At 37.4% G+C, this 60746-nt stretch overlaps 2 protein-coding genes and 1 long non-coding RNA gene across 5 annotated transcripts; 1 reads left to right on the forward strand and 2 right to left on the reverse strand.

Moving 5' to 3' along the window:
• Positions 1-1404: 1404 nt before the first annotated feature.
• On the reverse strand, positions 1405-16690 carry LOC129263702 (autophagy-related protein 101-like). Of its 2 annotated transcripts, none has more exons than XM_064101156.1 (8): positions 16519-16690; positions 12218-12306; positions 11490-11567; positions 10151-10234; positions 9215-9313; positions 6657-6771; positions 3840-4006; positions 1405-2124 (listed from the first exon to the last, which is right to left on the reverse strand). In XM_064101156.1, the coding sequence occupies exons 2-8, from the start codon at positions 12245-12247 to the stop codon at positions 2041-2043; spliced, it is 657 nt and encodes a 218-aa protein (XP_063957226.1). In that variant the 5' UTR covers positions 12248-12306; positions 16519-16690; the 3' UTR covers positions 1405-2040. The 2 variants fall into 2 exon arrangements, with proteins under 2 accessions (XP_063957226.1, XP_063957227.1); XM_064101157.1 differs by having other exon boundaries at positions 16496-16663.
• Positions 16691-24146: 7456 nt separating this feature from the next.
• On the forward strand, positions 24147-34570 carry LOC129262853 (calmodulin-like). 2 transcript variants are annotated; one of them, XR_010293938.1, is made up of 7 exons: positions 24285-24448; positions 28218-28251; positions 28859-29002; positions 31116-31236; positions 32682-32797; positions 33555-34057; positions 34147-34570. XR_010293938.1 is itself a non-coding variant. In XM_054900840.2 (6 exons), exons 1-6 carry the CDS (start codon positions 24446-24448, stop codon positions 33578-33580), a joined length of 444 nt encoding a protein of 147 aa, XP_054756815.2. In that variant the 5' UTR covers positions 24147-24445; the 3' UTR covers positions 33581-34570. The 2 variants fall into 2 exon arrangements, 1 of the variants encoding a protein (XP_054756815.2); XM_054900840.2 differs by having other exon boundaries at positions 24147-24448; positions 33555-34570.
• Positions 34571-46706: 12136 nt separating this feature from the next.
• On the reverse strand, positions 46707-53810 carry LOC135154555 (uncharacterized). The gene is made up of 3 exons (XR_010293937.1): positions 53661-53810; positions 50641-50760; positions 46707-50282 (listed from the first exon to the last, which is right to left on the reverse strand). It is a non-coding gene; the product is annotated as an uncharacterized LOC135154555 (long non-coding RNA).
• Positions 53811-60746: the final 6936 nt, after the last annotated feature.

Here is a 60746-nt window from a genome sequence, read left to right on the forward strand (position 1 = left end):
CAGTGGGAAAATCTTTGATAAAGGCAAGTATAAAAAGTAATAAAAACGGGCCTCAACAATAATATCTAATTTAGAGCTAAGTAAAAGAACAAATTAACATAAAATAGCTTTTTAGTTTAAAAGTTTTCTTGTGCATTATCAGCAATTTATTTTTCTCTCCATCCCCCATCTCTCTCACGCTCTCTCATCCTCTCTGAATTTTATTTCTTCAATTAGATCCTTTAAATGTTGAAGCCCATCGATCAAGCTTTAATGTGTCAATCAGGGGAATTCCCTGTGTCTCTCGATGGCCTTGGAGGTCGAGACAGAATGCTGCATGCCATGCCACATGTGCCATTTGATCTCTCTCACATGTTCTTTCCATCCATGTTGAGAAAAGTCCATTCATAAATAATTTAGACTGATATCCAGCCTTTTATGTTTTCCATTCGATTGATTTTCCCCACTTTACAAGGCAGAGAGGGTATTTCTCTAGATATTCTCAATAAAACGACTGTATTCGATTTATTAATATTCATGAGGATCGTAAGCACGTGATCAAAAAGATCGTCGGAATCATGTATATTCAACAGCTCTGGATGACGTCATTTTTAGTTTTTTGCTTGGGAATCGAAAACCCTGATAGGTATTGGCATGAAACTAACAAGAAAAACACTAGAATACTATTTTCTAACTACCATATAAAGTGCAGCTCAAAAAATGCACGGGATCATATTTTTAAAAAGTTTTTCATCGGTCTCCCTAATAATAACAAATTTGCAATAACAGTTAAAAGCTACTGATATCCTTCAATCTGATTGGCTGATAGAAACTGTGCATTTGTTATTATGACAAGTCTTTATTAAACAGGACCTTACATCTTACTCTGCAGATTTGCCGCTGGTCGAGCAAACAATCAATCATCAAAAATAATTCAAAATTCATTTTTGCAAGATTGAAATATGAAATGATTTTCTAGTATAATTCATATTATTGACCCTTGATACTCAAGCTCCTAGTGGGGCTACCATTACAATGTACAAGTCCCAACTATATAAACTCTTGCATGATCCTTCGGCCCGTATTCTTAAGTTCGGTTTAATTAAAACTCTGGTTTCAAGTTGTGGTCTAACTATGGAGAGCCAGTTGTTTCATAAATCTCTAACATTAGAGGTTCAATGCATCAGCTCATTTGACTCCCAAAACATTATTAACTGCCTGGGAAGGATAAGTATAACAGTTGTCTTCAACATTGAATAATTAGTGAAGAGCACAGTTAACATGAGAAGCATACACTGTAAACAAAATTTTGAAATGTTTGGCTTCCCATAATTTTAGCAGAGTAAGACAATGGTCCAAGTTGAACCCGACTGCAGAATACGGGCCTCAGAGTACACTGTACTTTCATTAGGTTGCTTCCTTTGCTTTATTTTCTTCAATTATCTGCATGCTTTCAAAAAGGTGTTGTGCCATAGTGGTTTTCCTGCATTTCCCATTATATTGTCTTTTCATCATGGACAAAAAATAACGGAATTGCAAATGGAAAGCTGCTTGAATGATTACTTGAGAAAAGACACGAATCTGACCTTTGATGCGGTTCGTCGCGGAACTCCTTCCAATCTTGTAGAGTGGACATCGTGTACCAGTCAGCAATGGTTTCAGGCCATGAACATCCTTGAACTCCAACCCCCAAAGAATAGATCTCTAGGAGCTGACTTGTACAGTTATAATACCTACCCAGCATCCCTGTGCAAATCAAATTACACAGATTTTTACCTCCTGCATGAAGAGTGGCACGTGGAGATCAATGCCTTGCCTGAGGAACAAGCGCTGAAAGTGAAGTCCAGAGGTCCACGGGCAACATGGTGTGTGGTCCATATCAACTGACGTCTACAGATATTGTAATTCCCGCTGGCTTTGACCATGAAGTTCCAGTAGGAAACAAGATAGGTACATCTAGTTCATCAAGCACATGAAGCTCCATGCTTTTGTCTAAAATCCACAAATCTAGGGAAATGCCACTTCTATTCCCTGGCAGTTCTGGTAACAGTGGAAGATTGTTCATAAAGCGAGTGTGTCTCTGACTAGTTTTCTCACCGCTGTTCCAACTGAAGCATTGGTCGGTCCAGAGTTCTGGTAGCTGATCTGAAGAGTCATGAAGAGAAAAGAATAATTAAAGACTACAACACCTGGAGGCTTTTTCATAGAGCTGTTCCTAAGTTAAGAGCGACTTTAAGAACCACTGGTGACCCTTTCTTACGAGTTGAACCTTCGCCAATGAACATTTTGGTGTATACCATTCATCATAAGAAAGGATCACCAGTCCTTTAAGTCGCTCTTAACTTATGAACAGCTTTATGAAACACCCAACTGGTACCTTTTTGGTTACCACTACTAATACTAAAACCACTACCAATACTACTACAACTATCACAGACTACTACTACTACTACTACTACTATTACTAGGGACAGTGATTTTCCGTTTCAAAAAATTGCCTTTTCCGTTTCAGAAAATCTCAAATTCCGTTTCAGCATGTCAGAAAACGGAAATTCCGTTTCCCCATAGACTTTGTACACACGGAAAAGTGAAAATTCCGTTTACACATTTAATAGCAAAATCACAACACGCAAATCGCACTGGTCAAAATTTGTATCTGCTACTGTACCAACAACACAATAAAATCCGTTCTAATCGGATCTATGCGGGTGCATAAAATATTTCTACACACCCATTTTGCATGCATACATCCTCACCTTTCATATTATTAGCATTATTTCACGGTGAAATGATATTTCATCGATAATTTTGGGGGTTTTTGGACATCGTTATCATCAGTCAACGGCTATTGCCAATCCGCCATCTTGGATTTTAAGACCACGATATCGTGCTGTTACATCTTCAAACGTAGAGGGCAGCAACACACGACCGTGTAAGGAGTTGAACGATATGTGTGCATGTGAAGCCCAACCCGGCCGGCCGGGTACGGGTACGGTGCGGGGTACAATCGAGTGTGCTGATGTCAAGTGCAGTCACGATGTGTGAATTGTCATGATAGTAGCGAAGTGAGATCGTGTTTTCTGGGTTTTTTGGGCCATTTAATATTCTCATTTTGTTGTGATTTTGGAGTAATTTCTGTTGCTATTCTGTGTATTTTGAGGGAAAATACGTTTTCCGTGATTTTCCGTTTGAAATGCCACTTTCCATTTCAAAAGGCCCTTTCCGTGAATTCCGTCCGTTTTCCGCGATCGCGGAAAATCACTGTCCCTATACTACTACTACTACTACTACCACCACCACCACTACTGCTCATACTAATACTAAAACCACTACCAATACTACTACAACTATCACAGACTACTATTACTACTACTACTACTACTAATACTACTACTACTACCACCACCACTACTGCTCACACTAATACTAAAACCACTACCAATATTTACTTCTACAACTATCACAGACTACTACTATTACTACTACTGCTTCTATTACTACTACTTCTACTACCACTACTACTCCTACTACTACTAGCACAACCACCACTCTGATAGTAGCAATGATTAGTTATATTGACCGGTCTCGGTTTTGTGATGACGATGGTTTATCAAATTATCAAATAACAAGGATCCATATCAATATCTTACAAACAAAATATAATACACATCGTGTTTGCTCTGCAATATTACTCAAATATGTTACCTCTGAAACAGGTCAAATGCCTTCAGCTGTGCCTCAGGTAAACTGAGCTGTTCCTAAAGCATCTTGTGCATTAGTTCTTACCAATGCCCTCAATGATGTACATTATATTATAATAGTGCACAGAGAGGATATCTGATCAGTACATATATACATACCTTGAAGAGATATGGTTGTACATCAGAAAAGGACGTATTGAAGACTGTATCTAGCAGTGGTTGATTTGGAGCCTTCGGTAAATAATCATGTCTGTTCATAGCTTCTACTACGCATATCACCTTCTCACCAAGTAACTCGCCAAGCTTCTCACGGTAGGCTTGCCTCTCTGTGATCGTAATGATAATATATTATCTGGTTATAAATAATGCGCTTAAGACATACATTGTACGAATCTGAGCACTAACAGATTATTATGGTCATCGGATGCAGTCAGTCATTATCGCGCACCACTTACATCATCATCCACTCTCATGGGAGTATTCCAGCCTGTCGCAAGTGAGGCGCACACAAAACTGGATGAACTACAATGACTTCAACATTCTACTAGGAACTCATTTAGCACCTGAATAGAGAGTGGAAAATTGCGGATTAATAACTTGCCAAAGGACGCTAGGCCATGGTGGGATTAGAAAACATGACCCTCTGATTATGAGGCGAGTCAGAACCACTGCACCATGGCTCTTCCCTCCCTCTCAATCATGCTACAGCCTACAGGGCAATAGGAAGCCTTGAAGAGATGCGGTTCTACATCTGAAAATGGCATATGATTGATCAACACCTTTGCTGATAACTATATAGTATTTGGAAAAAGTCGGATTTTTCCTTTAAGATTTACTTACAAGAGTTAGACGAAGAGGGTGTAATATGTTTGTCTTATCACAACATTGAAATGTACATCCCAGAACAAATAGTTCCATTTTGGTAAAGTTATTATATTGAATATGGACTGTTATTAGAAATGAAAATTATATGTAATTATGTAAATTTGCTTGGGATAAAGTGTACTTCTTTTTTTAATGAAATTATATTACGAAATGGTGTTATAATTTAGTAAAGAGGAAGGATCTTGTGAAAGTGATTATGATACGCGGGAAGAAAACCCGCTTGGTCAGTAGAGATCGATTGTTTTGAGGTCATTGGTCAAGGTACTCAGTGAGGAGAGCAATCAGTCAGAGAGTCCTGTAGGATCCAGATAATTTATATCACAATCCTGTCGAGGTATGTTGATTGATATGTGCTATTTTATAAGAGAAGAATATCTATGTCTTGGAATATATATCTCTAAATCATTAACTATTATTAGAGCATTGAATCATATTTTTCTGTTAGGTCAAGGATACCTACTACGTGGCATGTTACGTAACAATCAATGTGTGTGTATATATGTATCGGGTACCTACCGACTCAAGATGGTAGCACTCTTTCCTTTTTGTCTTGGAATTGCCAAATTGGAGGAATATGTTTATGTAGATGTTTTTCTTTAACGCTCGATGAATTATTTACCTGGTGTATATAAATAGACGATAAGTAGAATTTATCAATGTGAATAATTCGTAAACCGGGAGATTTGGTAAATAGTAGCCTCAAGGTCAGGTAAGGTCAAATCGTTTCGTACTGATGGTTTCGATTAATTATCGATTTAACTTTAATCGATTAATACTTTCGCCAGTTCGGTTATATATTTTAGATTTTAGAACGATACGTGATCAATTTATATTATACAATCACATATATTAAGGATTGTTGTATCGTTTATTTATTTAGGAGTTCGAATGGTACTATGTTCATTTGTTGATGGAACTAGCTGGATTGCGATGAAAGATTTCTGGGTTTTCTACGAAGGTACGAAAAGTTATAAATTTTCCTTCAAATGTAATGACTGTGTGTTCAAAGTGATACCTTATAATATTTGGATAAAAATGATTGGTGAATTGCATTTTTCCTTCGAGCATTGAAGGCATTATTGATCATTTCCTTCTTTGGATCAAGGTGTTAGAATTAATAATTCTATTTTTGGTCAATATGATTTTTAGGACATTTACAGTTAACCGATTGTAATTTTCCTGTAAGATTTATAAGAAATCTAAGAGGTATAATGATATAGTTGAGTAGCTACTCATGCAAATGTATGTTATTATTCATTTTAGATTGCAGTGTTGGGTACCGGAATCTGACATTAGAAAACGATTGTTTTGGTCCTTGGTATGGTCTTTAGCCTGTATCTGCCCTAGTCGGGTGAGTCAAGATGGCCGTACTTAAAATATTGATACGTGCAGTATTTTTACAAAAATTAACGTTGTTTTGTGATCGATTACGGAAGTTTGAATTCGTGCGAGATATATAAAAGAGTGATATATTCGGAAAAATGTTTCCAATGGTTGCTATATAAATTGTGAATTCATATATTTTACATTGGAAGAAAATGATTGCAAAGGAGATCAATTTAAGCTTTAGAACCATAATAATCTATGATACTTGTGACTATTTAATTGTCGATAGCTGAGTTAATAACTTGTTATAAACATTGTTACTTTTCGGTTATTATCGAGCGCAGACTTTAACTATTTAATTGATTGCAAATCAGTAAAAATTACACATATTGCAGTAACCTGCTCAGTGATCGAAAAGTGTACTCGTAATATTAAGAATATATACTCCGTCTTGACATGTAAATGCTTTATTTCATGCTGTAATGATATTTTGAACATTATACTCATGTTCTTTATTGTTTCTCTCTTTTCTGCTTGCAGAGGTTTTTTTTTCCTTTTTGTTATTTTCTGAACAACTGTTGTGCTCAAGTGGGAAATTAAATTCCGCTCACAGCCTACAACTCTCGTCGTATCGTGTCTTTTGTGTTCTGGAGTGTCCTGACAACTTCCCCCAAAAATCCAGAATACTACAACTATAACAGTCAAATTCTGTTCTCCATAATTGCGCTACCTACACAACTGGTTGGATGTTAGTACTTCACTCACCGTGCTCATTAGTGAGTGTAACAACGTTGATGATTAGCGTCCATACTTCCCACGGTATGCTCTCATCTGGAAACGGCCAACGATTCTTCTTCTTCTCGTAAAACTCCAAGGAAATCTGGAAAAAATTGAAAGAAAAAGTATCTTAAATTGACAAGAAATAACAGGCAAATAATGTTATGTTGATTTCTTTTGTTGCTGCTATTCTCTGTAAGGGAGCATCTTGCTCGACAAGCGTAAGCTTTTTGAGGTGGTACCCGTTTTGTAACCTTTGTACATTCTATATTGTAACATCTGTAAAATGTATGAATGAATTTAAGACAAAACATTTATACAGTAAGATATGGTAAAAAAGGAAAGCATTGGTCGGAATGAGAAGCATACTCAAGACAAAGAAGATTATTGAATAAAAGACTACAAAGAGGGAGTCTCATCATGGCATTACGTCAAACCCCCGTTTGGAGAAAGACCGCAGTTCAGATTGCAAACTGCGGTTCTATACCCCATTTTGCGTTTGTAAATCCCAAAATCATTTCCAAGCCCAGGGGGCCGTTTCATAAAGCTGTTCGTAAGTTAAGGCGACTTTAAGAACGACTGGTGATCCTTTCTCGCGCGCTAAATCATCGCCAATGGTGTGTACCATTTACCGCAAGACAGGATCACCAGTCGCTCTTTATTTACGAACAGCTTTATGAAACACCCGCCTGATCAACCCCGCTAGGCCAGGTAATCCCTGCTGTCTCAATTTTACCTCCACAGGCCAGATTATGAGCGTTGAGCCAAGGACGAAATGATAAACAACAGCTGTGCTATTACGTAAGACTTCTCTGCCTGTAGTAGGACCTTCGGAATGAAATTATTGTATTCGATATTTAATCACGTTTTCAAAGGCATATTGTATTCAGAAATCCAATGTTAGTCCATTTTCAATTTTGAACGAAGAAAATCGACCTCGAAATAAGGAAAGTAAGTGAGTTAAAATGACGGCATGCTTTGCAGGGACCGCGCTCGGGCTGTTGTGTTATCTTCGGACCAAGTCAAGAAACAGGTGTTTTGATACTTAAATTGCTTGCTTCGGGCAGTTATGGTTTGTCGTACTTGGAGAAGAGAATTGATTGAGGGAAACGGGGTATAGTGTTCTCAAATGGAGGTTTTCGTCATGGCACAAGAGTCACTAGCCAATGTGGGAAAATACAAACCGATGTAAATGATGATGACACAAATCTACTAATACAAAATAATTAAACAATTCTTGGTTAAAAAAAAAACCTTTGATTGTAGTGATTTACCCAAAACAGTTAGCCACGCATATATTATTTGTAGCAATATACCTCGCTTGTTGTGATTTGTCAAAATGCCAGTTGTGGAGGCAATTTCAAAATGAGTGTGTACAAAAGTCAATAAAATGACCACTGAAGTGTCTGTTTGCATAAAAAATAAAATAAATAATAAATAAAATATATGTGCCAAAAGTTTCTAGAAGAAATTGTGTAATTGCTGAGATATTTACAAGAGAAGCATGGGATGCACACAAAATGTCAGCCTGAGGTCTTTTTCAAAGCAATAATAATACATGGTCCCACATGTGTTTACCTGTAATGGTGATCTACAGTGCAATCGTTTTCAGCTTTAATTTCATGATTTTACAAAATTCAGTTTATGTAGCTGTACCAGATTTAGATGCACAATAATAAAAATGACAATCTTGACTACACAGCCTTTCTCATGAAATCACTGTTTGCTGAAACACTTTCATTCAACTTAACCCTAAAAAGACTGGGGGGGGGGCTGATTCAGCCCCCCCCTCAACATTTTTCGCGATAAATCTGTAACGCGAAAAGCTGGCGCCGCGCCGTTCCATGACTTTTTTCTTTCAAGTCTTGCGCAACTTTTGAGACCAAATTTGCGACGCCCGGGTACGTGGTTCCGAAATTACGCAACATTTTGTAAGTGCATGTCGACCTGAAATTGCTAAAAAACGTGAATTTGTGTACAAATCCAATGCAAATTGTGTTTTTAGCCAAAATTCATAAATGTATCATTATTTTCAATTTTACTAATCAAACTCAATTAATTTCATCTTGTTTATGGTCAAAATAAAGTAGCGGACAATTTCCATTGAAAAAACAATAAAAAACAAAAAGTCGAAAAACAAAGAAATACATAAGAAATTTGAAAAACAATAAAATACATAAGAAAAGAATTGTGATATTGAATTTTTTTTAAAATACATTTGATCAGAATCGTTCAAAGAGTCTGTGAATAAAAAAATAGCAGTTTAGAGGCCTTATTTAGTTAATTAGAGCAAATCTTGGATTTTACGCATAAATTAGCATAATTAATGAATTATGAGATTTTTCGGAAAATTTGATCCTACAGTCTTGGAGATTATGCCATGGGTAATGCACGTGCCAATGTTCGTTGCGATCGCGCAGTCGACGGCCGAGATCATAGGGGGGGGGGGCTGAATCAGCCCCCCCCCCCCCCCAGTCTTCTTAGGCATCGAAATAGCCCAGTCTATTTAGGGTTAAACCTTGTTCTTTCCTGAAAAAATTACTTACCTGTCCACTGTGAAGCCCATCATTTGATTTTAAGATGTCCCTGAAACCAGAGACCTCTTTCTTCAAGAAAGCATCCAACTCTGCGGAGTCGCATCGGATCTGAATGAAGCAATTTGTTTTGAGATTTAAATCATTAAATTATCAATGTAGGGGCTGTCACTCAACAACAATTTCGCCATATATTCCACCGTATGAATGCTACATGTCATTCAGGGATTTTTTTTCTCCATTTTTGGGTCTACTTTCACAACCAAGTGCCTTAATCTGCAACATTGCAGTGAATGGGGGAATTTGGGGGAATCTTTTTCCAAGACTCTAGCATTTATTGAGCGAAATCGCCTCGAGCCCCCAAGTAATTTTTTTCCCATGATGTCGTCTCACCATTTTATCCTAATCTTTGATATAAATGCTTTTGCGCCGTTATTGATTTTCGACAAATAAAAGGCACATAAAAGGGACTTGCATTTGATTTTTTTAGTTGTGTTTAGATGCAACTGTGCTCCATAAGGGCAGAAGGAGCAAAACAGAAATAACTTTCTTTTCCAAGCTCAGCATTTTCAAGAAACTAGCTAGAAGATGGAAGCATATGTTGCTGGGTATTTCAGATTTCTGATAATCTTTCCCAACATTAATTGAGAACAAAGTCTGCCTGCATTTCCTTTAAGATTTTCTTCTAATAAATCCTTGATTTTATACCCTTTCATTAAACAAGATTTCTTGATTTTTTTTATATCATTCTTAAACACCTTGACCTTAAATACATTATTCAGATTACCCTTTATAGAAATAACTGCTTTATTTACACTTACATTTTATATGCCAATGCAATACATATTTTTAATAGTAAAACACAACCAGAAACCAGAAAAGCAAGGACAAGAACGCAAACATAAAGAGAAGAGATAAAAAAAGACAATGAGAAAGAGAAAGACTTACATAGCTGAAGTCAGTATAGTCACAGTCTAGTTCCACCATTCCTATCGTGCCAATAGAGTACGTCCCTTCCTGCTTGTACTGAAACTGAATGTAAATAAAAGGCACAACATAACAACAACAAAAGATCATCACTGCAGGCAGTGGTACCAGATTGTTCTGGCCAAACAAAGACTTGGTAGGGTGGGCTTTTGTGTTTACAATGGCCAGACCCCAAAGTTCAGAGCGTCCCTATGCCACTGACTGCAACAACATAAGATAGTGAATAAGGAAAAAAAATAACTCTTGGCTGTCCAAGTATCTCTCATAAAAGCACCACTTTCACATGGGTGCCATGAGTCATTTAACTCTTAACAATGAATGAACCTGACCGTGGTATTGTTTGTGAGGGTTGATTGATTTCCTCCTCTCCTTTTTTTTAAATAAGAAACTTCCTGGGTCTCCTGGAGGATGTATTCATTTTTGTTTACTTGTAAAGAAGGTACAATATCTCTTCAACTAAGTGGTTTCGAAAGAGAAATCAAAACTACAAAAACTATGGGACAAAGGGGCCTCAATACGGAAATACTTGGATGTGCAAAAATGCAGATGAAACACATCTACAGGTGTGTATCGATGCAAACAAAGCAAATGAAGAGTTAAGAATGAAACAAATAATGTCCAATTTTGGATCCACGTTCCCAACTCATTAAAACACCCTGGCACATACATGCACCTAATTTTACACATGCTACTAGCACTGCACCCAACAATTCTAGCTACTTAAAGATAAATTCCAGTTGTGGGAACGATCTCAAAATGACTTTTTACAGAATTTAATATAATGATCACCAAAGTGTCTGTTTGTATGAATAAAAAATATGTGCCAAAGGATTCTGGAAGAAATTGTGTAATTGCTGAGAAAGAAGCAAAATAAGCGCGGATTCGGTCACTTCCGTCGGGTCTTTATTCCAGCAATAATAATACACTGTCCCACGTGTGCCTATCTGTGTTGGCGATCTTCAGTGTGGTAGTTTTTTAGCTAGATATTATAATTTCACAAAGTTCAGTTTATGTAACTGTACCAGATCTAGATCCACGATGATATATCAATACTTTACCTTGGTTTTACAGACTTTCTCACGAAATCAGTGTTTTACTGCAACTACGTTCATTTAGCTTTAAACAAATTTACCACCCTAAGAAAATACTTAATTAAAAAAACCTTTGCTATTACGCTCCTGTCTCAAACATGTAGTTATTTCAAGATTCAATGCAACCGGACAAATTTCTAACTACTATTCCTACTACTCCTTCTCCCGAGTAATGATTGAAGGAAAAAAAATATTATTACCCAATTTACCTTTCCAGTTGTTCGATGAAAGAGAAGTGTGTGAAAGAGACTGAGAACAACCTCTTCAATCTGCCTCCCTTCGACAGTCTGTAAGAAAGATGATACCAATATACACATGTCAGTCAGAGGAAATTGTTAAAGTACAAAGCTTTCATAGGGCAATGGTTAATCTGCTTTGATCCTCAAATTGGCAATGAACATTATTTTCTATTCATGAGCATACTCTGAACAAAAATAGACTTGGATGCAACAATCCGAGTCAGAATAAATTATAAAAGTAACAACACATTGGCAAATAGCAATCATTTCAAAAAGTGAGTTTGTTTGTTTCGTTTTTTTCTTTCTTTTTACATTTGAATTTTTATTATAATTACATTGATACATGAGGGGCCTACAAAAATCAAGCATTTTTATATAGGCCTAGTTAAGCCCACATCATCGCAATGTGAAAACATTGTGCTGCGTCTCGTGCTTCAACAGATAAAGAATGCTCACTTGTAAAAAATGACATTACATGAAACTTCTTGTAATACATTCCAATATCTAGAGCCCCTTTTTTATATTTGCTGTGAATTACATCTTTCTACAGAACATGGTTTATCTGCTTTACAGTACATGTACATGTAGGACTCATGACCTCTAATTTTTTAAATACATTTACAATGCCTTTGCCAATTTTGTATATTCAATGTGAATTAACTACTGTATCTTTCTACAAAAGAATGTTAATACTTTACCAATTCAAATGTTTGTGATCGAGCATTCATGGTTGATTGGATCTGTATAGTTCCTTCTTAAGCTGATGGAATTACTGATCTATAATGACCTGAAAAAAAACCAATGAATAAACATATTGTTTATATCATAACCTTGTTCCTTAAATGAGTGTCTACTAGTATTGCAATGGCAGTTTAAATCTTATTCTTTGAATGATAAGAATATCATATTATTAAATATGGTCAGTCACTAGATTTATGATAGGCATAAATTATGAAAAAAAAATCATATTTTGAAAATTTGACCAAACATGAGAATCCTGTTTCATCGCACCACTATTGGGTGTTGCAAGAAAATATTTAAAATCAATTACAAATTTGAGATGCAAATTTCAAGTGATGGATTATTTTTAACTATATACCTAAATCAAATCATTATACTAATAGCGAATAGGCATGAGTGCGAGATTTTGCATGAGGTGAAAGAAAGATGCTCTATTCAACGAGGCGTTAGCCGAGTTGAATAGAGCGTTTCTTTCTTCCACCGAATGCGAAATCACGCACTCTTGCACGAATAAGAATATTCGCTATTTGTGTTGTACAACGCCTCGGAATTTAGCAAAAATATGAAAAAAAACAAGAGTTTATCCCTGTAGTAATCTTTGAAAAGGGAGCAAAAATACTGTAAGCGAAAAGCAAAATCCCACAAGCGCACATGACCTTGGGCAGCATTGCGCATTTAGCCAGCAGGCTTATACGCGTATTGCACCTTCATTTTTACTGAGCGCAATGAATTAAATCGTATTGTGACGTCACCTCCTAAAGCCGTACAACGGTACATTTTTTATGGTACGTCTTGTGTGCAACGGTACGAATGTTTGACATTCAGCCTCCCATTTGCTCGCGTACAACAAGCTTAGTAGGCGTTGTACAATGTATACTAGTCGGTGCAAGAAGCAGACCATCATCAGTCAATTGCAATTTTGGGACCTAAATTTGACTTGCGATCAAATGCAAGATTCTTCAGTAGAGGTGCCGGTCCAAAAATTGGGATTGTCCCAGAAAACAAGGATATCATCATAAACTAAGAAAAATCATATCTTGATAAATTGGGATTGTCCTTGTTTATAGGGACATAAATTTGACTTGCGATCAAATGCAAGATTCTTCAGTAGAGGGGCCGGTCCAAAAATTGGGATTGTCCCAGAAAACAAGGATATCATCATCAACTAAGAACAAGTGGAATGCCTCTGGCCGTCTCACCTGCATCACGCGATTCAATATAGCAGCAGTGCTGATTTTGAAAACTACTATAACTCGCACAAGATGTTCAGTGATACTTGGTTACTCTTATTTCCACGTTTTATGAACTAGACCAATACACTTATAGAGATATGATGGCAATTCAACAAATACCCCCAACGTGGCCAAAGTTCTTTGACCTTACATGACCTTTGACCTTGATCATGTGACCTGAAACTCGCACAGGATGTTCAGTGATACTTGATTACTATTATGTCCAAGTTTTATGAACTAGACCAACACACTTTCAAATTTATGGCTGTAATTCAACAGATACCCCTAATTCGGCCAAAGTTCATTGACCCTAAATGACCTTTGACCTTGGTCATGTGATGTGAAACTCATGCAGGATGTTCAGTGATACTTGATTAACCTTATGTATAAGTTTCATGAACTAGGTCCATATATTTTCTAAGTTATGATGACATTTCAAAAACTTAACCTTAGGTTAAGATTTTGATGTTGATTCCCCCAACATGGTCTAAGTTCATTGACCCTAAATGACCTTTGACCTTGGTCATGTGACATGAAACTCGGGCAGGATGTTCAGTAATACTTGATTAACCTTATGGCCAAGTTTCATGAACTAGGTCCATATACTTTCTAAGTTATGCTGTCATTTCAAAAACTTAACCTCAGGTTAAGATTTGGTGTTGACGCCGCCGCCGCCGTCGCCGTCGCCGCCGCCGTCGGAAAAGCGGCGCCTATAGTCTCACTCTGCTATGCAGGTGAGACAAAAATCATATCTTGATAAATTGGGATTGTCCTTGTTTATAGGGACATAAATTTGACTTGCGATCAAATGCAAGATTCTTCAGTAGAGGTGCCGGTCCAAAAATTGGGATTGTCCCAGAAAACAAGGATATCATCATAAACTAAGAAAAATCATATCTTGATAAATTGGGATTGTCCTTGTTTATATGGACATTTTTTTTCTCACTTACCCCTGCAAATTGATCGCAAATATTCGCGATCAATTGCTAAAATTCTATTGCAATTTTACAACTGATGAATCAATGTTAGCTGTAGCAAATCAGATTGAACTTCTTGTTTCAAGGGGCAGATTAGCAATCAATCACTAATTTGCAATTAACTACAAGACATATAATTGATTTAGGGACCAAAAATAAACTTGCAATTGATTGCAAGTTTCTTGTAACACCCCGTATTGCAACACCCCATAATGGGGTGTTACAAGAAACTTGCAATCAATTGCAAGTCTATTTTTGGTGCTAAAAATAGCATTTGGTGCTAAAAATAGCATTTTTGGTGCTAAACATAGATTTAGTGACCTCAATTCCCCCTAGTTCACCGTCTATTTTTCACGACTATTAACTTGCCGTCTTTCAATATTAAATAATCTTGTTAAGTAACCCGATATGTTTACAATGACTAGCGCACTTGATTGGTGTCTGCATTTGAAAGGTGAATGAACTTATTTCCTAGATTTCTTGTGTTGAGAAATCTTTGAAAACTGAGACAGTCCCTGCAAACTGGGATGATCCAAATTTTCTGACCAGCACGCGCACCTCTACTGTTCTTTGCAAGTCAATTTCTGCGAGTTGGGCAGAGCCAGAGCTTTGATAAGGGATATAAAAAAAATTCTTCATAAATTTTACTAACAATCACTAAAATGTCCCTTTTTAAATGAGGATATATGAAAAGAATCAGCCCCCCCCCCTGCTCACATTACGCCGATGAGATTACGTATCATTTTCACAAATTCCTACAAGTAGTCAATTTTTTTGTCCTTTTCAGTTAAGTATATCAAATATTTCAGCTCATCCTGCTTGTATTAATTGCTTAGAATTTATGCATCGTGGGATTACTTCTCCCTAAATGTCCCGACTTAACCCTAGGAAGACTGGGGGGGTGATTCAGCCCCCCCCCCTCGACATTTTTGCGATAAATCCGCCGTTTGAAAATTTGTTACCGCATCGCTCACCGACATATTACTTTCAAGTCTCGCGCAACTTTTGAGACCAAAATTGTGACCCCCGGGTACACAGTTCCGAAATCACGCAACATTTTGATTGAACAGTAGAGGCGCACGGCCAATATTGGAGACTGTCTCCAATGTGGGAGATTATCTCCAATATCAGAGACTTTTGTAAAGAATTTGGGTATCCAATTTCAGAGACAGTCTCCAGTTTTGGAGTCCAATTTCCTTTGTTTACATTTGCTGCAAAAGGATTACCTTGGCGGCAAATACAAATGTGATAAGCAGATTCCTCATGAAAAATTAACCCTTTTCACCGTCTACTTTAAATATTCACCGTCTACTTTTGTTTTGATAAGGATTTTTGTTGTTAATCACACACAAAACAAATGGGCTTCTGACCTCAGTGAGACAAAATTTTGGGTGGAAAAAAATCATGCTTTTGTTGGTGTTGTTTCTTTTGTCCTTTTGCAAAGCAAGTCTCCAATGTGGGAGATTGTCTCCCCTATTGGAGAGAGTCTCCCATATTGGCCGTGCGCCTCTACTGTTGAAAGTGCATGCAGACCCAAAATCACTCAAAACCGTGAATTTGTGTACAAATTCAATGGGAATAGTTTTTTAATTTAGCCACAATTCATAAAATGTGTCTAGGCCTATCATTATTTTTCCTTTTACTGCTTAAAATCAATTAATTTTATCTTGTTTATGGTCAAAATAAAGTCCCCGACAATTTCCATTGAAAAAACAACGAAATACATAGTCATAAGAAATTTAGAAAACAATAGAATACATAAGAAAATAAATGTGATGTGTTACGCGATGCACGCGGGGAAGAATAGGAATAGGCGCGGCGTAAACATCGGGCTGCTGCCACAGTGAGTAGCCGTTTTGGACTAGCTTGGCTGCCGGAGCTTGGACTCCGAGTTGGAGGAGGTTCGGCCAACTTCGCGGAAGGCTTGCGCTGGGTCCTGTAAATTCTCCGGGCAGCTCGGCCACGCCACCACGTTGTCGTTCTTGCCGTTGCAGCTCCTCGTTAACTTAAATCTGTTATCACTCACTCTCCAACGTCAATTATACGTACGGCATTATACTCAGCAGGAATTCCGTATGTATAGCAGATTCACAAGTGAAAACAAAAATCAGTGTAGATTCTTGGAATTTCAAGATCAAGACAGACGTAATGAAATTCTTTTGTTGACGAAATAAGTGACTCGGCCGGATGTCTCAATTGAAAACTGTATCGTCGACAGAGCAAAATTAAAAGAAAAAACGCCTTCCACAGCCCGGTTCCACAGATCATCATCATCATTGTCATCATCACCATCACCCCCCCCCCCAAAAAAAAAAAAAAAAAAAAGGACATGTACACCCAAACAAAAACTTGATTTGAAAAAAAATTGAAAAATCCAACGAGCACAACACGAAATTTAAATCAAAATCGGATCCCAGAAGGAAAAACCAGTAAGACCAGTAATTTTTTTTACTGGTTTCCAGTATATTTTTACTGCATGGGCCAGTTGATTTTTAACTGGACCAGTAAAAATCAACTGGAGACCAGTTCCAACAATTGCATTCCAGTTGAAGCAAAGTAGTAATACCAGTTGAATTGTTTTTCATCAAACTGGTGTTACTGGTCCAATAAATAATGACTTTATTTCAAGTCAGATCATTTGACGAATTATGGAAAATGAATCTTGCAATTTAGAGAAAGTTATTATCGTAATCATTGTTATCATCATTCTTCTTATAATTATAATAATTATTATTATTATGATTATTATGATCATTGGTGTTATCATTCTTATTACTGTTATCATTGTTATTGATATTGTAATTATTATTAATATTATCATAATTATCAAGTATTAACATTATCATTAAAATAATTATTTCCTTTAATTATGATTAACATCAAAGCAAGATATATTCCTCTGATATAGTCAACTGGTCTAAAGTAATTCAATGTTAGAAATTGAACTGGTCAAGACCAGTAATACCAGTAATTCTGATGAGGCTGATCACGTGGTTTACCTCATAGTTGCATATTTCCTTTTTTTAAAGAAAAATCAGGATTTAGAATGGAATATCCTTGCAATATAATGGCACTCATTGTTGTTTAAAAACTTTCCAAATAAGTGTGTGAACTAATTCACAATGAAAATGTGTAATTTCATATATCACATTTAAGATAAAAAAAAAAAAAAAAGATTAATTTACTAACCATCTTTTCCATCACATTTCACTGACCATATATAACAAACCAAATGCATGTAATAAATTGATCCAGTAAGACCAGTACGAGGACCAGTTCGACCAGTTCGAGGACCAGTAGAAAATACCGGTAAAGACCAGCTCGAATATTGGATACCAGTATGACGACCAGTGAGACCAGGAACAAGACCAGTATAAATTTCCACTAATTCAAGACAAGTTTAATTTTTAACTGGACCAATCAGTATGACCAGTTAGACCAGTAAACCGATGTTCCAATTTCCAGAGTTACCAGTTAAAATTCTACTTGTCCAGTGGAACTGGTTTTTCCTTTTGGGATGTAAAATAAGTTTCGCTTGATTTCACAAAACAGTTGCACATCCTGCCGGCCTATACAAAATGAGGAGACCATGGGTGTCGATCGGTATTCTTGGTTGGGGGGATGATTGACACAAATGTTCTTGTGGATGGGGATCTTTCAACATTACCCCCACTAAAATCACAAGTTAGGACATTTGGGAGTGGTTGATATGCATGGTGTTCTTGCAGTGGCGTACCGTGAGTCACGGCATTGGGGGGGGGGGCACCAGCAAAATTTTTGAGTCACTTAGTGAGCGCGCGAAGCGCGCTCAGTTGCCAGGTATACTGACCTAATAGGGACATTTTAAGGACAGTGCCATTAAACGGATATGCTCAAATAATGCGAGCGCGAAGCGCGAGCTGAAAATTTTTGATATGCAGACCAAAAAAGGACATTATAAGCAAATTTTTGTAATCATGATACATACCTGTCTCGCTAAACAAACAATGCGAGCGCGAAGCGCGAGCTGAAATTTTTTGTAAATATTGACCCCAAATAAGGACATGTTAAGGACTATATTTTAGGAATCCATTAAGAGTATACATATCTCACCATAGTCATCTAATGCGAGTGCAAAGCGTTTGCTGATTTTGCTACATCTAAACACATGAAGCACTTTTTGTAGTCATTGTAATCATGATAATACGCATCTCACTCATCAAATATTGCGGGCGCGAAGCGCGAGCTGAAAATTTAGGATATTCAGACCTGAAGAGAGGCATTCTAAGGCCTGTTTGTAAGAATTCACTAAGACCATACGATACGTATTTCACTAATTAAACAAATGATGCGAGCGCGAAGCGCGAGCTGAAAATTTTTTATATTCAGATCAGAAAAAGGGACATTTTAAGGACTGATTTTTAGGAATTCATGAAGAGCAGACATATCTCACCAATCTACTAGTGCGAACGTAAGCACGGACGGGAAATGTTTTATATTAACACCTTAAAATGGGGCAATCACTTTAAGTAGTCATGAAAAAGAACCATATGTCACTACATAAAACAATAATAAGTCGAAGTGCAAGGAAATATATTTGGTGTATATTGACTTAAAAACGTTAAACAGACAATGCGAGTACCGGGAACAATGAAGACATCTAGGCCTGAGCAAAATAAAGTTATGAAAAAATGTTTCTTATGTATTATAACATAACATTATTATAATTTAACATTATAATGAACAATAATTTCTTAATTCCCACTATATACGTTTCTCTTCCTTTCTCCTCTTCCCCGCTTTTTTTTTGCCAGCCGATTGGGGGGGGGGCACGTGCCCCCATGCCCCCCCCCCCCCGTAGTTACGCCACTGTGTTCTCGGAAATTCTTTCATTGTTGCAGTGTACTGTATTTATATATTTTTTTTGAAAATTCAATTTGTGTTACAAGTAAGCCTATTCTAAACTCATACTACAGAAAAAATGACAAAAATTGTCTGGACCATGTACAAAGTGATCTGTTTATTGAACATGATGTATACAACTTCTCTCTTAAATCTAACCCGACTGGCAATATCTTTTTTCTTCTTAATGCATGATGCTAAAATGCAGATTCGGACAAATTAAGACTAGCACAAATTACAAACTGTGTGGCTTCTCGTGCGCCATCGGGCTTACCGTCATTCCTTAGACGATTTTAACATGTTTTAAATGCTTTATAAGTGCATGAAACAAAAACAAACATAAAAACAATCAAAACTCAACTATCATGTTATGATATTTCTCCAACATTTTCTTGAACCATCAGTGTGTAATATCAGCTAATATATGTGTTAAAATGAAATTTACGTACCGCATGAGTGTGCTCATATAGAATGCAAAACTGTCATCCCTTTCCAAACTCAAAAGAGATTTCTTTTTGCCAAAATACGAACAAATCAATCAAGTTTAGTTATTCAAGTCCATAACAATAACAAGAATAACATGGAAAAAAAACAGCCGATGTTTATATCCGAAGATACGCTTTAGAGATAAATGAATGATTATTCTTTCTGAAACCATTAATTGATTTCACTTATTGAAAAATTGTAAAAATATGATCATATTACTGGTGGGATGGAACACCCTATCAACAAAAGTTGTTTTTCGTCGGGGTCCTTTTATGTCATGTGTCAAAAAATATCATCTACATAAACATTTCATTCTTTTTCATCTTGAACCTCCACCCATCTGTTTAAAAGTCCTGGAAAAGAATGTTTTTATTTTAAACAATATACACAAATTGCGAGGGAAACAAACTGATTGATGGCATACTATAATCATCACTATAATCATCATGATCAAACTTTTCGTTTTTTCATCATCATTATTATAAATTTTCTACCCTAAATTATTGGGGGGATGATAATACAGGCCACCCCCCCCCCACTTGAAATATTGGGGGGGGGGATATATCCCCCCCATCCCCCCCCCCTGATCGACACCCATGGAGGAGACTGATTATCATCCACTCACTATTTCTTTTGTATTTTGTTACATGGAAAATTTGAAAATTTCTAATAATTTGTTTCTCCTCATTGTCAAGTGAAACAATGATTCCTCTCTGAGCATTAGGAATTAGTATTGTTTAATATTTGGTTCATTCAGTAATTGGTTCTATATTGTTAAATCTGTGAAAATGAATTATTGTATTATTCAAACAATTAAAAAAAAAAGAAATAGTGAGTGAGCGGGACATATCATCAACTGCATGTCTCATTTGCTTGTTGCTGAGTTTTTTGTGCATATCACTATTTTGTGAACAATCATAAGCCAGCAAAATTTAAAAATATCGTAACTTTCTTATTTTACATCCGATTTTGATGAAATTTTCAGCGTTTTGCTATAGTTTGATTTTTCTCTATTTATTCAAATCAACTAATGGTTGGGGGTGGACTTGACCTTTAAAAGTTTAAGTTGTGAGTAAATGGATATAGGTGTCGATCAGTGCTCAAGTGGGGGGGGGGGGGCGATATGATGACCGGGCGTATGCAGAATATTTTCCCGGGGGAGCTATATAGGGGTAACTCCTATAGCTAATGCGTACAAGTTTTCAAAGAATCTCGAAAGCAAAGCAACCGAGCTTGCCATTGGGGTGATTTTGCATTTTCTAAAGTGGGGATGGTGAAGAAGGATTTCTTGCACACTTTCAGTTTTTGAAAAAAATAGTGGTAAAAAGATTATATAAAAAAAATATGGGAACTGCCCCCACGCTACGTACGGCCATGGGATAACTGACCCAACTTTTGTTCTCGGGGGGGGGGGGGGGGGGGGGTAAGTAGCATATAATATGAGTCTGAAATTTAGACGCAAAATCAATTTTTTTATGCTTGTTGGCCCCTTTGATACAGAAATCTAATTTTGTTATAGATTTTGACATATAAAAAACAGATATAGAGTATATAAAAAAATTACCCCTTTTTCTTCCATGGCCCCAGCCGGACATGACCCCTATTGGGGGTAGTCTTTAAGACGACATTTGAAAGTACAAGCTCTATTTCTACGTAATTACTATACGTATAGACGTACTAGATCAATTTTAATTGACATGAAATTGAGCAATTTGGAGGAATTTTATCGGTTTTCGGAGTTATTAACCTTTTATACAATCTTTTAATGTTCAATTCTCAATTCTTTTAAATGTTCTCCACTTATTTTACATCATAAACCGGGATAACAGATCACAAAAATGAAATGACAGTCAAAAGGGTATAATTAAATAAATTTCTAAAAGATAATGTCATGTATAAAATAATAAAAATGTTATTCTCTTCCATCGTGGATTTTTTTGTTATTTCTCCATCTATCTATTTAACAATATATAAAAGGAATGGTTCATATTCAATAACATAATATTAAAGTATTCAGAGAAAAAAATGCGTGTATACGACAATCATTATATTTTTTGCGATTATATTGTTATATGATTCATCATAAACATTATGATGTTCGACCGCAACTTATTGGGGAGGGGGTGATTACACACGCCACTCCTACTTAAAATGGGGGATATATCCCCCCCCCCCGTGATTGATAACCATAAATTGAATGAGTCCGAACATCAAAATAATTATGATAACCATCACTACCATCATCACGATAATCATTATCATCATTATAGTGATGATGATGATGATAATACTATAATGATAATAGTAATAATAATTATTAAAATGATAATAATAATAATAATTATAACAACAATAATAATATACTATCATTATTATCATGATCATACTTGTCATAATAATGATTCATCATATCAGAATAGGATCTTCGATCTTAAATTATTTGCGGGATGATTACACAGGCCATCACCCCCCCCCCCCTTGAAATACTGGGGGATAAATCCCCCGCCCCCCGGGATCGACACCCATGCCTACGCTTATGTCTTTCATTCCACTTTATTTTATGCTCATATATCAGGTACATAGTGCAATGATATGCCACTCAGTATATGCGCAGATGATCACCACTATCATTTTGCAGACTTCAGACCTCTTTGAACCCCTTCAAACCCCTTCATATACCGGTGTTTTGGCTCAGTTGGTAGAGTGTCCATCTCACAACCGGGAGGTCGGGGGTTCAAACCCCGGCCGCGTCATACCAAAAGACGTTAAAAGATGGGAGTTGCTGCTACCCTGTTTGGCGTTCAACGATTAAAGGGATAGAGCCTCGTCGATTTGGCGCTGCACAGCGGCTGCCGGGCCCACGATCAATTGGGCAAAGTAAATTTTCGGATTATTTCATTTCATGTCTATTTCGAACAATAAAATATGGATTTTCTTTATTCTATGTAACTATCGATTCCAACTTAATTACTCCAGAATGTCAGTGTCAAGGCAAAACATTAAACAAATAGAAATGATATAATTCTGGATGATCGAATAAATAAATAAATAAATAAATAACATAAGTGAATATTAAACAAAATCGTTTATGCAAAATTTATTATAATTTTATACAAAGTTTATACAAAATCTGAATAAAAAGAAAAATTATAACTGATAATAATAACATTGATTACACCCAAACCATAGATGCTCAAAAGAACCGATTGATGATCAGTAATGGATAGACAAATACACTCTGTCTATGGGCTAACATTTGCTTTCATATATATTTTTTAAAGTACATATTCTCTACAGCAACCAATTACAAAACGGAATTCAATGCGTTGCATGCAACATCTCTAAGACCAAGGATCAACCCTCCCTTCCCTTTATCTGTTTATCATTCTTAGTGCAGACCCTTCACATCATCCTAATTGATTAAAGGTCAAGTCCATCCCAGAAAAATGCTGACTAGCATAGTGCTGAAAATTTCATCAAAATCGGATGTAAAATAAGAAAGTTATGACATTTTAAAGTTTCGCTTATTTTTCACAAAACAATGATATGCACAACTGGGTGAGTCAGTTGATGATCTCCATCACTCACTATTTCTCTTGTTTTTATTGTTTGAATTATACAATATTTCATTTTTTAGAGATTCGACAATAAGGACCAACTTGACTGAATCATATAAACAATGCTAATTCCACCTGTTCAGGGAGGAATTAATCATTGTATCACTTTACAATGAGGAGAAAATTAGAATATTTCAAATAATAGAATACAAAAGAAATAGTGAGTGGATGATGTCATCAGTCTCCTCATTTGCATACCAGCCAGGATGTTTTGTGAAATTAAGCGAAATTTTAAAATGTCATAACTTTCTTATTTTACATCCGATTTTGATGACATTTTCAGTGTTATGCATGTTTGATTTTTCTCTTTTTATTCAAATCAACTATTGTTGTGCTGGACTTTTTCGTTAAGCACTAAACTGCTGCAAGAAATTAAAGACCCACCGTTATCTTCTGTATGAATATTTCTTTATATCTATCTATCTATCTATCTCCATCACATCCATAATCATTCGTTGTTACGATTTTATTTCATTTTATTTCATTCATTCATTCATGTACAAACGGTATACCAAATGTTTGCTAAACAGTCCACCCCATTGATGTTTTAAAAATAATATTTCTAATAAGTCACTTAATTGAGTGGGTGGGACATCCATTGATAAATGAGTTTCCCGCCTTCCTTATGACATGGAAGGAGCATGCAGACAATGAACAATTTTAATTAGTGAGTTGATCTTAATCAAATAATGTACACTCGACATTCTGCATTCTTTATATGATGTATAGCGTCATAATGCTCATACCACACGTCACCGGAGTAAATAATTACATCATAATAGTTAATAATTACAGAGCTGAATAAAAGGGACTCAAATACTCTATCAACGTACGGATTTAATGTGTTAGTCATTAACCCTGCAAAATGATGACTGTTTGGGCGAATGCAGAGTTTCGTTATCAAATTCGAATCACTCCGCTGTTAGCACGCAACCAAACCACATCATTCATTTCGTCCATCCTCGCTTAGTTTGATCCATAAAACTGCAATCATGGTAAGTTGAATGAGATTTAATATATTTTTATTAGTCATTGTGAATTTGATGACAGAAACTTTCAAAACTATCTGCATCATAACGGGTCATTTCTAAAATTTAGACTTTTCAATATTGTATTTGTTGTTTGGAAAAATTATTGTATGGTCGAATTTTGCAGATTTCGCCTGGCCTGTGTGGCGTTCCAACTAAAAACTTAGTGAAATATTGGGCATGAAGATGCCTGGCATATTATTTTGTCACATAACAGCATAATGAGGAAAATTTATCAAAAGTTTTTCGGAAAATACGAGCGAGCAAAATTTTCTGACTGTTTACTACAAAAATCTTTTTAGATAGATTTTGACACTAAATATTGGGAAATTAATGTACATTTTACTCTTCCCTCTCCATTTTCTTTCTTGTCTTGATCGTGAAAACTTTTTTTACGGGGGGGGGGGGGGGGCTGACCCCGAGCTGCACTCATCACCACTGATCAGTTAATCGATGATCTGCAACTTTTTGAGGGGACAAGGTGATCTGAAATATGGCCTCATATTTTCAATTATAAGAGGGTTAAACATGGAAAACATGGAGTTACGCACTGCAAAAACTCCGGTGTTGATATATAACACCAACCCGGAATCTATATCGTTTCCTGATAAGTGTTAAACAACATCAGTTTCGTTTTGGTCTAACACCAGAAAGGTGTTTATACAACACCAATTAGTAAGACAGCATCGGTTTGATTCCAAACTGGTGCTGTTTCAACACTTCCCTGGTGTGGACATAAATACATTCCGGGCTGGTGTTAAATCAACACCGAAGTTTTTGCAGTGCACGACTTGGACCGTCTCTTTTAAACCTCATTAGCCCTATTCTTTTTATATATTTTTTTTTGGGGGGGTGGGGGTCTCCACCGGACTGGGTCACCCCTTAACACTAATGAGGTTCTCTATAAATTCGCCGATATTAAAATATCGCTATTCAAACATGCAGCTTCCTTATATCAAGAAGGGCGGCTCTTCATAAGGCTGAAAGTTTCGTTTTTCATCCGAGTGCCCATTTATCACAAAATTAATAACCAGCTCTTTTCAGACATTGCAGTCACGATCGATGATCAATGATGTCGCTTCAACAAAGTGAAGAATGGAATCCAGAATCGAAACTCATTTTAAACTTTGTTCATATATTTATACTGCTTTGACGAAAGAAAAGCTCAAGCGCCTTTATTTGCACCGCTTCTTTCATTTATTTCTTTATTTCTTCCATAATATGATTACATTTCTTTACTCGATTTTTTTACAAGTAAAATATACCATTTTAGTGTTTACAAGGAACAATCAAAGTAAAAAAAATATGGGGCTATTTCTTCAATAGCATTTGAGGGTAATGGAGGGGGCTGCAAAAATTAAAACTAGACTAATAACGCACTTCCTTTTTCATCATTACTTTTCTCAAATTATGATTAAACGATCGTCCTCAAGCCCATGCAAAGTAAGCCATACGCGGAATGAATTCGGGGTCGGGTGAAAAAAAGAGAAAATAATGGGGCTATTATTTTCTTCAATAGCATATAGGGGTTAATTCAAGGGGGTTTGCAAAAATCCGAGAAAAAAAAACTAGACTAAAAAGGCACCTTTTTTCATCATTACTTTTCTCAAATGAAACCACGTATACGCGAAATATATTCCGTGTCGAGGGGATTAATTTTAAACACGTTAAATAAAGGGTTGGCGAAATAAGGTTGGTTGTTGCACGGGACCCTCCCATTGCACACCCTTCCCCCATTCGATGCCATTATCTCGCACGCACCTTGTAATACTATTTGTCTTTGTGATAGATGTACGTACCAGACGATGATTAAAGAAATTAATCCTTAAGTGTCTGTTAATTATTCACCAACCCCACCTCCAGATGTACATGTGTGGTGAACACGTGATGATAAGATGTCTAACCACGCTACCAATTTATTATAGAAATGAAAATAATTATGACCCGATTTTTGTCGAGACTATGTCGTGTGTGTGTATGGGGGGCACCCTTCTGTCTATATACTACCAAATTAAAAAAAATATATATATATTTACAGAAAGCAAAACTGCAAGCACATAATTTGTGTAATCATTATAAGTTTTAAATGCCTTTTATATATATATATATATATATATATATATATATATATATATATATATATATATATATATATATCCTTAGATGTGTAGATGCCGATGATTGTGCAAAGTGCTCAATGCTGTATAAAGCAGAGCATATATTCAATATATTTAAAAAGATTTTGTATTAAAATTTTGCTCGCTCGTTTTTTCCCAGAAACTTTTGATAAATTTTTCCTCATTATCCTGAGGCTGTTATATATATATATATAAATATATATACATACATATATTGTATTACAACATTTTTATTTTATTTTATTTTTAGGAAGAACACTCTTGTTTTAATTTATATCAAGAAATTGAAGAAAATGTACAAAAATGGAATGCTATTTTGGATCAGTATACTTATCACTTATATATCTATCTATCTATATATTTATCTATCTCTATATATATATTTCATGTCTGTCTACATGTTATATCTTTCCCTTTATTATTTTCAATCTATTCGAACACGTTTAACTTCAAAATTTCCTTTCGAATCGTCAAATGAGTGAAGAATGCGTGCAGATGAATCATCCGTCAGTTTATAAAATATTGAACCAAATATAAGGGCGGCATAGGGGACACTCTAAAAAATATTGGGTTAAAATGATCCATAAGGGTAACATTCGGGCATTTCTTTTGGGTATTTTTTTATTTATCCAGTGTGATGAAAATCTTGCCCATTCTAAAGTAATTGCTGCTTATTTTTCAACCTTATACTGGACAATTTGCTTCCCGCATTGTGTAAAATACTGCCCCAAATTGGTTGGACACATAATTATCCTCGTGGTGGTTAAAATTTTACCCAATCCTTTTGAACAGTGTATTACATTTCAAGTAGTGAAACATAAAAGAAGGAGGGGAAAAACGAGGCAGAAATGGGGCAAAAGAAGGAAATGTAAAGTATAAAAATGAGAGGGATTACCTCTGTTGTGCAACTGAGAAAATACATATACATTTAAGTATTTGTCTCCCATCTAAATGCTCTAGCATCACCCCTGCTGATATGTAAAACGATTAAACATTGAGATCAGTTGCGTAACGAACCAATATTTTGAAGGAGTCAGCCATGGCATCGGGTGAAAATATTTCGACATCTTTATTACAAAAATCCATTGTGTTAGATTTTGACATTTTAAGAAAATAATAGAATACTTCTCTTTTCTCTCTCTCTTTCATTTTCTCACCTTTTTTTCTTGGTCGTGAGTTTTTTTTTTTTTTTTTTTTTTTGGGGGGGGGGGGGGAAGGCAAGCTCCCCAAAGCCCCCACCTGTGTGCGACTGATTAGGATCTTGGGGAGATTTGGCGTAGGCTGCTAATGGCTCCCATGAGCAAATATGGTTATGATTACTGGCGGAGGTAATTGGACAACCACGGTTGATAAATCACTCCATTAGCACGCATTCTCTGCCCAGCTCTCTGTAAGGAGAGAAAAAAGTAAAATATATTGCAAATCAATTTCACTAAAAACAATAATTTCTTAATCAATCTACTACATCCATATACATTTCATTGCTCATTACCTTTCTTGATGGTTTATTATAGCGACATGATCAAAATAATCTTACGTACATTATATCTGGGCCTTAGGCTAAAATAAATTCTTATTTCTATTTTCTCCTTTTTTAGGTTCTTGAGAAGCTTACTGACGAACAAATGGCACGTGAGTGGATTTTTATTGTTTCAAAATTGTGTATTATCTCGAAATATAAATTATATTGACACCGACCTGTCGGTTTCAGTAGCCTTTAACTGTTATTGCCTATTTGTTTTTGTAACAAGTTTTATGAAATTGACACCAATTTAAAATCAAACTAATGTTGTTTTAACATTTATTCGGTGTTTGACTTAAATTTGATATTAGACTTCTTTTTCTCTCTAACATCTTTAACGAAAGTAAACATTTCTTGAATTGAATTCGATATACTTGTATTTTTTCTCTTTATTATGAAATAAACGGGTTTTTTTAATTGCATATGTTACTTTTTTTCTCTTTTTAACGAAATGATTTTCTTATTCAATTGGATATGCTTTTTCTCTTTGTAATGACAATAAATGTTAACTGAAATTAGGTATGTGTTTTTCTCTTTGTAACGAATTGAGCAGTAACTGTGAATTTCTCTCTGTATCGAAAAAAAAATCATTTTCTTGAAAAGGATATGTGATTTCTCTCTCTAACAAAAATAAATATTTTTTTGAGTTCGATATGTATTTTCTCTTTGAACCGAAAAGAAACATTTTTAAATCAAATCTTGGTTTTCCCTCCCTAGGCTTCAAGGAAGCTTTTGCCGTGTTTGATAAGAACGGAGATGGAACCATAACATGTGCAGAGTTGGGCGAGGCATTGAAATCAGCTGGCTGGACCGTACCTGATGAAGAAATCAAGGAATTAATCAAACAAGTTGATTTAGATGGTAAGAATATATAATTCGAGGAAAAACACATATATATATATAATATAGTGCTGAATACGTTATTGGGGATGAATAGATTGTGACGCTAATATTGATTGAGGCCAGGGGCGTAATGTGCCAAAAATTTGAGAGGGGTAGATATGGCGTACCGGGCAAAATCTGCGAGAGAGCGAAGGGAGCCAGCCGAAATTTTGACATTTTTATTACAAATGTCACATTTTGTAATAATATTCAGAAAATAATATCATATTTCACCCTTCTCTGTTTCAATTATTTCCCTTTCTCTTTTTTTTTGGTCGTGTGTTTTTTTTTTTTTGGGGGGGAGGGGGAGCGACCCAAGCCCCTATTTGTACGCCACTGATTAAGACAGTATAGTGCAAAGCTTTATATTAATTAATTGCTTAATTTATTGTAGAGTGCTTATAATTTTTTGTAGAGAATTTTAGGAACTACATAAGGATATATAATGATAATTATCATTATTTCTTCATTTTGAGTTTTAACCCCAAGCTCCAAATACCAATAATCGGTATTTTGAGGCAAATGGCCTGTATTTACCATATTGTTGAACATTGAATTTTGTGAAGGTCAGCTCACATGTACATAAAGTGGCTAATGAGGACATGCCTAATGTAAATAAACCTATAGGATTCATGTATGTATATACATGAATATTCTTGCCTATAGAATAATACAAACACCCAAGCAAAGACAGAACGGAGTTCAATAACATGGCCTCTTAAACCAGTATACAATATGTTGCGTGACATGAGGGTAGGCAGATTTAACCATACGGTACCATACGGTATCGTAGTCTTCTCATACACTTCTAAAATATCACATTTCATTATCTAGTTTCTCAGCATTTTATAGTACAGTACAAGCTATATGGAGGGAAGATGTTTTTTAAGACAATAGAAATGTGTGTATGACTTTTGTGCCCAAATATTAAAAACAAATTGTCCACTTTTGATAACTTATACACTTGTCAATTAGTATATTCGACGTTGATAACATAAATTCTTTGTATAATCTAAATTCGCACCTGCACCATCTTCTTTCTTATTTTTAGACATCTCCTCTTTTGACGTTTTAATTTGAAGCTCGAAATTAAATTAAGCCTGGCTTTTATAAATATATATATATTGTAAATCACAATTCGAACATTATTCATATCGGCATTCACTGGTATATCGTTTACGAATTGATATTTAAAAAAAAGAAATGTTTTCAGGCTTGCCCCATCGCCTGAGGAAATTGAGGATTGAGACTTTCATTCCCCCGATCTAAAAATCATTTATGACCAACAATCGTGGCCAAGATCGAAAAAAATATACCTATATCATATTTAAAACAAGACACGATTATGGCTTCGTCGTAAATAACGTCATTCGTTGGGTAGGCCCATAGTAGTTCATGAAATTACTTCTTTTTTTCGTTGCAAGAATGAAAGAATATGTTTGTCCTTAAATAATCATCCAGTTGGACGGATGAGTTGGACATTTAAGACCTTTTTGATTACTTCATTAAGGTATTTTCGTAGACGCTCTCTGGAACGTTTAGAATCTATTGAAAATGCTCGTCAAATCCCATGAAAATAATTAGAGGACATTGTCGAAAGTTCGTGGACCGGGACAGAACATCGTCGTAAGATTCGGAACGGACGGGAAATCCGATTTTGGAACAAATCGCATTTTACTCATTTTCTTAAAATGTGAATGGAACATAATAATCATTTGATTTGAGGTTAAAATTAATTGAAAGAATACTAATATATCAATTTTGAAAGATTGCAAGCCTTTATTTTTGGAGTAAAGTCCACATTAGTTTCAAATCGTAGCCAATCGTAAGACTGCTATGACGTCATTACTACTAGATATTAAATTTGCTTTTATTCTATGAAGGATGATAGCATAGTCACAGGTTTGAATATATGTATTCGTAAGATGATTTAGAACATTACACAGTAAGATATTCCAAGTCTCAATATTATCATCAAATTCTACTACATTTTATTCTGAAATTGGGTCGCAGACCAATCGTAAGGTGTGCGGTCGCCTTAATGGTTTCGAAAATGCCCTAATAACACAATGATGTCCTTTCTTCGTCAAAGGAAATGGATCAGTCAGCTTCGATGAGTTCGTGAAAGTGGTCGTCCAGGCTCTTCAGAGGTTAGAGGCCGAGGTTCGAGCTGCATTCCAGGCTATGGATAAGGATGGCAGCGGTTCACTGAGGTAACAGAAAAAAAAATTGTTGAAGGACACCATACCAATAATGATACTTTTTCTAAGAAAAAAATATTTCAGCTTGTACAATTACGAAAATTGCTTTAAAGAAGAAAATCGAGAAAAAAATAAATGCTTTTTTCAATTTTCATTTGTTTATTATTTTGTCTACTTTTTCTCATCATATTTTTTCAATTAATTTCTTTGAATTGTGTATAATGTATCTTCTTAAAAATGTATATTTCAGATCCTTTAGTATTTTTTCCATTCAGTCAATCAATCATTAATCAATTAATAAAAGAATCAATTCATCAAACAATTGATAGCAAATTGACACATATTCTATCATTTCATTAATTCATAAACATACAATGAATTCAATCAATTCAATCTATAAACATAATAGTGCAGTCAATGATTTTTCTTCAATGAGGCATCCAACCAATCAGTACACAATGTGTTCGATCTATTAATCAACCAATCAATTGATACAAATATTTGTTAAGCATTCAATCAATCAACAAGCATATATTGCAAACAATTAATATATTTTCTTTCCAATCATGATCAGGCATTCAATGAAAGCACATATTGTTAAATCAATCAATCAATCAATCAATCAATCAATCAATCAATCAATCAACCAAACAACAAATTAATCAGATAATTAATCTTTTAATCAAAAAGTCAATCTGTCAGTCAGTAGTATTGATTAATTGTAATCAATCAAACATCTAACCATTCAATCAACAAATCAATCAATATTAATCAACCAACCGACTAACCAACCAATCAATCAATCAATTAATCAATAAATCAAACATCTAACCAATCAATCAATCAACAAATCAAACTACCAACCAATTAATCAACCAATCAATCGATCAACAAATCAAACAACAAATCAATCAATCAATCAACCAATAAATCAATCAACCAATCAATCAATCAACCAATCAATCAATCAACCAATCAATCAATCAATCAATCAACCAATCAATCAACCAACCAACCAATCAATCAATCAACAAATCAAACTACCAATCAATCAATCAATCAATCAATCAATCAATCAATCAATCAAGCACCAAATCAAACAACCAACCAATCAATCAATTAATCAATCAATCAATCAATAAATCCATTTAATCAATCAGTCAGTCAGTCAATAAACCAATCAATCATCCAATCAACCGACCAGTCAGTCATTCAATCAATCAATCAACCAACCACTCTAACCAACCATTCATTAACCAGTCAATCAATCAATATTATCAATCTAGCAATCAACTAATCTAGCAATCAATTAACCAATCAATCAATCAATCAATCAATCAAACAACCACTCAGCCAAACGGCTAATCATTCTATCAACCAACCAATAAACCAATCAATCAGTCAATCAATTAACCAATCAACTACCCAGTAATTTCTATCTTAAATTTGATTGCTAGCCATGATGAGGTCAAACAGGTCTTTGCTGACTTCGGTGAGAAGCTGAGTGACAAGGATGTCGATGCATTGATCAAGGAAGCTGACAAAGATGGTGACGGAACAGTAAATTATGATGGTGAGTCTTTCTTTACACCCTAACAGATAAGGGATTGGTCAAAATAATCAACGTATTGCTGAATGAATATCATGTGTCCGACTCCGACCTGCAAAAATGGTCAGAATCAATCGATTTATTTTCTTTTTGAAATACTACATGGGAATCATGATGTATATGTATATTCAGGGTTTCCTTTTATGCAGTCATCAAAGACACATGCAGGTAACAATGTTGGGACCTCAAAATCTCACAGTTTTACAAAAAATCCATTCAACGTTTTAAATTCATTTTAGTATGAGTCAATTAAGTTTGATAACAGATATGACAGGAGCTTGCTAACTAGAACAACCTTAAACAAAATTCCCAAAGTGAAACGGTGTTATGGCATCCTGCTTATTCATCTTCTCAGATCCTGAATGTGTAATGTTTGGAGAAATGTATGTTCCCAATGATAATTTAAAAGATTCTGTCATAAACTTCTTCATGAATAAAATAGATTTTTTATAAATAGTATTCTTCACGCACATCTATCTTTTATCGTAAAATTTGAGTACAGAGATAACAGATTCAAAGAGATTGATAACAATAGTATAAGACCACAATTGATAACAACAATAGTAAAAGAAAATTATCATTCCATTGATAATAAAAAAGAAAAACACAATTAATTTCTTTATCATTGAATAGGCATTTGTATCATTATTCAAAATGAATTGACAGTTAACGTTATATTAATTCTTCTTCTTCTTCTCAAATCTAATTATTCTTTTAACAGAATTCGTTGCGATGCTGTTGAAGTAAACTCAGCCCGATCAACTATCATCATCTTCATAATGTGGCGATATTGTCTTCATTCCAGTGTAATACATTTTCTATTTTGATACATCTTAAGTTATTATTTAGAAGTAAATACAGTGAATATTAAAACAAACATGCCCGGTGCGTATACGCCAACCCATTCAGTTACGTCATCGGCCATTCACCATGTTCACTGAGCTCGATCGTCATCCTCGGGCCGAGAGTCTGGCCAATCAGCGTTACGATTCTGGGGTACTCGTGCTATTCCGTTTACTTCTGTTTTTAGTTAATACACAGCACTTGGAGCTTACTCGTTGTTTTTTTCTAAATAGGAATTAGTAAATGAAACCATATTGTCCTGTGATAGTGATGATATTGAAAAGTGCAGACAGTCGGACATCCATTCGACCATCTTTTTAATACATCTACACTGTTAATAAAAATAATATAAACGACGCTGTTTACTACGTGAATCGCATAGTAGTTTAAACAATTTTAACAAGTGTTTAAAATCTTAAACAACAAATTCAAATATTTAATTATCAATGATGTAAGCATGGTTGTTTAAGATTTTAAACACTTGTTTAAACTGTTTAAACAACTAATGTGCGATTCACATCGTGAACAGAGTTGTTTAAATTATTTTAACAGTGATAAATACTGTCCAGGGCAAGTTCACCGACCATCAATTATTTTGCAGCTCAAACTAAAACACTATCCTCTCGCCAGCCTGCTCACTGACGAAATGGCCATGCGGCCCATTTACTGAAAATAAAATCCGTCGATTACCTTTTCGTGGTCACCATCTTAAAGCTTTAAGGTAACTTGTGTGGGCAAACTCTACATATCAAATCAAATATTGTTTTAACTCTGTGATCTCTAACCTAATTTTCATTGTTGAATTCCATTCAAGGAAAGAATATATAGATTTGTGGCCTTTGTGAATACAATTAATGTCTGTGAAAATGTGAATAAATGATAAAGATAAGGTAATTGTGTGACTACTGTTTCATTCTGTGCAGTTTGAAATTCCCTTTACACATGGGTTTTACCGCCTGAACACGTGTGGTTACTCTATATCCAAATGTGCATACCCAATTCTCCACAACATCATGGTAATGATTTAACCATTATGGATTAAGGAAATTTGCAGCCACCCCTATTTTTCCCAAAGTTAGTAGAATTGGTCTTAATTGAAAATACAAAACAATGTTTTTTCATTGATAAAGCCCCTCCCCCCCCCCCCGTGTTCCTAGTATTTCATCCTTTAAAATAATAAACTAGTGGTGGTATTAATTAGCAAATGCAATGTAAAAGATCTGTATTAGCTCACATTAACAAAATAAAATCAATTTTTTGTGCAATTAATCAAGCACAGATTTGCCCACGAATAATTAAATCTCTTTTCCCAATTATATCAAAAGCTTAAACACTTTGACCACGAATGAATGCATGTATGAGAACAAGACTTATTTTAAAAATCGCGTACATCATACTCTCGATAATAAAAAGAAATGCACCATTTTTACGCCAAAAAAGAACGTTAATTTTAATGCAAAAATGAAAATTCGTAGAAACACGTACCTTTGAAAGTAACAACACCAGACTCTCAGGCCCGTATTCTGAAGTCGGGTTTAACTTAGACCATGGTCTAACTCTGTGTTAAAATGTTGGGAAGCCAAATGTTTCAAAATTTTGTTTACAGTAAATGCTTCTCATGTTTACTGCATGTGCTCTTTACTAATTCTTTCATGGTGAAGACAACTGTCATACTTATCCTTCCCAGGCAGTTAATAATGTTTTGGGAGTCAAATGAGCTGATACATTGAACCTCTACTGTTATAGATTTATGTAACAACTGGCTTTCCATAGTTAAACCACAACTTAAAACCAGAGTTTAAATTAAACCCGACTTTAGAATACGGGCCTCAATATCTCATAGGGTTAGAGTAAGGACGGCAATAGAGCTTTTGGTTCAGAACATTGTAAAGATTCAACGGAGTAATTGTCACCGGAGCCCCGGGCGGGAGAAAATGTCATATGGGACCCAGGGCCTTCGGAACGATTTTAATGGGGGTGCTGATGTAAATTTGAAAAGGAAAAAAAAAGAAAAGAGAAAGGTTCTCAATACGAAATGAAGGCGATTTTCTTAAAGAAAAAAATTAAAAAGCCCCCCCCCCAAAAAAAAAAAAGAATGGGGGGGGGGGTTCTTAGGTTACAAAATTGAGGTCATTTCCGTCCGAGAAATTTGAAAAGCAAAAGAAAAAAGTTTTAACCACAATATGTAGGTCATTTTGGTTCCGAGAAATTTTAAAAGCAAAAAAAATTTAAAAAAGTTTTTCACGACAAAATGATGGTCATTTTCATTTATATTTTCCCCTTTTTTCACATCTTCAGTAATTTAAGGGGGTGCTGCTGCCTATGAAGAATTATACACGCAGCACCCCTCTTCCCAGGGACACGATGGAACCCCTCAAATTAACGAAGCTTTGAATAAGATATGACGGGCCTATATGATATTCACCCTCTACATAAGGTTTGGGTATTTACTTGGATAGAGGATTGGTGGAGAGATGTGTGGGTGGGGGTGGGGTATGCGCATGATATGGGCCGAGGGGGGGGGGGGTATGTGAGGATGTGTCATGAGAGAAATGAGGGAAGAGAGAGAGAGAGAGAGAGTGAGAGGGGGGGTATGTGAGGATGTGTATATGTCATGAGAGAAATGAGGGGGGAGAGATAGAGAGGGGGAGAGAGAGTGAGAGGGGGGTATGTGAGGATGTGTATATGTCATGAGAGAAATGAGTGGGGGGGGGAGAGAATGAGAGGGGGGTATGTGAGGATGTGTATATGTCATGAGAGAAATGAGGGGGAGAGAGAGAGAGTGAGAGGGGGGTATGTGAGGATGTGTATATGTCATGAGAGAAATGAGGGGGGAGAGATAGAGAGGGGGAGAGAGAGTGAGAGGGGGGTATGTGAGGATGTGTATATGTCATGAGAGAAATGAGGGGGGAGAGATAGAGAGGGGGAGAGAGAGTGAGAGGGGGGTATGTGAGGATGTGTATATGTCATGAGAGAAATGAGGGGAGAGAGAGGGAGAGGGGGAGAGAGAGTGAGAGGGGGGTATGTGAGGATGTGTATATGTCATGAGAGAAATGAGGGGGGAGAGATAGAGAGGGGGAGAGAGAGTGAGAGGGGGGTATGTGAGGATGTGTATATGTCATGAGAGAAATGAGGGGAGAGAGAGGGAGAGGGGGAGAGAGAGTGAGAGGGGGGTATGTGAGGATGTGTATATGTCATGAGAGAAATGAGGGGAGAGAGAGGGAGAGGGGGAGAGAGAGTGAGAGGGGGGTATGTGAGGATGTGTATATGTCATGAGAGAAATGAGTGGGGGGGGGGAGAGAATGAGAGGGGGGTATGTGAGGATGTGTATATGTCATGAGAGAAATGAGGGGGGAGAGATAGAGAGGGGGAGAGAGAGTGAGAGGGGGGTATGTGAGGATGTGTATATGTCATGAGAGAAATGAGTGGGGGGGGGGGGGAGAGAATGAGAGGGGGGTATGTGAGGATGTGTATATGTCATGAGAGAAATGAGGGGGAGAGAGAGAGAGTGAGAGGGGGGTATGTGAGGATGTGTATATGTCATGAGAGAAATGAGGGGGGAGAGATAGAGAGGGGGAGAGAGAGTGAGAGGGGGGTATGTGAGGATGTGTATATGTCATGAGAGAAATGAGGGGAGAGAGAGGGAGAGGGGGAGAGAGAGTGAGAGGGGGTATGTGAGGATGTGTATATGTCATGAGAGAAATGAGGGGAGAGAGAGGGAGAGGGGGAGAGAGAGTGAGAGGGGGGTATGTGAGGATGTGTATATGTCATGAGAGAAATGAGGGGGGAGAGATAGAGAGGGGGAGAGAGAGTGAGAGGGGGGTATGTGAGGATGTGATGTGATGCGGCCCATTTACTGAAAATAAAATCCGTCGATTACCTTTTCGTGGTCACCATCTTAAAGCTTTAAGGTAACTTGTGTGGGCAAACTCTACATATCAAATCAAATATTGTTTTAACTCTGTGATCTCTAACCTAATTTTCATTGTTGAATTCCATTCAAGGAAAGAATATATAGATTTGTGGCCTTTGTGAATACAATTAATGTCTGTGAAAATGTGAATAAATGATAAAGATAAGGTAATTGTGTGACTACTGTTTCATTCTGTGCAGTTTGAAATTCCCTTTACACATGGGTTTTACCGCCTGAACACGTGTGGTTACTCTATATCCAAATGTGCATACCCAATTCTCCACAACATCATGGTAATGATTTAACCATTATGGATTAAGGAAATTTGCAGCCACCCCTATTTTTCCCAAAGTTAGTAGAATTGGTCTTAATTGAAAATACAAAACAATGTTTTTTCATTGATAAAGCCCCTCCCCCCCCCCCCGTGTTCCTAGTATTTCATCCTTTAAAATAATAAACTAGTGGTGGTATTAATTAGCAAATGCAATGTAAAAGATCTGTATTAGCTCACATTAACAAAATAAAATCAATTTTTTGTGCAATTAATCAAGCACAGATTTGCCCACGAATAATTAAATCTCTTTTCCCAATTATATCAAAAGCTTAAACACTTTGACCACGAATGAATGCATGTATGAGAACAAGACTTATTTTAAAAATCGCGTACATCATACTCTCGATAATAAAAAGAAATGCACCATTTTTACGCCAAAAAAGAACGTTAATTTTAATGCAAAAATGAAAATTCGTAGAAACACGTACCTTTGAAAGTAACAACACCAGACTCTCAGGCCCGTATTCTGAAGTCGGGTTTAACTTAGACCATGGTCTAACTCTGTGTTAAAATGTTGGGAAGCCAAATGTTTCAAAATTTTGTTTACAGTAAATGCTTCTCATGTTTACTGCATGTGCTCTTTACTAATTCTTTCATGGTGAAGACAACTGTCATACTTATCCTTCCCAGGCAGTTAATAATGTTTTGGGAGTCAAATGAGCTGATACATTGAACCTCTACTGTTATAGATTTATGTAACAACTGGCTTTCCATAGTTAAACCACAACTTAAAACCAGAGTTTAAATTAAACCCGACTTTAGAATACGGGCCTCAATATCTCATAGGGTTAGAGTAAGGACGGCAATAGAGCTTTTGGTTCAGAATATTGTAAAGATTCAACGGAGTAATTGTCACCGGAGCCCCGGGCGGGAGAAAATGTCATATGGGACCCAGGGCCTTCGGAACGATTTTAATGGGGGTGCTGATGTAAATTTGAAAAGGAAAAAAAAAGAAAAGAGAAAGGTTCTCAATACGAAATGAAGGCGATTTTCTTAAAGAAAAAAATTAAAAAGCCCCCCCCCCAAAAAAAAAAAAGAATGGGGGGGGGGGGTTCTTAGGTTACAAAATTGAGGTCATTTCCGTCCGAGAAATTTGAAAAGCAAAAGAAAAAAGTTTTAACCACAATATGTAGGTCATTTTGGTTCCGAGAAATTTTAAAAGCAAAAAAAATTTAAAAAAGTTTTTCACGACAAAATGATGGTCATTTTCATTTATATTTTCCCCTTTTTTCACATCTTCAGTAATTTAAGGGGGTGCTGCTGCCTATGAAGAATTATACACGCAGCACCCCTCTTCCCAGGGACACGATGGAACCCCTCAAATTAACGAAGCTTTGAATAAGATATGACGGGCCTATATGATATTCACCCTCTACATAAGGTTTGGGTATTTACTTGGATAGAGGATTGGTGGAGAGATGTGTGGGTGGGGGTGGGGTATGCGCATGATATGGGCCGAGGGGGGGGGGGTATGTGAGGATGTGTCATGAGAGAAATGAGGGAAGAGAGAGAGAGAGAGAGAGTGAGAGGGGGGGTATGTGAGGATGTGTATATGTCATGAGAGAAATGAGGGGGGAGAGATAGAGAGGGGGAGAGAGAGTGAGAGGGGGGTATGTGAGGATGTGTATATGTCATGAGAGAAATGAGTGGGGGGGGGGGGAGAGAATGAGAGGGGGGTATGTGAGGATGTGTATATGTCATGAGAGAAATGAGGGGGAGAGAGAGAGAGTGAGAGGGGGGTATGTGAGGATGTGTATATGTCATGAGAGAAATGAGGGGGGAGAGATAGAGAGGGGGAGAGAGAGTGAGAGGGGGGTATGTGAGGATGTGTATATGTCATGAGAGAAATGAGGGGGGAGAGATAGAGAGGGGGAGAGAGAGTGAGAGGGGGGTATGTGAGGATGTGTATATGTCATGAGAGAAATGAGGGGAGAGAGAGGGAGAGGGGGAGAGAGAGTGAGAGGGGGGTATGTGAGGATGTGTATATGTCATGAGAGAAATGAGGGGGGAGAGATAGAGAGGGGGAGAGAGAGTGAGAGGGGGGTATGTGAGGATGTGTATATGTCATGAGAGAAATGAGGGGAGAGAGAGGGAGAGGGGGAGAGAGAGTGAGAGGGGGGTATGTGAGGATGTGTATATGTCATGAGAGAAATGAGGGGAGAGAGAGGGAGAGGGGGAGAGAGAGTGAGAGGGGGGTATGTGAGGATGTGTATATGTCATGAGAGAAATGAGTGGGGGGGGGGAGAGAATGAGAGGGGGGTATGTGAGGATGTGTATATGTCATGAGAGAAATGAGGGGGGAGAGATAGAGAGGGGGAGAGAGAGTGAGAGGGGGGTATGTGAGGATGTGTATATGTCATGAGAGAAATGAGTGGGGGGGGGAGAGAATGAGAGGGGGGTATGTGAGGATGTGTATATGTCATGAGAGAAATGAGGGGGAGAGAGAGAGAGTGAGAGGGGGGTATGTGAGGATGTGTATATGTCATGAGAGAAATGAGGGGGGAGAGATAGAGAGGGGGAGAGAGAGTGAGAGGGGGGTATGTGAGGATGTGTATATGTCATGAGAGAAATGAGGGGAGAGAGAGGGAGAGGGGGAGAGAGAGTGAGAGGGGGTATGTGAGGATGTGTATATGTCATGAGAGAAATGAGGGGAGAGAGAGGGAGAGGGGGAGAGAGAGTGAGAGGGGGGTATGTGAGGATGTGTATATGTCATGAGAGAAATGAGGGGGGAGAGATAGAGAGGGGGAGAGAGAGTGAGAGGGGGGTATGTGAGGATGTGTATATGTCATGAGGGGGGGGGGAGAGGGAGAGAGAGAGAATGAGAGGGGGGTATGTGAGGATGTGTATATGTCATGAGAGAAATGAGGGGAGAGAGAGAGAGAATGAGTGAGAGGGGGGGGGGTATGTCAGGATGTGTATATGTCATGAGAGAAATGAGGGGAGAGAGAGAGAGAGAGGGGTGATACGGAGAGAGCATTCCAAAATATGCAATAAATATTATTGAGGGTGCGACGTTCATGAGAAAGGTATATAGAGTGAATGAGGGGGATAGGGAGATATTATGGAACAATAAGAAATAAGCAAAATCTATCACGAAGTTAAGAAAGAAGAAGTAAGGGGAAGGTGGGGGCAGCGGAGGAAGACAAAATATGACATTATTATTTCATATTTTATTATTACTATTATTATTATTATCATTAATATTATTATTTTTAGAAATAAATAGTTTAAAGACCCACAACTCGATCTCGTTTTATTATCGCGACATTTGCTCCGGTCTTAATAACTGAGAGATCATGGCGTTATCGGACAAGTCCTGCATGTTTCATCCGACTGTTACCATGGTAACATTGCTTCTCCGCCAATCAAAATCAAGGAAAGATGTCAGACCTGACAACTTGTCCCACAAAAATGTTGATGAAATGCTCCCAGATCATATGATCGTAATAGAGTTTTGGGTTCACAGCAATGTAGGCCCTAAATATATTTGTATATATGAATTCGGATTTATTTGGCTTTGGAGGTTATAGCTTTCATATTTTGCTCAAGTAACATTTGCCATGGAACAGTTTTATCAATATCCCAATTAAACTGTTTTACAATATGGATATTATTATTATTTTTTATTTAAACAAGTGCACATAGCATTTCCATTTATTTGAAAGCAGGATAAAAGAGCAATGTATACACAACAAAAAAAGTAAGCCCCCCCCTTGAACAAACATCAATAATTTCCGAACCAATACGAGTTTTTGATATATTTTTACATGAGCGTGTAGGTAATTTTATAAGCTACCATCTGAGTAAATGTTATGGATGTATTTTACGTCATGCTTCAGTGAGCACCGTCATAAGGCAAAAATGTCACTTTTCAAAAGTCACAAGCCAAAAATCATGACTTTGATTCCATTTTATTGGAACTGATTCCACATTCTTATCATGAAAAATAGTCAGAAGGCTTGTAAAAGGTACTTTCTAAAAGACGATACATTTTTTTGGCTAAATTTCACGGTTGAATAAACACAAGTCCAAATTTGCTATAATTGGATTTTTACACATTTTCATCAATAAAAATGATAGAATATGATGACAGTTATTTTGGGGAAGAGTATCTTCAACAATATTCATCGTTTCACGGTTCAATGAACATTTATTGAGAAAAAAAATACGGTTTTCAAATATCATAGGCAAGTATTGTTTCATTTTGGGAACTGAAACTGATCTTTTATCAATTTTTTTGTTATGTTCATGACCAGTTAACACGCTCCAATGATTCAAAGGCGTTTAATTAAGCATTCACGCTTGAATGAACATGTGGAATGTGATTAGCTCTTTTTTACGTTATTGGAAAAAATGCAATTTGTAACTATGGATATCTGTCTCAAACCTCCTTGCATGGTTCATTTGATTTGATTTTTATGAAAATCCCGATGTTTAATGCATCAGTGAGCACACAATATTCGAAAATTATGCAAATGAGAAGAAAGTTCAAGGCCTTGGCCCCACTCTGTGCCGTATCGAATTGTTATTTTGGTGTGCGCACCTTTTGGATAGTTTTACTCTGAAGCCATGTGCCAAGTTTCATGAAATAACTGTTGGCAGAAGTAACAAAAACCGTTCATGAAACAAACCCCTTATTTCATATTCGTTAAAAGTTTGACTTCCTCTCTAATAGACTTGTGTACATTATGGGTGCATATGTTTAAAGTATACATCCAAAGAATCAAAAGTATTTTATAATGACTTTATGTGGTCATCATTGTAAAGGGGAAGTATTACTAATCAGATATATAACTTCACTTTTCAAAATAGTGATCAGAGATTGCAGAAATCAGCTCTCAAAAATGATTTATTTTCATGCCATCCCAGGTAACAAGCCAACGTTGGCTCCACGTTGGAAACTTGAAAGTCGTTGGACGTTGGGAAAACTTGATGGATTAACGTTGAATCGACGTTGGAAACTAGTTTGATGGAAAGATGATGGACAATCAACAATGACACGACGTTGGCAACGTTGGAAACTTGTTAGTCGGAGAGTTGTTGGACAGTCGACAATGTCACAACGTTGGAAACACGTTTGATTGGATAGTTGTTGAACAGCCAGCAAAGGCACAACGTTGGCAACGTTGGAAACTAGTTCGCTGGAAAGTTGTTGAACAACCGACAGTGGCACAACGTTGACAAAGTTGGAAACTAGTTTGTTGGAGATTTGTTGGACGGTCGACAATGGCACAACGTTGGAGACTAGTAAGTTGGAGAGTTGTTGGACAGTCGACAATGTCACAACGTTGGAGACACGTTTGATTGGATAGTTGTTGACAGCCAGCAAAGACACAACGTTGGAAACTAGTTCGCTGGAAAGTTGTTGAACAACCGACAATGGCACAACGTTGACAAAGTTGGAAACTAGTTTGTTGGAGATTTGTTGGACGGTCGACAATGGCACAACGTTGGAGACTAGTAAGTTGGAGAGTTGTTGGACAGTCGACAATGTCACAACGTTGGAGACACGTTTGATTGGATAGTTGTTGACAGCCAGCAAAGACACAACGTTGGCAACGTTGGAAACTAGTTCGCTGGAAAGTTGTTGAACAATCAACAATGACACGACGTTGGAAACTTGTTAGTTGGAGAGTTGTTGGACAGTCGACAATGGCACAACGATGGAAATTAGTAGGTTGGAGATTAGTTGGATAGTCAACGATGACACAAGGTTGGCAACGTTGGAAACTAGTTCGATGGAAAGTTGTTGAACAACCAACTATGGCACAACGTTGTCAAAGCTAGAAACTAGTTCGATGGAGATTTGTTGGATAGTCGACGATGGCACAACGTTGGAAACTGGTAGATTGGAGATTAGTTAGATAGTATACAATGACACAACGTTGATAAAGCTGGAAACTAGTTAGATGGAAAGTTGTTGAACAACTGACACTGGCACAACGTTGGAAACTGGTAGATTGGAGATCAGTAGGATAGTCGACGATGACACAACGTTGGAAAGTTGTTGAACAACAGACAAAGGCACAACATTGGAAACTAGTGTGTTGGAGATTTGTTGGACAGCCAACAACGTCACAACGTTGGAAACGCGTGTTTGATTGGATAGGTGTTGAACAGCCAACAAAGGCACAGCGTTGACTACGTCGGAAACTAGTTCGATGGAGAGTTGCTGAACAACCGACAAAGGAACAACGTTGGAAACTATTTTCTTGGAGATTTGTTGGACAGTCGACAATGGCACAACGTTGACAAAGTTGGAAACTAGTTTGATGGAGAGTTGTTGAACAACGGACAATGGCACAACGTGGACAGCGTAATTGGAATAGTTTATTGGACAGTTAACATTGACACAATGTTGGAAACTATAGTTTGTTGGATATTTGTTTGACAGTCAACATAATATCCTGGCATAATATACACAGTGTTGAGAACGTTAGAAACTGGTTCATTGGAGAATTGATAATTGATAAAGTTGGCGGAGTACAGCAAGTCTGCATATGCCGACTTAACCCAAGACAAGACAAGACTACTGGCATAATTTCCAATGGGGCCAAGGGGGGGGGGTCGATCAAGTAAGTTTGCTTGTCTATCCATGTCACCCTTGGTATCCCCCAGCAATAAGGGGAAAAGAAATCGAGAGAGAAGGAAAATAATGGGAAGGGAAAGAGGAACTAAAACTAAGTCTAAGGGGAAAACAAAAATAAAGATGGGGTAGAATAGAGAGGCTGCATGCACCTGGGGATGAATGTGTCGATTAATATAGAAAATAAAGAAGAAAAACAAGAAAAAAAATGTAGTTCAAGACCAGAATTTCCAGAAACGCCCTCGTCGATCCTTTGCAGCTGGCAAGGCCTTTCACAGTAAGTACGAGATATGTCATAGGCCTACCGTCACATAACTAGAAGAAATTGAAGAAGGAAATACAAGCATCAAATGTGCCTATTTAAAAATACCATACTATTCTGATGCGCAGAATTAGTCGCGACGTCGGACTCCTTCTGTCATGTCTGTGTAGTCTGCTTCCTTCAATTTTGAACTTGAAGAATCTGGCAGAATTTGGACTGGATAGTGGATATAGATAAGTAAATTCCAGAATATCTAGTGATCTGGAACAGTACTTATAACCTGTATATTTAGGACCTACAATCTACAGTTGAATTTTCTTTGCACTTGCAGATAATCGGTAACTGCAACCATTGATCCCCTCCGAAAGATCCCGGAGTCAGCTTCTGTGTGCGTACAGTCCGACGCTATAATATTCGTGTACTGTAAGTAGTAGTAAAGTAGTACTTAACACCAGTCACTGCACAGTATAACATACTAACTAACCTCGTAATTAGCTTGTGTGAGTGACTAATACTAACCTCGCAATACGTGTGAGTGGGAACGAGTATGCGATACCAATGGCAAGGCAACAGTCATTGGATGATTTTCAAAATTCAAGTACGTACAGTGTTGAAATCTGGTGTTGGTGTATACTAATACTAACCTGGCAATACGTGTGAGTGTAACCCAGGGAGCTCCGGCCCGCTGTGCGGGCCGGAGCCCAGGGGCTTACCGTGTAATTCACAATACCCACGGTAGTAGCGTGAAGTATGGTCTAAATAATTATCCGAATAAATAGTTAAAACAGAAATTAAGCACTTACCACGATTATATGGATGAAGGTCTAACGAGTGGCAGCTTCCTGACCCTTACAAAAAATTCCTGTAGTACTCTGTGATATGTACTGCAGGAAGTATCGCAGGAAAGTACTGCAGGAATTACGTGCACGTAATTTGGGACGGTACTACAGAAATGTACAACAGGAGTACAACAGGTCCGTGTCCTGTGATACTTCCTGTGGTAATAACCGCATAAGTATGGCAGGAAGTATGACAGGACACGATCACCACAACCGCTACAACCGCTACAACCACTACCACACTACTATTAGTACTACAGGACAGTATCACAGGATAGTATCACAGGATAGTATCACATGATAGTATGACAGGACAGTATGACAGGATAGTATGACAGGACAGTATGACAGGACAGTACTACAGGAATACCGCAGACCAGTATCACAGGGAAGTACTACAGAACAGTATCGCAGGACAGTACTACAGGAGTACCGCAGGCTTCTGGTACTGTGTCCTGTAGTACTGTCCTGTGATACTGGTCTGGTATTCCTGTAGTACTGTCCTGTGATACTGGTCTGGTATTCCTGTAGTACTGTCCTGTGATACTGGTCTGGTATTCCTGTAGTACTGTCCTGTGATACTGGTCTGGTATTCCTGTAGTACTGTCCTGTGATACTGGTCTGGTATTCCTGTAGTACTGTCCTGTGATACTATCCTGTGGTGATAAATAGTATGACAGGACAGTATGACAGGACAGTACTTTAGGAATTCCGCAGACCAGTATCACAGGAAAGTACTACAGAACAGTACTGCAGGAATACCAAGAGACCTTACCGCAGGACAATTCCTGCAGTACTGTCCTGTGGTATTCCTGTGATACTGATCTTTGATATCTTCTGTGGCATTATTGGTCTCATCCTGCAGCCTTCTTGTGATACTTTACTGTGGTAATCCTGCAGGGGTATTCTTGTTGATTTCCTGTGACAATCCTATGGTATTGTCCTGTAGTAGTCTGTGCGATTTTCTCACGACACCGTCCTGCACTGGTTTGTTAGGCGTAGTAGTTTGTAAGAATTTCCTGTGATCCAGCACAACAACTTTGACATCTTGACTAATGAAAAGAGGCATGAAAAAACCCACAAATTTGCAAAGACGTTAAAAGCATATTCACATACCTTTATTATGTATGAGCTGTACTATGCACAGTATAGAACATCTTTGATATCATAAATGACTGCTAGAATAATGCAGTAACATTTCATCTTTAGGATAAGACATGTACAAAGATTTATATCCATGAACATTGAGATGCCACATGAACTACTTTCACTATTCATACATTGCTGCCATTTTGAGATCACATAAAGAAAGCTAGATTCGACCCAGAATCCTTCCCTCTAACACAACAATAAGCGATTATTATTAATACCTTGGTCACATTCCTTGACCGGTTGCCTTACGGCGAGACAAAATCAGCAGTTTTAGGTATTCCTGTACAAACCACCCACGTGTAGCTGGTAGTAGCTGGTACAAGGATGATTAAGACTGTTAATTTTGACTCGACGTAAGGCCACGAGCCGGCGAATGTAACCAAGGCTTAACCAGTATTATGGTTGCAAAAAAAACTGTAATAGCTGGGCAATTGCATTTTCCCCTTCTTGTCAACACCCGATTGGCTTAATACTAAAAGCAGAACATCCTTTACTCAACCATGTTATGAAACAATGGATAACCACTTCTGCATGTACAGATAATGCATGGTGCACATACAGTAAGGGATGAAATTATGATGTGTTGATCACCAGTATAAACTTAAAGTACATGAACGTAATCATAATCACTTCATTTTGCTCAGAATTCACTTAAGTCCATAAATACTGAAAGATATTTTTGAATGAATTTCACATGATTTAGAACGTTCACCATAGGTTAGAAAAAATATGAACATAAGATTACTTTGCCAAAACGTAGATCAAATCTATTGAGACATTAACCTTTTTGACATTGAATAGGCATATCATTTTACACAGTCTTCTTGTCTAAGAATTGCTCCAACTACGTATTGAAGGGTTATATATGAATGTAAGCATGAGCCCATCATAAACACGAAATTGCGGCATGTAATTTGATTTGCTACATGTCATAATTGATAACTAAATGACGTTCAATACTTGATGTTGCTACATAAAATAATTAAGGTCATGTGGCAATGTGAATTCATACCTACTCGAGTCATTTAGTAATTTCAATTAGTATATGACCTAATTAATTATGACATATAGCTCAAAATTGACTTGAATAATTATGACCAATTTGATTGACCTCAATTATTTGAAGTAGCAACATCAATTATTTAACATAAGCACTCTCAATCGAGGTGGAGTAACTCTTCTTTAGGTCATGTTACTATTCGAATTGGAACATGTCATTGTTTAGGTCATGCAGCAATTCAAATTACTTGCTCAAGTAAACAATTACAATTGTAATATCACGCAAAATGAATTAGCTGTACATGACATAATTCTGTTCTTTGATGGGCTTATGCTTCCATATATTAAGTAAATGGCTTTAATTCTTAATGATTATCCAAAAATTCATATACATAAAATAAACCAATATGAAGAGCATCATATCCAAAGTGATCACCAGTTCACCCAATGTTACAGTACAAAAATAAAAAGCTGATTTTCTTATGTACTTTCACACATGTTATACATGTGCACTGTATGTCACTTGACCCTGGCAGACAATAGAATTGACAAGCAGTGAGTCCTACATGTACATGTAGCTGCCTGGTTTGCATACTTTAATGTTATATGAATTTCAATCATGGCCATGTGCTGTTTATACACTAAATGGAGGGATCTTGTCATAATGTTATGTCAATTAAAAACTGAATAAAATCCCAATTATCCTGAATAGCTAGACTAGCCCCCTTGCAATGGACATTGTAATCTTGTTTTCTTTTACCTTTCATTATTTTTGAAAATTTTCATACAACTAGGGCTGGGACTAAAACCCGGGTACCCGAGTAGAAAAATCAATACCCGATACCCGAAAATTGCTCACCAGTATAATGTACATGTATTTGATTTGTATTGCGTAGTGTAAGACATGATTGTAACTCATTACAAAAGTACACAAGCCTCATTTTGAATTTCACCAATTACCCTCTAAATATCCATAAATATACAAGTTTTCAAGTGATGATGATGTGACCGAGATCGTTCAATCATCGCCATGTTTCTTTTGCAGCGCAGTGACGTCATCCAGCCACTGCGACGCAAACCAATTTATGAATGAAAATATAGTAAGCATGCGCATTGCAAGCCTCAGCCCCACGCAGTATTACGTCAAAACAAGTCTGCAATACTCTGTCACCTCATACCAAAATCGACCTACGAAGCACCAGCCAATCACGTTCTTGTTACCATTTTTAGTTCATCATAAACCGAAAATGGGAACACGATCGTGATTGGCTGGCGCATTTGACGCTCCGAAACCCGGAAATCAATTGACTTTGTTCACGTAGCGATACAAACTCACGAACACGATGTAATATCGATGCTACTTCGTAAGATTTTGACGGAAAAGCAAGAATAAAAATTTGCTTACCTGTGCAGTATCGGTGAGAAAACCTTTTATAATTCATATGATATATAGGAAAGTGGAATTCTAGGTCGATTTTGGTACGAGGTGACAGAGTATTGAAACTTGTTTCGATGGAATACTGCGTGGGGCACGGGAGGCTTGCAATGCGCATGCTTACTATATTTTCATTCATAAATTGGCTTGCATCGCATTGGCTTGATGACGTCACCTATGGGGTTTTTCCACCAGTCATATTTCAAGTGACATGATTTTCAGGTACCCACCCGAAAATTACCACGGGTACCCGAAGAGAAAAAAAACCCGAAAGTCCCAGGCCTACATACAACTCTTTGTTTTTTTTTATACTTTATCAAAGCTTTTATGATTATAAATGTAATTAAATAATTTGACTTGATAAATGTATATTACTGGTATACTAATTGTGAATTTTTAGCAAGAAACAGTATTTGTGTTGGATTAATACATAAAAATGTTGCGAAATTTCGGAACAGCGTACCCAGGCATCACAAATTTGGTCTCAAAAGATGTGCAAGACTTGAAAGTAAAAAGGCAGCTAACAGCCTCCCAGTTATTAACCCTTAGTTAAATTGGACCAATTTGACCCCCCCCCCCTTCCAAAAATTTGGCGACCATGCTGTCGCACAATTTTTTTAAAACATGCCTCTTTCTAGTCTTGTGCATCTTTTGAGACCAATCTTGTGTCACCCGGTACGTGGTTCTGTAATAACGTGACATTATGTAAGTACATGTCATACCAAAAATTGCTAAAAAACGTGATTTTGTGTACAAAGTCAATGCAATAGAGGAAAAAGTATGATTTTGTATTCTAATTACGCATAAATTAGTATTATCACTTACTAACAATTTGCGTGAAATAATTTACAATTTAATTTTGTAAATTATGCCCTAGACAACCCATGTGCCAATGTTAGACGCGATTGTGCGGTCAAGATCTCAAGGAAGGGGGGGGGCCCTGGAAACCCCCCCTCCCCCCTTCCCCGGCCATATCAACTCCCAAAATACCCTGGCTTTAGTTGACTTTCTGGCTCCTCTTGAGTAGTCACCATTCATTGGACAGCTTGTTTTTATCCAAGTCTGTATAGCACGAGGCAGCTTAATCTGTAGAAAAAAAAACACATACCATTACGATAACATGAACAACATAAAAATACAAGAAATAAGGTGTTTTGCCCCCATCTAGATCTCTTTTCACAAGTACATATCTATCGGATAATGAGGTCCTTGCGGCTATCTCTCTTAGCATATTCTTGCTTATAAAAGCAAACTAAGCCGAAGAGTGACAAACAATTTATAATGCAAACAAATTGTCATAAGCACATATTGAAACTCTTTAATAAAACAATGAAGAATAAATCTACATCTTCTAACAAGGATTACACTGTATGCCACTGCATGAATACAATCTGCTTAATTTTGTAATTATAATATCTACTGAAGTGAATGCCTATATAATCACCTTTTATGAACTCCAACCGTGTCTTGTACAAGAACATGGCCTTTTCTGTGTACACCTGTAGTATCTTTCCCACATAATGCTGGACTTGCTGCTCGATCATCCAGAGATCCCTCTTTGAATCTTTAATGAAATGAAATGAATTTGAGTGACATAGTAAAATTTTATTTGCAGGTTAATACAAATACATGATGTAATAAAAATACATGATAAAACTTCTTCATTTCCATATTTCAGTGTTACAATTCAGGTGCAAAGAGTCATATTCTTTAATAATATTCAACATAAAATCAATGAAAACTAGTGCTGTTGTCGATAGGCCTCATATCGACATTGATGTCGACATACGAAGGATTTTCAAAATTCCGACATGTCGACATGCACGCACCCACATCGACATGTAAACATAAAATAAAAAGGGGTCTAGCCTACAATCACGAGTGTAAAGATTAGCTGAAAAGTTAGAAGCATTTATCCACAGTAATTGGCGCGATTAAAAGGTTTATTCAGCTTAGCAGCGCATTAAATGAAAAAAGAATATCTGCGAGCTGTGCGGCAGTAGAAATACGTCAGTGCAGGGCCGGCCTGCCCGATCGAGCCGCCCTCGATATCCCGTTATAGCGAGAGTAGCATTCACCGTACCCATCCACGGAAATATGTACCCATCGCGCGCTATTCACCGTGCTTGATAATACGTTGCTCCTCAATGCATTACTTTTCACATAAACGTGAGCAGCAGCGAACACGTGTTTTTGTCAAAGTTGTGACTGCCGCAATTGAGCGCTTACTTCATATCACGAAGTCACAGAAAACTTCCCTTCATTCGTTTGGAGATCGCCGCGGAAGTGATACTGAAATTATCGGTCGATTTTCATTACTTTTCATTGTCAAATTGAGGAGCTTGCGTTTGCAGCAATGATCACTGTTGTAATTGGTGATTCTCAAATTGGCTACGAGTGTTATTGAGCAATGCTTTCGAAACCGGATCCTGGTACAAAAACTTGATTCTCCAGAAAAAAAATGTGGATTAAATCGGTGATTTTGGAAGCTCAATTCCCGAACTGAGCCTGTATTATATAGATCTAGTGTGGGGATATCACTCGTGTCAAGGTGAATATATTTGATTGAGAGTGTTGTTCCACGATCGAATGCTTTTTTTTTATGTTAGGGAGCCCAGGCTAAATTACGGTCCCTTTTTCATGTCGACATTGTCGATGTCGGGATTAATTTTTAAGCGACATGTCGACATGGATTTTTGTTCCCGACAACAGCACTAATGAAAACATTAAAAGTAGAGGAGCATTTTAACCTTACTCACAGTCTGTTATTGTCGCTAAAGTCTTTACAATAAGAAGATTGGGCACTTTGCCGACATCGCGTAATGCTTTGCATCGATTTACATGTATAATAGTCTTTGTGCCTAGTCTTTTCTATGTAGTGTCTATAATATGTAGATAAAACATGCGTCCTTTAGCTAGTTAGACGAACAATTTTGGAAATTAAAGACGGATCCATATTTTATCAACCGGAAGAGAAATTAGTGCTTAAATGAAGCTATTTGAGGGATATTGATGATATTTAGGGTGAATTGACTTCACATCTTTTCGTAAGTTTGTCATGTTCATAGAAGGCCGGACTTGATTTTATAGAAACCTCTTTTAAATTTGTGGGATTGCCTACCTCGAGTGAAGTTTGTGCAGGCTCCACTCCACTTCACTATTGCTACACTACGCTCCACCTACCCAAACTTTGAGACCGTGAACTGGATCTGTCGATCTGATATTCCGAGTGACAAAAAGTGGGATCTTATGGGGGGGGATATCAAATTCATGCAACATCACGCTCTTTAAAAAAATTAAAACTAATATTCTTCCTGCACACAAAGTTTCAGTTCTTCTCCATGCCTCTATCCGTCTCAAAATTGATGATTTAGAGCCAACATGAAGTTTCTCACACGTATCAATATTCAATACATCGCATGAGTGTGAGGTCGGTCGGGTCAGACCAGGCCCGGTATCTCGCGAATATTGCATCCGCATGCAATGTTTTGAAATCGGCAGCGAATTATAAATATGTGTGAGGAACTTCATGTTGGCTCTAAATCACCAATTTTGAGACTGATAAAAGCATGGAACTAAATGAAACTTTGTGTAAAGTAAGAATATTAGTTTTAATTCTTTTTAAAAATCAAGATGTTGCATGAATTTTATATTCCCCACCCCCATAAAATCCCACCTCTGTCACTCAGAATATCAGATCGAGTTCATGGTCTCGAAGTTCGCGTCTGTAACGTTGGCGAAGAACAATAGAAAACAAGATGGCGGCGTAAACATCGGGCAAGTCTCTTCCGTCTAATCATGATATTTTTCGCATTTTTTGGAATGAATTTCTTCTTCAAAAATAACGACGAGAGCGTAGAAATGTTGGAAATTAAGTTTTATCCCATGTACATGATTTAGGTCTAACGTTAGGCTAGATCTTTTAGAGGGAAAGTAGAAATCTCGGGGCCGGGGGTGAAAGTTTCAAGTTTTGGCTTCCTCTGTGTGGGTATATGAGAAAGGATCCCTGGCTTCATATGAGAGTGACCTTACGAAGTTACGTTAGTAAATGATTTTCACTCTCTAGAAGCCGCCTGGCTAGGCCTACAGCCATTCCCGATCACGATATTTTGAAAAGTGGTGGATATATTGACTTCAAATGTGACTGAGAGACTTGTCATGACATTTGGGAACAAATATTGGTGATGAGGTATGCTGGTATTAATCGGCCGGTGCGAAACTGCATTAGCGCCCACCCCTGACCTTGCTACAATCATGACAATACAAACATCCTCACCGCCGCCATCAATATACTACTAACTTAGCCAGCCGTTGGCCGTCCCCGGCCGCGCACACCGCAGATCAGCCCCCACCCGATAAGCGATCGGGAACAACGGCAGTGCAGTGGCCGTACGGTAATGATTAAAAAGTCGAAGAAATTTAAGTGCATGCCGCGCCAAACTACGAAAAATGGATCTAACTTACTGTTTAGCCTGTTGTGTGAATGTCTTAAGAAGTCGTTGTCCGAATCTGATCCATATTCTGTTAGTTTTTGTTGAAATATTGACGGCCTTCTTCATCAAGCTTCGGGTTCAGCTGAGCAGTTACGAACGTTTTTTTTCAAATGGCGGAACCGGAAACACGTATACGGTACAGTCCGTGCGTTTGTACTGTACGGGGAGCTCGGAGGGGGGGGGGGGGGGGTCTTACTTTTTACTTGGCAACCAGACAATTTGACTATTTTCGCCATCATTTATATATCATATTATTAACGTAAAGGAATTGAATAAAGTAAAATTCAAATATTTATTTCTTCTTCCTTTCTTTTTCTTTTCTATGTCTTTTAATTTTTTTCTTTCTCTTTATTCTTTTTTTTAATATAATATATAAGGATAGGATTTAAAAACATGTCTCACAATTTTACTGAAAATATGTTATATAGGCCTACTAGTATGCAAGTAGGATGACAAAGAAAGCAATGAGGAAAATCACAGCTCCAATCCTATGTATTTTTAATTTTATTTCTTTTCAAAAACACACATTTTATCCTTTCTTGCGATCGAAGGAAAGATCCCTTTATAAGGTTCAAGTAGTAAAAGAAAATAATCTTAGATCAAGTGCCGGCAGGGTATTTTGATAAGGGGTGGAGGAGCAAGACAAGCAAATATAAAGATACCATTTTGAAGCGAAACATAAGAAAAGATAATAACTTTGCCAACGAGGTAAAAAATAATATGATATCGGTTGTGACACTTTAAGGATGGAAAATAGTTTGAAAATATATAGATACAAACTTCATACAAATTAGAAAAAAAGAAGCAAAATAAACTGCCATCATATGTGAACAGAGATACAAGATTGTTCTTGCAATTAAAAAACATATTTACAAACTATATATAGCTTCGCATCATAAAAATAGATTGAAAATATCCAAATTTATTTGATTTAAAAAGAAATAGATATAAACCAGCCTGGCTAACATATTGCAAGGTGGCAAAGATATAAACCGGGGATATAAAGCAAAAAATAGGCCTTAAAATGGAAATTAAATATCCTATTTTTAGTTTATCCTATCCCAGGTAACAATACAGCGTTGGACCAACGTTGGATCAACGTTGGGAAATTTTTTCCCAACGTTGCCTCAACGTTGGCAGGCCAACGTTGCATCATCGATAGAAGTGCACGCGCATACATCGTCAGACCAACAACATTTCCAACGTTAGTTCAACGTTGTCCAGCAACAATGTTTCAACGTTGTCTGGCAACGTTGATCCAATGTTGGCTAAATAGTCAAATACAACATTGCTACAACGTTGGTAAGCAACGTTGTATCATCGATAGAAGTGCACGTCCATACATCGTCAGACCAACAACATTTCCAACGTCAGTTCAACGTTGTCCACCATCAATACTCCAACGTTGGTATAATGTCGGCTGAGTCATCAATAACAGCGTTGCTGCAACGTTGATGGGCAACGTTGAAGCAGCGATGGACGTGCACTTGCATACATCGTCAGTCCAACTATGTTTACAACGTTGGTTCAACGCTGTCCAGCAACAATGCTCCAACGTTGTCTGGCAACATTGCTCCAACATTGTTACAACGTTGTCACAACGTTGCTCCAACATTGCTCCAACGTTATTCCAACGTATGGCAGTAATTAACAAAACATTAATTGGTTTCAAGGTGAAGTCCACCATTACAACTCTACACTCAAATCTTTATCATCATATGTCTTATCCTATCCTAAAATCCTACATCCTAATCCTATATCCTATTCCTATCATCCTACACCTATCCACTGTATCCTGTCATTGACTCCTATATATAGAGCAACTTTGCTATACTTGGCAGAATACAGTTAATATCATTTTCCACACTTAACCTTGAATATTTCACTTAGAATAATATGTTTTGATTATATATGATATGGTAATGGAGCCACATACTTTTCTGAAACTTTTCATGGTGGAAATATTGAATAAACATAAATACTCTAATTATTATAGCAATATTACCTAAAATTTTGGTCATTTACTGATGTAATGAATATTCATGAGTGCATAATCATTGTCCAGATGAGGCAGGTATGGCAGCGTTGGTCCAATGTTGGTCCAACGTTGGGTGACGTTGATCCAACGTTGGTATAATGTTGGTCCAATGTTGATGGAAAGTTGATTCAACTTTAGTCCAATGTTAGTCCAACGTTGGCGTAAACGTTGATTCAATGTTTGTCTAATATCGGTTAAATGTTGTTGTAACGTTGATTCTTTGTTGGTCTAATTCTAAACAAATCCAACGATGCGCCATCTCCATCAAACAGTTTTCAACACTGTGCCATCATCATCTGTAATCTGTTCATGATTCTATCAAAAAACATTACAACTATTATTACAGCTATTCATTTCTTTTCATTCTTTCTGTTACAAGTCTCTTCACATAATTAAGAGAAATCAAGATAATTACGTGTGATATTTATTGAGGCCTTTGTAGCATTCAAACTTTTTTGACATCCTCTTTTTCTCAAACAAGACTAATACCAAAAAAAACATATGCATATGTAATAAAAATTAAGATGTATTACATTTTCTTGCGAGTTGCAATCTCTGTTTCTGTCTACAATTGTTTAATGACTCGGTATGCAATGCCAATTGCAACGTCAGTAATCATCACAAAAACTCACATGTGTAATTGCAGTCTCTCAGTATTTACAAAATCAAAAAAGGAGGTCGCGTAACTTGGCCTCACTCAGAGTAACGTAGCTACTGCCTACTGTAACTAAAGAGTGCCTCTTTTTGATTAAGATAGAAGTCAACTGATATCTCAATATGCATGGCCATGGCCTAGTCTCGCTCGTGCCATAACTATTAAATGATATTTCAGCGTCAAGTGTAGCATGCCTCACATAGCAACTACAGGTTTGACTGCAGTTGGAAAACACTCGGTCCAGGCTAGGCCAGGCAGGACCGACCAAGTCAATTCAAGGCAGCGTATAATAAATAAGGCAGGAATGCCAGGTAGCAAGTCATTTGGGTGATTTCAAGTACGGTGTACGGTGTTGAGAGCGTGAAAGGGCTGCTGAACTGAGCTCCAACACCAAGCGTAATATTATTTTTCATTGAAATGTATTAAAACTCTAATGATTTGCTCTCATCTTAAATGTAAAAGATAATTTTACGGAGATGGTTCGTCGTGTTCGCCCCCTGTTCGTAATTAAGCTACAGTTCATCAACACCAACACTGAACTTTAAATCACGATTCTCCCAATCCCTGGGGTACGTCGGTGTTGCTGAATGGGGAAATTGCTTGTAGATCATCAACACCATGCAGCCACAGTGCAGTGTTGGGTTCAGCAGATGACATTCAACACCAGCCTTCAACACAAACTGCCGGAAATACACCATATTTTCCGAGGTCAATCTTAACACCAGCCTGATTCAAGTACGGTGTTGTCACAACACCAACACTAACCCAGGGAGCTCCGGCCTGCTCAGCGGGCCGGAGCCCAGGGGCTTACCGTGTAATTCAGCGTGTAATACTTCACGCTACTACCGTGGGTATGGTGAATTACACGGTAAGCCCCTGGGCTCCGGCCCGCGCAGCGGGCCGGAGCTCCCTGGGTTACACTCACACGTATTGCCAGGTTAGTATTAGTATACTAACCTCGCACCACGAACCGCGTTTGGCAGTGGATTTCTTACTAGTGGGTCGCACGTGCTGGGATCTCACTTCTTGGGTCCACAACACACGACTTCTATGGCTTGATTTTTCTGTGCGCGGCGGCATGTAATGAACCCTTGGGTGCCTGGGTTACACCAACACCAGATTTCAACACTGTACTTGAATTTTGAAAATCATCCAATGACTGTTGCCTTGCCATTGGTATCGCATACTCGTTCCCACTCACACGTATTGCGAGGTTAGTATTAGTCACTCACACAAGCTAATTACGAGGTTAGTTAGTATGTTATACTGTGCAGTGACTGGTGTTAAGTACTACTTTACTACTACTTACGGTACACTAGCGTCGGACTGTACGCACACAGAAGCTGACTCCGTGATCTTTCGGAGGGGATCAATGGTTGCAGTTACCGATTATCTGCAAGTGCAAAGAAAATTCAACTGTAGATTGTAGGTCCTAAATATACAGCTTATAAGTACTGTTCCAGATCACTAGATATTCTGGAATTTACTTATCTATATCCACTATCCAGTCCAAATTCTGCCAGATTCTTCAAGTTCAAAATTGAAGGAAGCAGACTACACAGACATGACAGAAGGAGTCCGACGTCGCGACTAATTCTGCGCATCAGAATAGTATGGTATCTTTAAATAGGCACATTTGATGCTTGTATTTCCTTCTTCAATTTCTTCTAGTTATGTGACGGTAGGCCTATGACATATCTCGTACTTACTGTGAAAGGCCTTGCCAGCTGCAAAGGATCGACGAGGGCGTTTCTGGAAATTCTGGTCTTGAACTACATTTTTTTTCTTGTTTTTCTTCTTTATTTTCTATATTAATCGACACATTTGCATCCCCAGGTGCATGCAGCCTCTCTATTCTACCCCATCCAGGGGCGGATCCAGCTTTCGCCAAAAGGGGGGGCCGAAAAATATTTTCATCAACATTTTTCCCGATTGGCCCCTATAATCTGATTTTTTTCTTGGTTTTTCAGGGGGTAGTCCTAACAATAGACTGAAGTTTTAAGTATATGTTAGTTTTTATTGTTATAAACAAGATAAGGTATCTCATGTGGTCTTAATATATAATGCGAGCGCGATGTGCGAGCTAAAATTCTTTGATATTTTATGTCCTTAGAACTGAAGATTCTGAGCATTTTTTATAATCATGAACAAAAATAAGTATCCAACTAAACAATGCGAGCGCGAAGCGCGAGCCGAAATTTTATTATAGTAACGTGAAAAGGGACTCAATTAGGACTATTTTTAGTGATTAATGAAAAGGATACAAGTATCACCAATTAAATAATGAGAGTGCGAAGCGCGAGCTCTAAATTTTTGATATTCCGACCTGAAAACTGGACAGTCTAAGCGCCTATTTATTTAAATAAAGAACAAGCTGTGTGTCTCAATAATTTGTTGGTATACTCACATGATAAAGGAGCATTTTGACAAATTTTGGAAAGAATTTCCAAAGAGGATAGGTATCTCACAAATTAAACAATGCGAACGCGCAGCGCGAGCTGAAAATTTTGATACAACAATTTGTGTAAATCAAACAAAATAATGAAAGCTTGATGTGCGAGCTAAAATATTGTGTGCAAATTGATTTCAGAACTGGATATATTAAGTGTCCTTTAATCCTCTTGAATGGGATTCATTACACAGGCAATGCAAACGCGAAGTGCGAGCGAAAGTTTTGATATAAAGTCTATTTTCCAATTCTTCCCCTCACCTTTTTCTTGTTTCCTTTCGGGGTCGGGCCGGCCGTTACGAGGCTGTAAATTACATGGGTATAATAACCTCTTTCCTACTTTTCTGTCTGTTTTTCGTAGTTTCTATCAAGTTAAAGAGTACACTTTTCTGCAAGTTGTAAAAAAATAGGGGGGGCCGGGGCCGGCTCGGCCCCCTCCTGGATCCGCGCCTGCCATCTTTATTTTTGTTTTCCCCTTAGACTTAGTTTTAGTTCCTCTTTCCCTTCCCATTATTTTCCTTCTCTCTCGATTTCTTTTCCCCTTATTGCTGGGGGATACCAAGGGTGACATGGATAGACAAGCAAACTTACTTGATCGACCCCCCCCCCTTGGCCCCATTGGAAATTATGCCAGTAGTCTTGTCTTGTCTTGGGTTAAGTCGGCATATGCATGCAGACTTGCTGTACTCCGCCAACTTTATCAATTATCAATTCTCCAATGAACCAATTTCTAACGTTCTCAACACTGTGTATATTATGCCGGGATATTATGTTGACTGTCAAACAAATATCCAACAAACTATAGTTTCCAACATTGTGTCAATGTTAACTGTCCAATAAACTATTCCAATTACGCTGTCCATGCACGTTGTGCCATTGTCCGTTGTTCAACAACTCTCCATCAAACTAGTTTCCAACTTTGTCAACGTTGTGCCATTGTCGACTGTCCAACAAATCTCCAAGAAAATAGTTTCCAACGTTGTTCCTTTGTCGGTTGTTCAGCAACTCTCCATCGAACTAGTTTCCGACGTAGTCAACGCTGTGCCTTTGTTGGCTGTTCAACACCTATCCAATCAAACACGCGTTTCCAACGTTGTGACGCTGTTGGCTGTCCAACAAATCTCCAACACACTAGTTTCCAATGTTGTGCCATTGTCTGTTGTTCAACAACTTTCCAACGTTGCCAACGTTGTGTCATCGTCGACTATCCTACTGATCTCCAATCTACCAGTTTCCAACGTTGTGCCAGTGTCAGTTGTTCAACAACTTTCCATCTAACTAGTTTCCAGCTTTATCAACGTTGTGTCATTGTATACTATCTAACTAATCTCCAATCTACCAGTTTCCAACGTTGTGCCATCGTCGACTATCCAACAAATCTCCATCGAACTAGTTTCTAGCTTTGACAACGTTGTGCCATAGTTGGTTGTTCAACAACTTTCCATCGAACTAGTTTCCAACGTTGCCAACCTTGTGTCATCGTTGACTATCCAACTAATCTCCAACCTACTAATTTCCATCGTTGTGCCATTGTCGACTGTCCAACAACTCTCCAACTAACAAGTTTCCAACGTTGCCAACGTCGTGTCATTGTTGATTGTTCAACAACTTTCCAGCGAACTAGTTTCCAACGTTGCCAACGTTGTGTCTTTGCTGGCTGTCAACAACTATCCAATCAAACGTGTCTCCAACGTTGTGACATTGTCGACTGTCCAACAAATCTCCAACAAACTAGTTTCCAACTTTGTCAACGTTGTGCCATTGTCGGTTGTTCAACAACTTTCCAGCGAACTAGTTTCCAACGTTGCCAACGTTGTGCCTTTGCTGGCTGTTCAACAACTATCCAATCAAACGTGTTTCCAACGTTGTGACATTGTCGACTGTCCAACAACTCTCCGACTAACAAGTTTCCAAC

Source organism: Lytechinus pictus, chromosome 6, assembly GCF_037042905.1.
Source record: "Lytechinus pictus isolate F3 Inbred chromosome 6, Lp3.0, whole genome shotgun sequence".
Taxonomy (NCBI): Eukaryota; Metazoa; Echinodermata; class Echinoidea; order Temnopleuroida; family Toxopneustidae; genus Lytechinus; species Lytechinus pictus.

Bases quoted from the DNA above. Each gene is read 5' to 3' on its own strand.
- LOC129262853 (XM_054900840.2), top strand. The intron at 28,252-28,858 runs GTGAGTGGATTT...TTCCCTCCCTAG, and splicing joins TACTGACGAACAAATGGCAC to GCTTCAAGGAAGCTTTTGCC. The intron at 31,237-32,681 runs GTAACAGAAAAA...TTTGATTGCTAG, and splicing joins GATGGCAGCGGTTCACTGAG to CCATGATGAGGTCAAACAGG.
- LOC129263702 (XM_064101156.1), bottom strand. From the start codon at position 12,247: ATGAATGCTCGATCACAAACATTTGAATTG. The intron at 11,568-12,217 runs GTAAAGTATTAA...TCTTTCTTACAG, and splicing joins GATCACAAACATTTGAATTG to ACTGTCGAAGGGAGGCAGAT. The intron at 10,235-11,489 runs GTAAATTGGGTA...ATTTACATTCAG, and splicing joins TTCATCGAACAACTGGAAAG to TTTCAGTACAAGCAGGAAGG.